This window comes from Manis javanica, chromosome 2 (assembly GCF_040802235.1).
Source record: "Manis javanica isolate MJ-LG chromosome 2, MJ_LKY, whole genome shotgun sequence".
Taxonomy (NCBI): domain Eukaryota; kingdom Metazoa; phylum Chordata; class Mammalia; order Pholidota; family Manidae; genus Manis; species Manis javanica.
Genome location: NC_133157.1, coordinates 78465111 through 78537199, shown reverse-complemented (window position 1 = coordinate 78537199; position 72089 = coordinate 78465111).

The following is a 72089-nucleotide window of genomic DNA, read 5'->3' as shown; positions in this document are numbered from 1 at the left end:
GCATAAATGTAGTATCCATGTGCAATGGAATGTTATTCAACCTTTAAAAAGAAGGAAATCCTGCCATTTGCAGCAGCATGGATGAAACTCTAGGGCATTATGCTGAATTAAGCCAGACAGTTAAAAACAAATACTGTATGGCATTACTTACATGTGGAATCTAAAAAAAATCAAACTCATAGAAATGGAGAGTAGAATGGTGGTTGCAAGGGGCTGGGGTGGGAGCAGGGGGATTTAGGGGAGGTTCTTAAAAGCTTACAAACTTTCAGTCATAAGATGAATAAGGTCTGAGGAATAAGGTCTGAGGATCTAATGTATCCCATGGTGACTATAGCTGATAACACTGTATTGTATAAGTGAAGCTTGCTAAGAGAGTAGATGCCAAATGTTCTCATCACACCAAAAAAAAAAAATTTGTGAGGTGGTGAACGTGTTACCTTGATTGTAATCATTTCACAATGTATATATATATATATAAACCATCATGTTGCACAACTTAAATATATATAATTTTTATTTGCCAGGTATATCTCCATAAGCCTGGGGGAATAAAAGAACCAGAGATTAAAAAGATCAATTATTACAATGCTTGCAAGAACCTAAACAACAGAACAAAAATACAAAGACAAAGGGGTAAGTGGGATCTGAGCACACCCTCAGAGAGGGATCTGTTGCCTGCAGTTGCTGTTATCCCCTAATATAAGGTGTGGTCCTTACTGAGCGGTAAGCACTGCCCTCTCTCCTCTCCCTTTCTGCACCTACTCCCATTCTCCTAATCAAAGCAGTCAGGCTTCATTTAATTGGTTTATTTACTCCTAAATACTGTAAAAAGTGAGCACTTACTATAGGACAATTTTCTTTAACTTGATTAAATCATATTAGATTAAATATTAGAACACTGATAATAAAGATTGAATAATATTAGAATTAAAAATAATGACAGACTGGGGTGTGCTGTTCTGAACAAAATTATTTTGCCTCTGCGAAGTACTACACACACTTAATCAAAACTAGTCAGTATCTAAACCTAAGCTTATTATGAGTAATTTTACTGCTTTTTTCAAGGTGAGGTGATTGTAAATAGTACTTCCAGAAACTCCTCTTCCCTTCACCACCATCACAAACACACAGAGGCTGACATCTGTTCTTCTTTTCTTATCTCTGGACAAGACGGTGAGAAACAAAGCTTTAGGGCACCTAAACTTTTCCATGTATAACACAGAAGAGGAAATGTCAAGACAGTAAACCAGCACAGAAACAGGCAGCAAGCTGAGCCCAAAGGTAACTGAGTTCTAGCTTTTGAATTCAAAGTAAGATGAGCCAGCTTTTGGCAAGCACATTAATTAATTTCCGTTTGCTCCTTGGTGCTCTGTGCACCAAGTACTGTTCAGCAAGTATAAAAACCGATGATATGCTAGATATGTTGGGAATTTACAAGATAAGTGTTCATTTCTTCAAAGAATTTATAAACTGACATTCTGTGCCTTGGCGCCTTATTAACACTGATCAGTCCTCTGTCTCACTTCCTCTGTATCTGAAGGTAACAAAAGCTAATCTGACAACAGGTTAATGTGTGGGCACCCTGTGCCATTTCTTCACTTTTATTTGTAGTGTAGTAAGAACCAGAATAAACTGTGATAATGCCTTAGGGCTAAGAAATGCTTCTAAAAGTTGGTGTCAGGATGTGGGCAGAAGATTTTGAACAAATCCTAACTTCACTGTTTATAAGCAAGGCAGGTTTGGGCTTGCAGGTTAGGATGACTGGTGTGTGGGCAAGTGATGGGGTTCAGTTCTTTTTGATCAGTCTGCAGAAGCACAATTTTGGACTGTGCAGATCTACAGATGCAAAGTTCTTCTGGGGATTTTATGAATTCCTGGGAACTCAAATGCTAAATTATGCTCTCTTAGAAGCTGATAGAAGTGACTCTTGACAGTAGTGTTGAATCACAAGTCAAAATTATAATGCTAATGGTGAAAATCAGTAAGTCTCTATTTTATGTGAGCTTTATTATTTCAATCAACAATTGTTCTTTTTATTTTCAAAAAACATAAGGAAGCAAACAATAAGATGCAATGGAAAGGGAGTGGATTGCAGATTGCAAAGAAAGTGGAAAACACTTGAACAGGCAGAAGACGAGAGTAGGAAGGAATACATCACAGACTTTGTGATGCTAATACAGGTCAGGAATTACACTGTATAATTTCATCAGCATGAAAGGAAATGCTGGGCATGTGCCTTTTGATAGACTTCATTCTGAGATCTTTTAAGGAAAGCCACTGACACCTGCATTATTATCTGCATAGCAACCTGCATGGGGGAATTTGAGGCATGTGCATGTATGGAGAGTGGGGATAAATCACCATGAAATATTGGGAAAAAATATACAGAAGGAAAGATTTAGTAGCTGACCAAGTCTATAAAGGGAGTTGTAAGAGTGGAATTTCATGGTGAAATTTGACATAGTGCCACACATTTGATAGTTTTGTTTTTGTTTTTAAATGGATTCCTTCTCACACATACCTGAGTAGACCTCAGCATTTGCGTTTGTAACTGCATCCTCTGCATGCAGACTCCATGGGCCACACTCTGAGAAGCAGACCTGATTTGTGATGATTTTCTTGACAGCCAGCACTGCTCACTGTCATGGCACAGAGCAGGGCAATAGTGTACAAGTGCTGCTCAGCTCCCCACCCTCCTCTCCTTGTCGCCACGTAGACAGCTCTGCCCTCCTGCGTACCTTCCGCTAGGTTGAAATTTGGTGGAGCTCCCTTCCAGCTTGAAAACTAAACCACACTGGATGTTGGCAGTTACCTAGAATGTGGCTGTAATAAAAACGGATGTGAACAAAGATGATGACTTGGGAATAACAGCATTTTAGAGTTTAATGTAGTCATAGCAAGAAAGATGTCAATGTCACTTTTCAATTTGACTCCCACTTTGGAGTTAGCCCAAAGTTTCTGAGTGTTCGTGTAGTCTTTCTTAACGCACTTTAATGACCTGTGCTCTTTCAGTTCTGAGAAGCTGTCTGAGATGCTTGCAACAAAATAAGAAATGGAAGTCCACAAAATAACTGATTTTTCTATATAATCCTCTGCAGCTTCTAAAGTTGTAAGACCCTAAATTTGAATTCCTTGCTTTAAAATGTCCTCAAGGGAAGACCATAATTTTGGAAAGCTAGAAGTTGGAAAAGGAAAAATGTTGACAGTTTTCACACTGATAACCATCAGGGTAAGAATAACAATATGAGCCGAGTAAAAAAAGTAATTGCAGGGGCAGAGCCAGGATGGCGGCGTGAGTAGAGGAGTGGAAATCTCCTTCCCAAACCACATATATCTATGAAAATATAACAGAGACAACTCTTCCTAAAATAGAGACCAGAGGACACAGGACAACATCCAGACCACATTCACACGTGCAAGAACCCAGCGCCTTGCAAAGGGAGTAAGATACAAGCCCCGGCCCGGGGAGTCCCGAGCGCCCCTCCCCCCAGCTCCCAGCATGAGGAGAGGAGTCAGAGCAGAAGGGAGAAGGAACCCAGGATTGCTGAACACCCAGTCCCAGCCATCCGGACCAGAGCGCAGACACAGTGCATGTGTGGGGCCCTGGATACTAGGGAAACAGGGCAGCAAGAACAGTGAGCAGGTACCAGAGGCCAGCACCGGAGGACAAAAGAAAAGCGAGCGGCCATCTTTTTTTGTTGTTGTTGTTGTTGTTTTGTTGTGAGTGCTTTTTGGAAGTCTTAAAGGGAGAGAAACCCCAATACTAGGGAAACAGGGCAGCAAGACCAGTGAGCGGGTATCAGAGACCGGTGCCAGAGAATGAAAGAAACGCGGGTGGTCACCTTTTTTTCTTTTTATCTTTTTTTCTTTTTTTTGTTGTTGTTTTTGGAAGTCTTAAAGGGATAGGGACCCAAATACTAGGGAAACAGGGCAGCAAGTGCGGTGAGCAGGTGCCCAAGGCTGGCGCCGGAGAATAAAGAAAAACGAATGGCCATTTTTTTTTTGTGGTCATTGTTTTGTTTTGGAGGGTGCTTTTTGGAAGTTTTAAAGGGGCAAGGCGGGACATTTACTCCAGAGGTAGGGAATCCCGGGATCTCTGGGCACTCTAATCCCCTGGGCTGCAGGGAGCACGGAGGACCCTTACGGAGATAAATAGCCTCCTGGCCACTCCCTCTCCAATACAACTCCACCACTTTGGAGCAGCAGCCCAAGCCAGGCCATGCCCACAGCAACAGCAGAGACAAACTCCATAGCAGCCGGGCAGGAAGCAGATCCCCTGTCTGCGTGAAGCTACCCAGCACAAGCCACTAGAGGTCGCTATTCTCCCAGGAGAGGAAGGCCACAAACCAACAAGAAGGGAAGTTCTTCCAGCCATCACTAGTCCCAGCTCTGCAAACTATTCCTATCACCATGCAAAGACAAAATTACAGGCAAACCAAGATCACAGAGACACCAGAGAAAGAGACAGACCTAACCAGTCTTCCTGACAAAGAATTCAAAATAAAAATCATAAACATGCTGAAAGAGATACAGAGAAATACACAAGAGAAATGGGATGAAGTCCGGAGGGAGATCACAGATGCCAGAAAGGAGATCACAGAAATGAAACAAACTCTGGAAGGATTTATAAGCAGAATGGATAAGATGTAAGAGGCCATTGATGCAATTGAAACCAGAGAACAGGAATGCATAGAAGCTGACATAGAGAGAGATAAAAAGATCTCCAGGAATGAAACAGTATTAAGAGAACTGTGTGACCAATCCAAAAAGAACAATATCTGTATTATAGGGGTACTGGAAGAAGAAGAGAGAGGAAAAGGGATGGAAAGTATCTTGGAAGAAATAATTGCTGAGAACTTCCCCAAACTGAGGGAGGAAATAATCGAACAGACGACGGAAATACACAGAACCCCCAACAGAAAGAATCCAAGGAGGACAACACCAAGACACATAATAATTAAAATGGCAAAGATCAAGGACAAGGAAAGAGTTTTAAAGGCAGCTAGAGAGAAAAAGGTCACCTATAAAGGAAAACCCATCAGGCTAACATCAGACTTCTCGACAGAAACCCTACAGGCCAGAAGAGAATGGCATGATATATTTAATGCAATGAAACAGAAGGGCCTTGAACCAAGGATACTGTATCCAGCAAGACTATCATTTAAATATGAGGGCGGGATTAAACAATTCCCAGACAAGCAAAAGCTGAGGGAATTTGCTTCCCACAAACCACCTCTACAGGGCATATCACAGGGACTGCTCTAGATGGGAGCACTCCTAGAAAGAGCACAGAACAAAACATGCAACATATGAAGAATGGAGGAGGAGGAATAAGAAGGGAGAGAAGAAAAGAATCTCCAGACAGTGTATAGAAAAGCTCAATAAGTGAGCTAAGTTAGGCAGTAAGATACTAAAGAGGCTAACATTGAACCTTTGGTAACCACGAATCTAAAGCCTGCAATGGCAATAAGTACATATCTTTCAATAGCCACCCTAAATGTAAATTGACTTAATGCACCAATCAAGAGATACAGAGTAACAGAATGGATAAAAAAGCAAGACCCATCTATATGCTGCTCAGAAGAAACTCACCTCAAACCCAAAGACATGTACAGACTAAAAGTCAAGGGATGGAAAAACATATTTCAGGCAAACAACAGTGAGAAGAAAGCAGGGGTTGCAGTACTAATATCAGACAAAACAGACTTCAAAACAAAGAAAGTAACAAGAGATAAAGAAGGACACTACATAATGATAAAGGGCTCAGTCCAAAAAGAGAATATAACCATTCTAAATATATATGCACCCAACACAGGAGCACCAGCATATGTGAAACAAATACTAACAGAACTAAAGGGGGAAATAGACTGCAATGCATTCATTTTAGGAGACTTCAAAACACCACTCACCCCAAAACATAGATCCACAGGGCAGAAAATAAGTAAGGACACGGAAGCACTGAACAACACAGTAGAGCAGATGGACCTACTAGACATCTATAGAACTCTACATCCAAAAGCAACAGGATATACATTCTTCTCAAGTGCACATGGAACATTCTCCAGAATAGACCACATACTAGCACACAAAAAGAGCCTCAGCAAAATTAAAAATATTGAAATTCTACCAACCAATATTTCAGACCACAAAAGTATAAAACTAGAAATAAATTCTACAAAGAAAAGAAAAAGGCTCACAAACACATGGAGGCTTAACAACATGCTCCTAAATAATCAATGGATCAACGAACAAATTAAAATAGAGATCAAGGAATATATAGAAACAAATGACAACAACAACACAAAGCCCCAACTTCTGTTGGACGCAGCGAAAGCAGTCTTAAAAGGAAAGTATACAGCGATCCAGGCACACTTGAAGAAGGAAGAAGAATTCCCAAATGAATAGTCTAACATCACAATTATCAAAATTGGAAAAAGAAGAACAAATGAGGCCTAAAGTCAGCAGAAGGAGGGACATAATAAAGATCAGAGAAGAAATAAACAAAATGGAGAAGAATAAAACAATAGAAAAAATCAATGAAACCAAGAGCTGGTTCTTTGAGAAAATAAACAAAATCGATAAGCCTCTAGCCAAACTTATTAAGAGAAAAAGAGAATCAACACAAATCAACATAATCAGAAATGAGAATGGAAAAATCACGACAGACTCCACAGAAATACAAAGAATTATTAAAGACTACTATGAAAACCTATATGCCAACAAGCTGGAAAACCTAGAAGATATGGACAACTTCCTAGAAAAATACAACCTTCCAAGACTGACCAAGGAAGAAACACAAAAGTTAAACAAACCAATTACGAGCAAAGAAATTGAAATGGTAATCAAAAAACTACCCAAGAACAAAGCACCCGAGCCTGATGGATTTACCTCGGAATTTTATCAGACACACAGAGAAGACATAATACCCATTCTCCTTAAAGTTTTCCAAAAAATAGAAGAGGAGAGAATACTCCCCAACTCATTCTACGAAGCCAACATCACCCTAATACCAAAACCAGGTAAAGACCCCACCAAAAAAGAAAACTACAGACCAATATCCCTGATGAATGTAGATGCAAAAATACTCAACAAAATATTAGCAAACCGAATTCAAAAATACATCAAGGGGATCATACACCATGAGCAAGTGGGATTCATCCCAGGGATGCAAGGATGGTTCAACATTCAAAAATCCATCAACATCATCCACCACATCAACAAAAAGAAAGACAAAAACCACATGATCATCTCCATAGATGCTGAAAAAGCATTTGACAAAATTCAACATCCATTCATGATAAAAACTCTCAGCAAAATGGGAATAGAGGGCAAGTTCCTCAACGTAATAAAGGCCATATATCATAAACCCACAGCCAACTTTATACTGAACAGCGAGAAGCTGAAAGCTTTTCCTCTGAGATCAGGAACTAGACAGGGATGCCCACTCTCCCCACTGCTATTTAACATACTACTGGTGGTCCTAGCCACGGCAATCAGACAAAACAAAGAAATACAAGGAATCCAGATTGGTAAAGAAGAAGTTAAACTGTCACTATTTGCAGATGACATGATATTGTACATAAAAAACCCTAAAGACTCCACCCCAGAACTACTGGAACTGATATCAGAACACAACAATGTTGCAGGATAAAAAACTAACACACAGAAATCTGTAGCTTTCCTATACACTAACAATGAACCAATAGAAAGAGAAATCAGGAAAACAATTCCATTCACAATTGCATCAAAAAGAATAAAATACCTAGGAATAAATCTAACCAAAGAAGTGAATGACCTATACTCTGAAAACTACAAGTCACTCTTAAGAGAAATTAAAGGGGACACTAACAAATGGAAACTCATCCCATGCTCGTGGCTAGGAAGAATCAATATCATCAAAATGGCCATCCTGCCCAATGCAATATACAGATTTGATGCAATCCCTATCAAATTACCAGCAACATTCTTCAATGAACAGGAACAAATAATTCAAAAATTCATATGGAAACACCAAAGACCCCGAATAGCCAAAGCAATCGTGAGAAAGAATAAAGTAGGGGGGATCTCACTCCCCAACTTCAAGCTCTACTATAAAGCCATAGTAATCAAGGCAATTTGGTACTGGCACAAGAACAGAGCCACAGACCAGTGGAACAGACTAGAGACTCCAGACATTAACCCAAACATATATGGTCAATTAATAGGTGATAAAGGAGCCATGGACATACAATGGCAAAATGACAGTCTCTTCAACAGATGGTGCTGGCAAAACTGGACAGCAACATGTAGGAGAATGAAACTGGACCATTGTCTAACCCCATATACAAAAGTAAATTCAAAATGGATCAAAGACCTGAATGTAAGTCATGAAACCATTAAACTCCTGGAGAAAAACATAGGCAAAAACCTCTTAGACATAAACATGAGTGACCTCTTCTTGAACATATCTCCCCAGGCAAGGAAAACAACAGCAAAAATGAGCAAGTGGGACTACATTAAGTTGAAAAGCCTCTGTACAGCTAAAGACACCATCAATAGAACAAAAAGGAACCCTACAGTATGGGAGAATATATTTGAAAATGACAGATCCGATAAAGGCATGACATCCAAACTATATAAAGAGCTCACACGCCTCAACAAAAATCAAATAATCCAATTAAAAAATGGGCAGAGGAACTGAACAAAAAGTTCTCCAAAAAAGAAATACAGATGGCCAACAGACACATGAAAAGATGCTCCACATCACTAATTATCAGAGAAATGCAAATTAAAACTACAATGAGGTATCATCTCACACCAGTAAGGATGGCTACCATCCAAAATACAAACAGCAACAAATGTTGGCGAGGCTGTGGAGAAAGGGGAACCCTCCTACACTGCTGGTGGGAATCTAAATTAGTTCAACCATTGTGGAAAGCAGTATGGAGGTTCATCAAAATGCTCAACACAGACTTACCATTTGACCCAGGAATTCCACTCCTAGGAATTTACCCTAAGAATGCAGCAATCAAGTTTGAGAAAGACAGATGCACCCCTATGTTTATCGCAGCACTATTTACAATAGCCAAGAATTGGAAGCAACCTAAATGTCCATCAGTAGATGAATGGATAAAGAAGATGTGGTACATATACACAATGGAATACTAGTCAGCCATAAGAAGAGGGCATATCCTACCATTTGCAGCAACATGGATGGACCTGGAGGGTATTATGCTTAGTGAAATAATCCAAGCGGAGAAAGAGAAATACCAAATGATTTCACTCATCTGTGGAGTATAAGAACAAAGGAAAAACTGAAGGAACAAAACAGCAGCGGAATCACAGAACCCAAGAATGGACTAACAGGTACCAAAGGGAAAGGGACTGGGGAGGATGGGTGGGTAGGGAGGAATAAGGGGGGTGCAGAAGAAGGGGGGGTATTAAGATTAGCATGCATGGGGGTTGGGAGAAAGGGGAGGGCTGTACAAGACAGAGAGGACAAGTTGTGATTCTGCAGCATTTTGCTATGCTGATGGACAGTGACTGTAAAGGGGTTATAGGGGTGACCTGGTATAGGGGAGAGCCTAGTAAACATAATATTCTTCATGTAGGTGTAGATTAAAGATAACAAAAAAAGAAAGAAAGGAAAGGGGATTACTCCCTGATAGGATAAAACTAACTGTAAATCAACGATTAATGCATGCTTTAAATATCCTTAATTTTGATCACTTAAAGGGTGTCAGATGATCGGCTATGGATGTACAGTTTTCCAATAATATTCCTTTCTCTTAAAAGAAAAAAAACAATTCCTGTGTGGTAACCTTCAATGAGTTCTGCACAATGGTATAAAGGGCATATCAATGTGTGGGCAAAGAGTCTGTTTGTGTTTATACAGAGGATCAAAACCTAATTTGGCTACCCAGAAAATGAACTAAGATACTATATGAAGAAGAACTTCCAACATCAGCACTCTCTGGAAGAGTCATACCAGAAGGTGATCATCAAAATACCTCAACAAAGATCCAGGTGATGCTGCAGTTGTAGCTGCATTCATCCAACCAGTTCCTGTACTTGCCATTGGAATGAAGAAGGAGATATCTAAGCTGGCCTGTGCATACAGTAAAACAACAAATTTGACTGGATCTATACTGTTGGAACTCAACCAAGAATTAGGAAAAGTGCAGGTTGTAGCACTCCAAAATCTTACAACTACAGACTATCTACTGTTAAAAGAACATATGGGATGTGAACAGTTCCCAGGAATGGGTTGTTTTAATTTGTCTGATTTCTCTCAGACTGTTCAAGTACAGTTGGACAATATCCATTATACCGTAGACAAATTTTCACAAATGCCTAGGGTGCCTAACTGGCTTTCTTGGCTTCACTGGAGATGGCTGGTAATTATAGATCTGCTTTGGTTATGTAACTGTATTCCTATTATGTTAATGTGTGTGCACAATTTAATTAGTGGTTTAAAACCTATACATGCTTAAGTCACTCTACAAGAAGATATGTCAAAGAAATAATCAATCTTCCCATGTTTTCTTCTATCTGCTACCTCTATAGCTTTTCTTCTTCCTTCCTAATTACAACCCTTAAATAGAATTCGTGTCTCATATCGAATTCACCGAGTATCATAACTCCTTCAAGTGGTAAAGATACCTCAAGACAAATGCTGGGCATAGAAGCCACTGGGCATAAATCTGCAAATAAGTAAAAAGATAACCTTTGCAAACAATATGGCTTCTCTCTCACTTACCAACTTTACATTTCCCTGTATGTTAGCCAGAGACGGGTAAGATTCCTCAAGGGAGGAACAACCTAAGACAGGCACAGTCGCAGGGGAGCCATCAGGTGAGAAATTGGGGATCAACAGAGGTGAAGCTTAGAACCTCACCCCCGCTGTTTTGAGAGAAATCTTTTGCATCTGTGGATGTATTATTGCCCTTGTTTAGCTTGGATTAACACATAGTCTACAGGCACACACCTGATCATCTACATTTGCTCTCTTACAACACTAAACTATGTTTTCTACCTTTATCTTGCATCTACCTACCACTTCAGCATTTTATTTAAAATAATAATAATAATAATAATAATAATAATAATAATAATAATAATAAAGGGAGAAATGTGGGATTCACATATAAATCAAGTATAAAAATCAAACAAATATTCATATTTGACCTGATTATTCATAGTTCATAATGAGTGATCAAAATCGAAAGTTTTTGTGATGACTGCCCTTGTACTGTTCACCATGTAAGAACTTATTCACTATGTAAGAATTTGTTCACCATGTAAGAACTTGTTCGTTATGCTTCAGAAGATTGGAGACTGATGAGAATTAGGCTGGGGGTGGATTAATGATTGTGCATTGAGCATTGACTCCCCTATACAGAATTTTGTTGTTTTAACAACCATTTGATCAATAAATATGAGAGATGCCCTCTCAAAAAAAATTTTAAAAAAAGTAATTGCATGGAACGCTTACACTCAGTTTTCTATGAGCATTCAAAACATTGTTCTTATTTCAATGAGAAATCCCTTTGCCTTAAAGTGATGAACAGTCTAATGAAAGCCAGCTATTAATGAAATAATGGAAGGAAAACATAATAAGAAGACCTCTGACCCAGTGTACTTGCAAAGATGTCAATGAGACAGGGGCAAAGGTGATTTTTGCAGACAGGGTCACTGCCATTCAAAGCCTGGGAACAGTCATAGATACAACTGCATCCATGCAGAATAAAAATGAGGAAGACTACACTGCACCTCAGAACTAAGTCATGCAATAAAAAAAACAAAAATTAAGCTATTAAAATGGCAAAGATCAAAAAAGAAGATGTAAACAGAGTCTATGTTCTGCCTCCCGCTGCTGGAGGTCCTTATTCATAGCTGTGCAGGGAAATTCAGAGTTGCTATGATGCAGGACTTAAAATTAACTCCCATCTCCAGATGCACTGGTATAGGTAGAAGAAGGGGAAATGTTTTCTTGGGTTTGTTTCAAATTCTTGGCCTTTGCAATCATCGTCTCCCATTGACACTTCTTTTCAAGAATATGTTTTTGATTCTTTCTCCTAGGCTTGTTTCTATTACTAGGATCTTTATGTTAGATTTTCCAGGTCTTTCCATGTTTCTCCCTAAAATTTAACCCAAAGTAACAGAGATTCCGAAAGAAATGCCATAGCAATTATAGCATGTACACAGGTGGGGCAGTTCCTAAGGGCAGGGCCCGTCCTGGGGGAAGATTCACACCCTATCTGGTAAAAGAAGAGGAGCCTTAGAATTACAGAAACTACTCTTCAAATGTCTGAAAGTCTCTCACAGGAAATGAGTATTGGATTCATCTGGAAGCACATAAGGGGTCATACTAACTTGCTGAAGTTATACATAGAGATTTTTTGCTTCAGTATAAAGGAACATTTTCTGAAAGTTAAAACATTTTAAAGTCATCATGAGTCTTCTTGGGAGAGAATGTATAACCATGAAGAATAACTATTTATTGGTATATTTTAGCAAACATTTAAGAAGGACTGGATGGGGTATCAGAAAAATGACCTTTTTGGTCTCTTTAACCCTGGGATTATGTGATTACATGATGCTATGATTCTAATAGACAACAAATAGCCTGATCACACATACTTTTCTTTAGATTTATAGATGATTAAAACTTTATCCCTGCCTTTTGTTGCCTCCACTAGTTTTAAGAAAATGACCAGAATCCCAATTATTATTTTAATTCTGACTTTTACTTGTCTAGAGTAAACCATTTCATGGATAATCATTGAGATACCTCTAAAGTTCTATAGCATTATTATAATTATTATTACTAACATTATGTTCTCATGATGTAGGATCATTAGATGTTCACTTCAGAAGAAATGCCATCATGTTGCTGGCCTGCAACACCAATATGTTTAGGTTGTACCTACACAGAAAATCATATATTAATATATTAATCCTGTATTTTCACAACATGTTCTTGCAATATTCATTTAGTTCAAAAATAGGTGTGACAATACCCACTGTTGTAAGGTTATTTACAATAATGGCCTTCCTTTAAGAAATATGAAAACTACATAAAAATTAAATTAGAAACATGACTTATTTGAGTTAAAGTGATAACTCTCAATTTTAATTAGTCAATCAATAGATATTAACATATACTATGGGGAAGGTTGGGGGGACAAAAGGGCACAGAAATTCTCAATCATAATATAAGATAGTCACAGGGAAGGTAGTACAGCACAGAGAATATAGCCAGTGATTCTGTGACATCTTCCTATGTTGACAGATAGCAACTGCACTAGTGGGGGTGAGGATTTAATAATGTGGGTAACTGTTAATTTGCAACAACATGGATGGAGCTAGAGGGTATTATGCTCAGTGAAATAAGCCAAGCGGAGAAAGACAAATACCAAATGATTTCACTCATCTGTAGAGTAAAAGAACAAAGGAAAAACTAAAGGAACCAAACAGCAGCAGAATCACAGAACCCAAGAATGGACTAACAGGCACCAAAGGGAAAGGGACTGGGGAGGATGGGAGGGTAGGGAGGGATAAGGGTGGGGAAGAAGAAAAGGGATATTATGATTAGCATGTATAATGTGGGGGGGGGCACGGGGAGGGCTGTGCAACACAGAGAAGACAAGTAGTGATTCTACAACATCTTACTATGCCGATGGACAGTGACTTTAATGGGGTTTGTTGGGGGGACTTGGGGTAAGGGAGAGCCTAGTAAACATAATGTTCTTCATGTAATTGTAGATTAATGATAACAAAATTAAAAAAATGTTTTTTTAAATAATGTGGGTAACTGTTGAACCACTGTGTTGTATACTTGAAACTGATATAAGATTGTGTATCAATGACACTTCAGTAAAAGATGAAAAAAATGTACTCCATAGAATGTGTTGCACTATATATCATGAGGAGTATAACGATAGATAATTGATAGATGATAGATAGATACAAAATATGAGTGTGGTGTCAAGACCTTATAACTTAATTAGAAAATTATGATACTCAATAGCAAAAAGCAAAGGATACTAAGTGGAAAATGAGTGACTGGCTACTGAAGCTGAGTTATTAGCAAATGGATAAGGACGTTTTTGTTTTTTTGTCAAAGAAATGCAAAATGTTTTAAAAAATACAGAAGGGCTTACAAACAAGGGAATAGTCACTTAAAACATCCCACGACCCATTCCCCAGAGTCAATGGCTTTTAATATCTTCTCCTTCTTTTGTCCTTTGATGTCAATAGTATATCCTAAATATACACACACATACACACGATTGATTGATTAACTTTAGATTTTTTAATTACACTGTGCTATATAGATGATGACCTAGCTCACAATAACACATCTCAGTGATTGGTTAAAGAATAAGTACAGTCTCTGGATATTGAGGCACTTTATATTGAAAAGGGAGTGCAAAACTATACTCTTTGATTTCTGTCATTCCATATGTTTGGGCCTGTGATCTACTTCCCAAAATGCCCTTTCTAGTAAAGCAATACTGATGAGCACAATGTGTAACCTCTTCATTCTCACATTTGTTTATCAATTCACTCAGACAAGCTCTATTTAGTGCCTACCCTATGCCAGGAACTGCCTAGGTATGGGGAATAAAGTCCTGACCAATATCTTCCCTCATGGAGCTTATTTTTATTCTGAGCTGACAGTCTCTTTCCTTTTATCTGTAGTCTAGTCACTGAGACAGGTATTGAACAGATCATTATAATTGTGCTATGTGTTACGTAGAAGTGTAGCATAATTTGCAACTGTAATAAATGGGTACCTTCAAGATTACCCTGAAGGTCAGGGTATTTATAGATAATTAAACCTTTATCACTTTCTCGCACCATATTCCTGCTTTCATTGGGTTTATGAAATGAAAGGAACTCCAATCATTATTTTAATTTTGGCTTTGTACTATACCACACTCTGCCTCCCTAAGAAACACCGTTTAAGCTGGGATGTGCAAGATGAGGTGGGGTGGCTGAGGACCTGCAGGAGTGGCGTGGGGAGAGGAGCCCGGACAGAAGGAACCGCTGTGGGGCGAGAGCTGACACGGCGTGTCGGTGACCAGGAAGGGACTTCGCGTCTCGGCGGAATCTTAAAATCAGAGATACGTCTGCTTCATAGTTTAAGTGTCCTTCACAATTCTTCTGTTCTTTAATTTGTTTAAAATAGAACTTGTAAGTTAAAGAAGACCATGCTATCCTTTTACTCATAGGGAAGGAGGTGATAAATACCAAATGATACCCCGTCAGACCTCCCCAACAGCTCTTACACATACAGTGGGGAAGCCCCCACTTAGGACAGCTGACCCCCTGCACCCACTTCATAAATGGGTTTGTTATTTTAGTTTAGATCGATCCAAATATGTAATAAAAATCATCTAACTTAGAGGCTAAAACAAAGCTGCTTGAGGAACATGTGCTGGAGAAGAAACGATACTGTGCTACCTGGAATTCAGTCAGCGCATTTTCACGTCCTTCGTGTCCTTCTGCAGGTCCTTTGTGGCATCTGGACACTGGGAGAGGACGAGTGAGCAGGAGAACAACACTTTCAAAGACTCGGTTCCCCGTACATTTTGGGTGTTAGCTGTTGATAGAATGTAACATTTGGAAATAGACTCTCCTTCAGTAGGTTGTCTTTTCATTTCATGCTGTTGATGTTTTTCTTTGCTGGGCAGGAGCTTTTTAGTTTGATGTAGCCCCAACTGTTTATTTTTGTTTGTTTTCCTTGCCTGAGGAGACAGATTCTGAAAAATATGTCTAAGGCCAATGTCCAAGACATTATTGCCTATGTTTTCTTTAAGGAGCTTTATGGTTCCAGGTCTTACATTTAGGTCTTTAATCCATTTGGAGTTTATTTTTGTATAAGGTGTAAGAAAGCGACCCAGTTTCATTCTCTTTCATGTACCTGTCCAGTTTTCCCAACACCATTTGTTGAAGAGACTGTCATCATTTCCCCATTGTATATTCCTGCCTCCAAAGAAGATACACAGATGACCAACAGACAGATGAAAAAATCTTTGACATCAGCATCATCAGGGAAATACAAATTAAAACCACCAGTAAAATATCACCTCACAATAGTCAAAATATCTAGCATGAAAAAGACAACAAATGAGAAGTGTTGGCAAGGATATGGAGAAAAGGCAGCCCTCCTACACTGTTGGGGAATGTAAATGGTGCAGCCACTATGGAAAACAGTTTGTAGGTTCCTCAAAATATTAGAAATAGAAATACCACGTGACCTAGTAATTCTACTTCTGGATATTTATCTGAAGAAAACAAAAACACTAATTTGAAAAGAAACATGCATCCCTATGTTTATTGCAGCATTAATTACAGTAGCCCAGATATAGAAATAACCTAATTGTCCATTTACAGTTGAATGGATAAATATGTAGTACATATATACAGTGCAATATTAATCAGTCATAAAAAAAAATGAAATCCGGCATTTGCAGCAACATGGATGGACCTGGCAGGCATTATGCTCAGTGAAATGAGTCAGACAGAGAAAGTCAAATGTCAAGTGATTTCACTTACGTGTGCAATATAAAAACAAACAAATGAATAAACAAACAAAACAGAAGTAGAATCATAAACAAAGAGAATAAACTAGTGGTTGCCATAAGGTGGGTGGGAGGATGGACAAAATAAGTGAAGGGGCCAAGAGGTACAAATTTCCACTTATAAAATAAATGTCACAGAGATGAAAAGTAGAACACAGGGAATACAGTCCATAATATGGCAGTATCTTCATATGAGGCAGAAGGTAACTAGACTTATCATGGTGAGCATTTTGTAATGTATATAGTTGTTGAATTGTTATGTTGTACATGTGAAACCCATATAATGTTGTGTCTACTATACTTCAATAAAAGAAGAGACTCTTAAAAAATGTTGAAATTTAAAAAATTGATTTAAAAAAACCACTCAGTTCCCGCCTCTCCCTGCCCTCCCAGCACTGCAGAAACACAGATGAGAGCAGAGACTTGTAGACTGAGCGTGAGAACCAATACAGCACTTTAAAGTGCTGTTTCGCCTGGTAAGCATCAGCGAATCTAAGAGCTGAGAAAAGAAGAGAGTTCAGGTGCGTAACCTTCCACTCATTCTCTCTCCAAAAACCCTTTGCAGTGCCCTCTTCTCCCTCCTTACTTCTGATTTCACTTTGAATGTGTGACAGAGCAGAAAGAAGGGAAAAGGTTGTCAGCTCAGGATAAAAATATGCTAGTTCTATTTCTATTTCCACTTCCTTGGGAAAACTGGTGTTTGTTATTATATCAAGGGCCCACATGGAGAAAGACGTTCGCCAAAGAGCTGAAGGGACTGTGAGATGTGCTGTTTATGGGGCAAAATGGGGCTATTTGGTTTTTAAGGTCCATGGATATCATAAAAACAGGGACTTACGGTATATGTATATGGTTAAAATGTTTAATTCCCCTATCTTGTTTCACTAAATTCACATATCAACCTAAGATGATTTAATCTTAGTCAGTAGTTGATGGTATTTATTCAACTTTCTTAAATTTTTATCTAATATTAACTTAATCAAATAGAGTGGAAGATCGTTTACTCATAATGTCTGGTAAATGCTTGATCTCCCAGTTAATGATATTTCTGGAGTCCAGAAGTCATAAGTCTAAAGCAACACTGTCCAGTAATATAATGTGTCCCACAAAAGTAATTTAAATTTTTGCAGCCACATTAAAAATATAAAACAAAAAGATACTATTAATTTTAAGAACATGTTTTATTTCATCCCAAATAGCCAAACTGTTGTCATTTCAACATGTAATCAACAAGAAAAATGATTGAAACGTGTTACATCTTTTCATACAAAGTCTTCAAAATCTGATCTTTTACACTTAAAATGCATCTCTAGTTGAATGCTAATTTGTCATCGAAGTGCTTGATCTGTTTTCAGACTTTGTAAGAATAACAGCTGAAAAAGTAAATTCTTATGGAGAAAAGATCACTGGTTGCAAGAATTGGAGTGGCATAGCTCAGAGGAAATTCAGGGCAGTGAAACTCTGTATGATACTATTATGATGGAGAAGTCCTTTACATTTGTCAATACCCATAGAATATCATCAGCAAAAGTGAACCCTACTGTAAATTATGGTCTTCAGGTAATGATTTAGCCATCACTGTAGGTTCATCTGGCAGGTTCACCAAAGTGGTAGCAAATGCCCCACCGGAGAAACCGACAGTGGGGCCAGAGGGCACATGGGAACTCTGTGCACTTTCTGTTCAACTTTGCTGTGAACCTAAAACTGCTCTAGAAAAGAAAGACTTAAAAAATTAAATGATGAACTGAACATAAATTCAGAAAAGCTGAATTTTCTCCTCCAACTTTCATTCTAAATTGTAACTTTTGCAGTGAAACAATATACATTTTATATAGTGCAGCATACAGTTTAGAATTGTCATAGTAACTTGTAATTGAAAACATTCTTTCCTTGTAGTTTTGTCAGCTATTATGCAACAGAACTGGACAAAGGCAGGCACCTTGTTTCATGTGCCTGTGTTCATATATTGTGCCTATTACAGTGCCATTTACCCTCCAATCTACTACGAGTAGAAGAGAGGGGACATATGCGTACACCATGAAACCATCGTCACATCGAGGTAATACACCTACCTGAAAGGCCCAGCTATGAACCTAAGAGAGTCTAGCCTAAAAAGCCTTTTCTCCTCTCCTATACTTGCTTTTGTGATTACAGAGGCATGAGTTTTATGAATCATTTTTTAAAAAGCCTCAAAAAAATTTTTTGGCTTGTTGGAGCTTATGGTGTTCAGATTCGTGGGAAAAATCCTGTTGCAAAAATGGTGTTGCTCCTTCGTCTGAGCTCATCACCTCTCAAAGTCTGTGTAGAGTGGTATTGGGAATAAGTTTCCTGTAGCATTTCCTAGAGAATTAACATTTGTCATTCCTCATAGTTTTACTTGGGGAAGTAGGTGAGAAAATGTAGATTTAAGTAAAGAAAATGCTTTGCAAAATAAGTGCATTATTACACACTTGCTTCAGTGATTAGCACTACCTGGCTACAGACAAACTGGGTGCCTGGATCCATAGCATATACACTGTGAAGCCAAGTGCTAAGTGAGGGCGGCTTTCTGGATCCTTCTGTTCTGTTACAGTGATTTCAAATACCATGGCATCTCCTATCAGGATTGCTCAGACTTGAGCTGGACAGAGTGCTGAATATCAGATCATTCTGTTCATGTCAGAGAACACTGATTGGGAACACCAGACACTGATTTGTTTGTAGTCAGAATAAAAAGTGCCTAAGATGTTGTCCTTGACTTCAAAGAGCACTGCTTGTCTGAAAGTTGAGTCCCCTAATGAGGATAGGACGTTACCAGTAGACTTTTATATTAATGGCTTCAAATCCCAGGCTCTAGGGGAAACTCTCTATTTTTCTTTCTTATATAAGAAATGAAAACTGAGATGTTACCTGGTGTTCTAGCACATTATCTCCCATTTCTTGCGTTCTGAAAATTCTAGATAGCATTGGATTGGAAAAGCCCTTTTAGCATCCATTACCTCTTGAGTTTAAATCGAAAATCTTTGTCGGCACCAAGGGAGCTACTTAGAAATTTCTTCCCTGTCTGTCTCTTCAGCTTCATCTCTCCCTTGCAACATTTCTCTCCAGCCACGTCAGTCTCTAGCGCTCCTCAAACACACCAAAGGGCCCATGATCTCTGGATTTACTATTCTCTCTACCTGGAGCGTTCTTTTCAATTAACCGACTCCTTTCCATCAGTCATTTTGTTCTGGTATGTTCTCTCTTCAAGGAGACTTTCTTTGATCACCTTGGCTAAAATAACACTCCTTGTACCTAGTGTTTCTCTAATCTCTTTCTTTTATTATTTTTTTTCATAGGACTTCTCCTTATCTTATTCATCTATTTCTTGTCTCCTCTGCAAGGTCCATTATGGAAAGGATTATCTTATATAGTCCATGAAAGAGTAGTAGGTGTCTGATATTATGTGCTCAATAAGTATTTGTTGTATTAATGGATGTTTTAGTCATCTGTTCACTGCTCATGGGGCCTTGGGTAAGCCAGTTAACATCTTTTAATCATAGTTCATTCATGGGATTTTTACCTAGATTTAATATGATAAAACCTATTAAAATAATACAAATCATTAAATATTACACAAATAAAACTATTCTTATTTTTCCTACTGAGACTAGCTGGGTCTCCAAACAGCTATCAAACCCCTAGATTCAGAGCAGAAAACACTACTGGTCTGCTTTGCACAGCAAAAACGGGCTGGTTTCTCTCTACCATTAGCCAGGAAATGGAGGTTCTGTGAGAGACATGACATGAGGGTTTTCTACCTCCACATAACCATAGCAGTGAGTCATTTAAGAATGTAGTAAGATGGCGACCCATCCACAATGATGCCATGGTCTTTTGTGAGTGTGTCTGTTGGGAAGGCAAAAACACTTTGGCATTTGCATATGCCAGTCCCAATTACTTCTTATCCACAAAATTATTTTGTATTTAGCTACTGTGTTTTTGTCAGGGGGGTATTATTCAGCTTCTGAAAGGTGCATGTAAGAAAACTGAAAATGAAGGGCAGCTAGCTAGCTACTACTTTTTAGATAATGACAGTAATGATGTGGTAAAATGGTATATTTAAGGAAACATGCAGGGAGACGCATTTCACACAAGTCACTTTGTATTAAATAGGATTTACTTCAGATAATCGTGTAGCTCAGGTGGACATGATAGGGGCAAACTAATAGCTATACAGAAGCACTCCAAAATGAAGATGGCTAATTCTACCTTTGAATCTCAGTAAGGTTCCTAGGATGTACAGGAAAGAAAAATAAGGGAGCAAATTATTAGCTGACAGTGCATATTAATTGCAGAGTCACTACAACCTTTTCATTCACTTAAACTGATGTTGGTCCAAAGCCACATGCTCACAAACAGAGGAGAAGCCACTTGCTGTGTACAGTCACTCCTTAGGAAGGTTAACAAACTACATTAACCATTCACTCATCTGTAACTCGCAATTAATCACTCCTTGAACATTACATTGTATAATAAATGAGGACAGCCATGATTCATTAAAACTTCTAATTAATTCTATTTAATACTATTTCATAGTTCATTGATAAGTGCTGAGAGAAGGATTACACTGTAAGATATTTGATGCATTGCTGCTGAAGAAGTAAATAAGGGAAACATTACTAAAATGAAACATGAATACTTGCAAATGAAAATGTCAGATGTTTATCACCACAGCAGTCTGGGTCTGTACTCAAGGGTCTCTCAGCATTACCAGTGGAAAGTTCCATTTCCAGGGCTGTATTAGTTGGTTGTGAAAGCTCTTCTGAGTTGATGCTCAGCATCTCAGGCTGGGAATGAGCTGCGCCTACTTTGTTTGTCTAATAAATTTTCATGCTTGTTGTGTGGGCTAATGGCAAGACTACTGTTAAGCAGGTATTTCCGAGATCCATTTATATAAGAATAAAATACTTAACAGGCAATATGGATTGGGGTCATTTAATTGCACTGTGTATGTGTCTATGCTTATGTGTATGTGTGCGTGTGTGCATGTGTGTTAAACTAGACATGAAAATAGAAAGGATGTTAGTGTCAAGAAAAGCTCTGTGCATTCACTGTGATGTATTGTTTTCCAGAGAAGAAAAATCAGACTGTGAAGTATATAGTTCATAGCTTGTGCTGAGAAGATAATCACTACTAATAAATAAGTAATGTTTATTTTCAAAGTAGATTATAGAATAATACATTGTTCCCTTTTTTTCTTCACCAATTGCATAATATGCCTCAGAAGTAGACAGTGAGTGGTGTATGGGGACAAAAGATGGGTATAGAAACAATCCATGGTGCAAATGGTAAGACCTTTGAAAGGGAGAATACATTCACGAGACCTAGATCTAAAAAGAACTTGTATCCTGAATTTATAAAGAACTCCTACAACTAAATAATAAAAAAAACTCAGTAATAGAATTGAGCAGATGCTTTAAGAAAAGAGATGTACAAATGGCCAACAAACATGAAAAGATGTCCAATATCATTAATCAATGAGGAAATGATAAGATGATCAGAGAGCAATATATACCCATTAAACTTATTAAAATAAAAAAGACTGGTAATACCAAGTATTGGCAAAGATGTGGAGCAGCTGGAATGTGCATTTACCACTGCTGGAGTATAAAATTGAAAACTACTATGGAAAACAATTAGAGGTTTTTTTAAAAAATACTAAGCATACATGTATCCTACAACCCAGCCATTCTATGGATAATCCAGTGGGGTAACTCTGAGATGAAACATTTGTCCCTATAAATACTTGTATGTGAATGTTCAGAACAGCATTATTAATAATAGCCCCAGACTATACACAAACAAAATGTCCATCAACAATTGCATGGATAAACCAAATGTGGTAGATCCATACAATGGACTATGACTCAGTAGAAAAATAAAAGAACTGCCAACACGGATGGAAAAAGTCACACATAAAAGACTTCAGAGTAAACGGAAATCTAGAAAGTGCAAATTAATCTATAATGACACAGAGCAGACCAAGCATTGCCTGGAGCTGTGAGCTAAGGGAAAGATGGATTACAAAGGAGTTTGCGGTATTTGGCGACAATAGAAATGTTTTGTATCATGGTGGCGGTTCACTGGTGTATGTAATTGTCAAAACACATCAGATTTTATTCTTTAAATGGATGCAGTTTATAAGCAAATTATTCTTTACTAAATCTGCATTTTAAAAATGAATTCTAAGTTTTGTCACTCCATCTCCCAAAGTAATAGGACTTTTTTGTGAAACAGTCACTTTGAAACTTCAACTAAATCATATCCACAAAGGTAGCAGGTGGGACTGAGAAACGGAGTGGCACCAGAGAGGAGGCAGGCTCTGAGGAGCGCACAGCTCCTTCCTGGTCCTGAGCAGGTGGGCATGTGGTCTAAGTGTTTCATTCTCCAGGGAAGGCAAATCTTTAACTTTTCCTCAAAGGGAGTGACTTTTGAAAATGCTGAAGTAAACAGTGCCCCCTAACATGAACTTTTCCCGTGTTTAAAGAGGAATTGGTTGAAAGAGTTGTTACAGTGTATTCCAAATAATGGCAGTCTAGGCATTAGGCCCGCACTGTGCATACCTTCGGCCTGGGACAAACTGTGTGACCTCAGGCTTTGACATCCATGCGCATATTTTCTCATCTGCAGAAAAGGGACTGCACTAGTTTTAAAACTGATTTTAAAACTGGTTCTTAACATCTGAAGCTTGTGTGGAGGGGTGTGTGCATGAACTCATGGGGGCTCACGAAAGGGTGTGAGAGCAAGGGCTTCAAGGTCGTGGGTCGTGGGTCTCCAATTTCTGCTTTTATGGTGTCTATTGTTAGAAAACTATTTCTTTTAAAGTTGTACATCACAGGACTTGATTCTTTCTAGCCCAGCATTATACAACTCAAAAGGGACAGAAAGTCACAAAAACATCTGCTTTCATTCATATTTTTATTGCACATTGGGATTATATTGACAGTACACTGTTTCAACTAATATAATTTTAATAATACTATCAAATTTAATTAACATTGTCCTAGAAGAGAAGCAGACAGCCTCAGAGTTATTCAGTAGTTTACTTTATAGTACACTTTAAAAGCAGGATCTTGGCAAGTCTCAAAATCAGAGTCAGTACTCATGAAAAACTAGTATAAATATGTAGAAAATAAAAAAGGTTTAATGCTAAATTATTAATTTGACCTATTTTTTCACTCTTTACGGGATAGACATTTTAGTGGACTGGATTATCCACTCATTTTAAATTAAGTTTCCATAGGCAAATTGAAGCTGACCTTGTTATATTAGAAAACTATGTGGAAGGAAGGAACCCATAAATACTGTGAGAGAAATTATATTTTTTGCATTATGATTTAAACTCTCTGAGCCAGTAAAGGAAACAAAATGAAAGAATAAAGAAGAAATGGAGAGTTGGTATAATACATTGGATAAAATAGGCAATCAATTAATTGCCTAAGTACTTAAAAACTCCTCTCCTACCATAGGTCTTATTTGTTCCAGTTGCCTGGATAATTGATATAATTTCCCTCTTTAGGCTGTGAAGGCTTTTCAGTTAGGTGTTAACTAAGTATTTTAACAAGATTTAATTGTTATTAAGAGGCAACAAAGAAGAAAAAATGTGAGTTTCAAAGGAGGTACACTAGCTTTTCGACTGGGTTCTGCAATGGTTACTAACCTGGGGAAGTCATTTATCTTTCCTGGGCCTGTTTTCTTATCTCTAAAAAGGGAATTATAACATCTCTGTTCCTAGGGAGTATCGGGATTAAAGGACACAATAAATGTGATAGCCCTCACAACTTCTCTGTTGATATCAATGTTTGCATCTGCGATGAAATCATTTCTCACATACTGCCTCTTAGATTTCTAGTCCTTTAAGGTGTTTGACATAACCTGGAGGATCCAGACCAGATGGTGACATAGGAGGCATCTGAATTTTCCTCCTCCCATGGATGCACTGAGTGTGATCACAGAAAGAAGTTCCCTTTGAGAGAAATCCAGAAATGAGCTGAGTGACTCCTACACATCAGGCAACAGAAAATACCCACATCAAAACAGGTAGGAAAGACTGAGACATATTCTTGCCATAAGGCCCAGCCCTGGCATAGCACCATACAATCAGGAGGGAAGCCCCAACTTTCAGATTTTCCCTGAGGAGTTAAGGGTTTGGACCATAATTTTTTTTGCCCCAACTCTTAAGGCCACCACCCAAGGGGCAGGCACCCCAATCATCTATTTCTGAAGCAGGTGGGGCTTGCATTTACAAGTTGTGGGGAAAATTGAAGTTCCTATGAAGATCCTCACCTGAACCTAACTACTTGATGATGTAACTGGCCTGCTGCTAGGCTACTGCTTCACATCCATAGGCAATAAGCTATTACTGACTGAATCACTAAAGAGCTCTGCCCATGAGCTCTGGACAGAGGCAGAGACAAGGAGAAGCATTACAGACCTGCAGACTGTCAGATGCAGACGTGATTCTAGTGCTTGACCTATCATCGGGAGAACAAGCCAGGTAATAAACCCTTTGTGGATAAAGTGAAGGTTTCTGTGGCCAGGATTCTCTCCTGGCCCTGGTTGGCTAGCTCACTATGCATGTGTGGGCAACACATTGTTATTGACACTATATAAAGAGCTCCACCCAGTGCTCTCAATGACAGGGTGGCATGGCTGCAAGGCTGCAGGAGAGCAGAGATGATACTGAACTAGTGGCAGAACCAAGGAAGGAGAATGAGATGGCTTTGGGGTAGAGAGGCCCAGAGGCAGAGACCGGCTTGCTGCATGCAGACTCGCTCTGAGTGGACAGGATTCTAGTGATTGACCTGTCACCACGGGAATAAAGTTGGGTATATAACCCTTTCACCCCAAGAACATTCTACTGTCATTTCTTTGGTCTCACTGAATCCATAGTGAACTTGCCAGGGGCTGAAACCCAAGGCACGAGTCCAACAGGACTATGGCAAACAAAGAAGAAGCACTTGTTCGTAAGCACTTGCCACAGCTATGTCCCCAGGGTTCAGTGAAGAGAGAACAGGCAAAAACGCCTGTCTCCACGTCTTTCCCTGGAAGGGTTTGACTACATGTTTCACAAGCTGCTGCCTGGAGGTACCAGATGGACCTGACATATATACACATTCTTCGCATGCACATGGAACTTGCTCCATGATAAGCGTCAAAACAAGTCTTAACATTCATTGAAGGGCACCCACACATGGGGTACCCAGCAGAGCAAGGCTGTAGGCCGCGTGTTCAGGTCCTCCCTGATCCCTGTACTTCAGACCCTTGAGTTGAACTTCACACACTGCCCCCTGAGTGATGGGTGTGAACGTGAGCTTGCTTCCTGACCCACCCCCACTCCGTCCAGGTGGAGGTCCAGCAGCGACCCCAGTCAGAGACTCAGGATCACCATCCCCATGGCCGGCCCGAGCCCTCATCCACAGGCAGGCTACACAGTCAGGCCTGCCTCTGTGTGACCACCACCCCTTCCTGAAGTACCCCTGGGAGGTGTATGGGCACACACATCTTAGTCTGGGGACATGTGCCACTGAAACCCAGAACACCACCAGGCTGAGCCGCAGACAGCATGGCTGTGATGTGCCCTGATTTGTGTTCCCAGGATTCCATAAACAGTGGCTGGGAACATGTTCACGTGACACCCACAGTGACCAACACGAGGAGGGAGGGAGCCTCGGACGAGGGAGATGCCAGGACTCTGGTGGACAGCAGTGGAAATCCCTGAGGCAGAAGAAAATGTAAAATCAAGAGACAGGGCCTCAGCTGGAACGTGGCCCAGCACCTCTGCCCTGACTTGCCCTCACACACAGAAAGGGACATGGCTCGGCCCTGTGTTGTCACCCAGGACAGCTGCAGGGCCAGGTAGGGAAAGCAGTGCTCTAGAACCTGGCTGGCCTCCCCTCCCTCACCTGACTGACCTGCCCTGTTATGAGAGCCCTGTTGCCCTGAGCGACAGAACTCTGCAGGGTTCTGAGCCATCCCCTCTGACCACGGACCTGGCACTCTGAGGCAGAGCAGTGGAGCCCCTGCAGCCATGGAGGGCCTGCTGCTTGCTGCCAGACTCATGTGCCAGCTGATCCTGAACTGCCTGTTGGGGGCTCTCCTGGTGATCGCTGAGAGCTGGGGATACCTATCAGGACTCCTTGGAGTCCCCTGGGGGAACCTGGCATGTGTGTGGATGCTTTTCATGGTAAGGAGAGCATGGAATTCATGACCCACTGAGGCTCAGGGTAGAAGCTATTCTGCCCGCCAAGAAGTACCTGGAAACCGTGGTGACACTGCGGAATGAATGACTCCAACCGAGGACACCGGCAGGCCACCTGCGGGGGAGGCCAGTCCTCCCACCCTACAAAGCCTGAGCTTGGCAGCGGTGGCCACACACCCAGTGCTGTCCCTTCAGATCACTCTGGGCCTTCTGGCAAAGGGATGGGGGAGCCAACCTCCTACAGTTCCCAAGGCTACTGATGTGAAACCAACCCTTAGGGTATCACAGAAGGATGGAGAACAACTTGGGAAGAAAATGCTGGATGATTGGAAAGGAAACACTGCTTTTCCAGAAAGGGCAGAAGTCCTTACCCAGGACATCCCAAGATGCAGGCAGAAGCTGAAGGAAAAGGAGGAGGAGAAGCAAGGACTGTTGCAGTCGGACATACGTGTGGAGCTGGATGTGAAAGAGGGAGTCAGCCGAGTACTATCAGGGGTGAGACCCTGCTCCGTGCCGTTCCCGCACTTGAGTCCCCGAGACATGTCCTGGATGGCAGGAGCCTGGAAGTCAAGCAAAAGCGGGAAGTGGGAAACTGTAAACACCCCATCCCTGGGTCAGAAACGGCACTGAAGGCTGACATGCATGATGCTGACTCCCCTGCGTCCCCTCCAAGTTCTGAGAGAACCAGATCATTGAAGGAACAAAAGCAAGTGAATTAGGAGCTGAGAAAACAAACAGCCACCCTCCAGGCAGATGAATCATCTCTGAGGTGTGAAATCCTACAGCTGAATCTCCAGAATCTGTGTGAACTACATCAAGAATGTACCATGCAACTTGAGAACCAAATTGCTAAGGAGGAAAAGAGGTGTGCAAAAATTGAGAAGGGACTGATTAACTTGTGCAGAAACTGGAACTCCAAGTTTCAGATTCTCCAGAGGTGCAACAAGACAGCCGAAGACATGGGCAAAGAATTGGAGAGAACCAGGTCCTTCTACCAAAAGGAGTTCCTCTTGCTTGAGAAAAGGGCTCAGAAAAGCTGGGAGGCAGCCATGCGGATTGAGAGAGTCCGAGTGAAGCTAAAGAGAGAAGGCAACTGCATCAGACAAATGCTGGCCAATGCCCGGACCCCCCTACAGCCTTTCCCAAGTGGCCCTTCTGCTCCTGTTGCCCGCCTGCAGCCCACAGAGGCCACAAGCTGACCCTGGATCCCCTGAATCCTCAGCCCCCACCCAGGAAGGAGGAAGGTGTCACCGTGAGAGCCCAGGGGACAGAGGTGACCTGCAGGTGTGACTCAGCTCACGGCAGCCAAGTCCTGACCACCCACAGCCATGGCACAACTCTGCAGGTGTTTCTGTCTTTAAGCTAATTTTGATTTCTCTCTTTTAGGTTTGGCTACTGTTATTTAACTGGTGCAATTCCCTTATCCAAGTAAGCATAGCATTATAATCTTAAGAGTATTTTTCAAATAAAATTTAATTTAGTATAAAAAAAGAGTGAAATCATATTGTGGATCAAGTGAAGGTTCCTGTGGCCGGGATTCTCACCTGGCCCTGTTGGCTAGTTCACTACACACGTGTGGGCAATACATCGTTATTGACTCTATATAAAGAGCTACGCCCAGTGCTCTGGACGACATGGTGACACAGCTGCAGGAGAGCAGAGATGAGATTGGAGTGGTGGCAGCACTGAGGACAGAGACTGAGATGGCTGCATGGGTAGAGAGGCCCAGAGGCAGAGACGGGCTTGCTGCATGCAGACTCGCTCTGAGTGGATGGGATTCTAGTGACTGACCTACCACCATGGGAATAAAGTTGGGTATAAACCCTTTCACCCCAAGAATATTCCACTGCCATTTCTTTGGTCTCATTGAATCTGTAGTGAACTTGCCCAGAGCTGAACTGGAAAATTCACTTATATGTGAATATTAAACCACACATTCCTGAACAATCAAGCCTGGCACATATTAAGTTCTCAATAGAACTTGTTGTTGTTATTATCTCATTAAGTTTTAGTTGATTTTTAAACATTTCTTTGCATCCTGGGCATGAGGATTGGTTCAGGTAAACCTTTAAGTCACTCCACCCTCCCATTACTCTCTATTACGAAAGTTTTTTTCTTTATGTCTATGGAAACAGAAACACTGACAGGCTATTTCACACTGTCTTCAGGTCCCTCTTGTATATTTTGTAAGGATAAGATTCTCTGAACACTCCAAGAAGTTTGTTTCTAATCATAAAAAAGTTATATTAGCAGTCAGTTACTAAATTTAGAAAATTCAACTGCCATTGAATCATTTCTTTGTTAAATACTGAGTTTTGCATCCAACCACTGCTCACACACATGAACACAATAAGATTAATTTCAAAATAAGGAGGATATGCCATCTTAAAAACTAAGTCATATGACAGCTGCCTCATGCAGTATCAGCTACTGCTTGAGGAAGGAAATCATGGAGTGGAACACAGTCTAGAGGGAGGGGTATGTGAGCAAAGATCTAGATATGAAGGAGACCAAAATGGAATGCTGAAAGGCTAAAATTTTGGTCTACTTCTTAATCTCTGTCTAGTCATCCATGAAAACTTTACCTTGAAAAAGTAAGGACCTTGAAAAGGAAGAAATATTAACCAAAGGTGAAAAGCCTGTGTGTATATTTGTGGGTAAAGCTGCAATATTTCCAGAATGTCTAACCTGGCCTTAGTGCATCTCTATATCTATAGGTGCTTCCGAGGGGTGAAGAGAAGTAGTCCATCTCCATATCAGTACATGATTACAAAGGAGGTGGAGAGCAAGCACACACCTGGACCAGAGAAATTTAGTGGAGTCCTTTTGCAGCGCAGTCACCAGAGACACAGGCAAGCAGAAGTAGACGACTGCCTGTAAGCAATAAACAGGTTTCTCTCACTTTATTTCTCCCTTTGACTGATTTCAGCTTCCAAGGTTATTTGCCCCAGGTAGGGATATATTTTACCCCCAGAGTTACAATATTATTTACCATGAAAGCTTTTGGGAGGAAATAGGCATTGTTGTCATGGCTAAAGCATATCCAAAAAGGATACTCCATGGAAAGCATGCACCCTCAAGTCAGAGCATTTTGTGCTCCAACATAGTGCTGCCCACTAGAACTTTCTGTGATGATGGAAATTTCTATAATCTGTGTTGTCCTACATGGTGGCATGAGCCATGTGGGCTATTGAGCACTTGAAATATGGCTAATGCCACTAAGAAACCAGTTCTAATTGAATTTCTTGTAATGGATTAAAAGTTAAATGCAGATAGCCACATGGTTAGTGGCTATTGTACTGCATAGTGCAGTTTTAAACCCTGAAGGTAGATTGGAAGAAAAGGCAAATCTCTTCACCAAGTTTTAAAAAGCTATGAAAGTAATAGGGTCTGTGGCATGTTGTGTTTGCCTCTCCCAAACTCATTCTGCTCCTCCCTCATGGCACAGCAGCCTGTGGTTTGGGTAGAATTTCTCTCACCCAAATAACTTTTGTTTTCATCACACAATCCATGTGGAAACCAATGAGCACATGGCATCCTGGGCGTGAGGATTGGTTCAGGGATGGTTCAGTGAGCACAAAGCTCATTGACTGTGGGAAGCCCCCTTCCCTGTCTCACCCCTTAATTAGGAACAAGAAGCATGAGGCTCTGTTGATCCAGGCAGCGCCTTGCAGTTGAGGAGGAAGCCAGCCGTAAACTCAGCTGACAGAGGAAGGAAAAGCAGCAAGAGTTACAGAAGAATGGAGGCACGTCTTGATCATACTTGAAGCTCCCTCCCCCTGCTTTCGGCATTTTCCAACAGTGTGCTGTGATCACATTTCCTTCTCTAGGGTCCCAGTGCCCCCAGTCCCTCCCCTCACCTCATACAAATCAACCAGAGATGTTCCATTTGTGAAGATCAAACTGATTTTCCCTTTTTTTGTACAAAATCATGCTGAATTTCAGGTTCATATTGACTCTATCGTTTTCTTGTACAATGTTTTCCTCCCCTGGAGTTTCTGATTGCTCTGCTTTTTTTTCCTCAGGAAATGAAACATACACCTTTCTCACCATATCCCCATAATTTCATTTCTTATTCATTCCGTACTTTTGCTAAAATCCTTTCCTTTTTCTTGAAGATATTTGAGTTGGAGCCTACTGACTTACTGATCTGATGCTGTGGTCAGCTTGCCAAATATTTAAGTCATTGACTAGTCAATTTTCAGGGAACTTCTGCTTCCTTTATGAAAGTTTAATATTTGCTGGGGTTTTTTTGTCCCCATCCTGTCCCTGCTCTCACTCTTATCATTTTATGAAGGAACAAATAAATGGGCTTCCCATTAACACTGTTTACTGGCTTTTCTATTTGTCTGAACTCATGCCCTGTCCTTGCCCCTGCTGTGGTGAAACAGCCATGACAACCAAGGCAGTAAAGGGGAAAAGCGCAGGTCAGCAGAACACCCCAGGGGACTGCATTAAAGGAGAGCTTACCCAGTGAAATAAAGGGTCAGTGGCTGGAGCAAAATAAATGCTTCAAAAGAGGAAATCCTACTATATGTGAAAACATGAGTGGGCCAAGAAGATATTATGCTAAGTGAAAAATCCATCACAAAAGGACAAATACCTCCTGATTTCACTTAAATGGGTGAATTTCACTTACATTTCATCTATGCCTAAAATAGTCAAGCTTACAGAAGCAGAGAATAGAATGGTGGTTTCCAGGGGTTGAGAAAGAGGGGATTGGGGTGTTGTTCAATGGATATAAAGTTTTACACTTTAAAAGAGAGGATTTTCTAGAGATCTGCTGTACAACATAGTGCCTATAGTTGACAATATGCTGCTGTACACTTAAAAACTTGTTGAGAGAGTAGGTCTCATGCTAATCTTGTGTTCTTACCACACATGTACACATGCGCACACACACACACATACATAGAAAGCAAAGGGACACAAGAAATCTTTTGTCAGCAATGGATATGTTTATTTCCTTTGTTGTGTTGATGGTATCATGTACGAATATGTCCAAACTCATCAACATGTATACATTAAATATCTGCAACTTTGTGTATACTAAGTATACCTCAAAAAAGTTGAAAAAACATTAAAAAAATAAAACTTTCAAAAAAATTCCTATCTTTTAAGTAAATTAACCCTTTGGTGATTTTGTCTATTTCTACTTTCTTTTGGACTGCTTGTCCCCAGGCCACTTTCTTGGGGCTCAATGGGTTATTTCAATTGCTTCTTGATCCCATTCCTTCCTTTTAACATTCATATGCATGTTCCTGAAGTTTGACCACTCAACGTATCCTCTTCAACAAGGGTTCAAGGGAAGTAGCATTTTAAGATGTTTTACAGAAAAGAACTTCATTTTGTCCTCATAATCAATTTAAAAATTGGCCAGGTTTATAGGACATTTCTAAATCATTTTATTTTTGAAGTTTTAAAGATAGAATCAACTGCCTTTTAGTATATAATTATTTTGATGAAAAATCTGATGCCAATCTGATTCACATTTCTAGAGGTCACATATTCCAAGAATTTCTCTCATCTGTGGACATCTCCATTCTGGCTCCTTAGGAGTTACTGTTATATATTCACATAGAAGAGAAGAGACAAATGCATGTGCTTAGCCCACATTTTTGGAAAACTAGCTTCTTTTGATTTTCCTTAAGTAAGCATCTTAAGTTTACATAGTGTAGATGTAACTATGTACATCTACATTAAACAATGTCTACATTAAACAATAGATTATCTGACATTGAAGGAAAAATTCTGTGGCTTTGGAGCAATCCAATTCAATCAATTTTTAATTAGATTGTCTTGAGAGGAAAAATAGAAGCAAGAAGAAACTGTGAAATGAAAGAAGAGTTAACCTTTGCATCAGGAAAGCCCTGAAGGATAAGTAGGTAGAAGTGAAGTCAAACCAAGCAGTAATGGTGTGGTGTTCCTGTTTTGATCAATATTTATGTTAGTTCCTGGCTAAGGGATAATTGCTTTGGTCCATGAGGGAAAGATAAATAGAAATTAGGAAGAAGTGGAGTTTGACTCTAAATTATTTCTTGTTTCATAAATTGCTCTAATCCAGATAATTCGCTTGATCTGAGCTCCCACCAGATTACATGCAAATGAGTTGCAGCAAAAGTGAGCTGGGACACAAAAGACCTGAGTTTACAAAAAAGCACCTGTTCTGCAATAATTTGTGAACTCACTCAGCCAGTTCAGACTGAGTGTCTCTGCATTTTTAAAAAATTTCCACTTCAAAATAAAAAGGAGGGCATGGTATTCCCTTATGTAACATTATATCCTGAGTTCTAGAAACACTTTCCTTCTATTTTTCCAGTAAAAGCCCATTTACATTGATTGATTAAAAGAGAACCGTTCTCTTTTGGCAATGGGAACACTGAATTGCCCCTTGTTTAGTGCCTTATTAATAAGAAATACTAGGCATGAGATACCCATCAGCAAACAACATTTCCACACTAGGGAAAGGTCTTTGGCCTCATGCCTTTGAATTGCTGGCCTTCTAAGGTCTAATCGTTGGAGTCCCCTTCGGACGCTCATGGGGGACTTCTGAGGTTCGGGTGGAGTCAGTAGCAAGGTAAAGACATTTCTTCATCGTTAATCCATTAAAAGATCAAACAAAGGATATGAGAGGAAGAAAATGAAACATTTGGAACTATGTGGGGAGAGATTGGGTGAGAAATGAACCATCACCAGAAAGCTGCCCGAGAGTAAATAAGTAAAATGAGAAAGAAAGAAGGAATCATTCTTAGGATGGAGGAGACAAATGGTTGAAGTCTCTTCTCAAAGAAATCAAAGAAATGGCAGTGACCTTTCAGCAAGAACTGGGCAGGCCAAAAGAAACATCAATGTCTGGCTGTAGCCATAAGGACAGTAACAGAATCTAGTTGGAAATAGTAAACTGTAGAATGGACGCAGCAGAAAAAGAGACTATTCATGAGCTTGGAGGCCAGCATCAGAGTTGAAGCTTCATCTTGCCCCTGGGTCATTTCTATTATTTACAGCAGAATGAAAATGGGGTTTGTTTTGCTTGTTCTGACCAGGGACTTATGTGAAGTACAGACATACATATTCAAAAGGTTTAACAGCCATCCCTCAAGAATAGCACCATTTCTGCCCATTTTCCTCCCAATATTTTTGTGAAAAGGGCCCTGTAACTACATTAAGTAATTTTTATCACCATGTTAAAAAGAAACCATTAGATTTTACACTTGATACTGTTAAATATCATCCCATGTTATCACAGTTTTACTTAGTAAAAAATAATTAAAAGAGCTTAAATACTCAATATAGGCAACTACATAAATCATTGTTTACCTACACAGTAAGGTATTTAAATGTCACTTAAAATTATCTTTTGGGAGAACTTATAACATGATTCTTTTAAACGAATGTTAAGAAACAGTATATTCAACTGCATATACAGAATGAGATATATGAAAACCATATAGAGAAATGTACCGAAATATTATTGCAAAAACAGATGGGTTTAAATTTTTAAAAATTTCCTTCTAAAATGTCCTGTGGTATGCTTCTAATACTTTAATAGTTGGAAAAAAATCTTCATTTGTAACCCTAGGATTCTAGCATAAATGAAACTATATTTGACCTATTTCTTTTCATAAGAGTCTGTAGTTTTTTTCATCAACTCTGCCTCTTCAGATGTCCTTAGGCCTTAGAAAGCAGGTAACTCAGTGGATAGAATCATTAATGCTAAGTGCCAGCTTTGAGCTCATGATGAGCTGGTTAGTTTTATTCCATGCCAAGGATACAGAATTCATCCTGAATTCTGACCAGATATTCCAAAGGGGAAGAAGCAAAAGTGTGTGAGGGCCCAGAAGAATCTTTTCCCATTCTGTCAGCATTTTCATCCATGTATAATGGCGGAAAGTTTTATAAGCACAAAAATGTCCATGCTGGAACTGACCCTGTGCAGAACCAACCTGAGGAACTAACTGATCCTCTACATAAGTTGTAATCCATTTAAAGGCACCAGGATGACATTTAGCATTGATACCATGGGAGGGAAAATTTATCTGAAGGGGTCATGAATCCTTTGAAAGGGTTAATTTACTTTTTTTTTTACTGTCTACAAAAACAGAGTAAGTAAAAAAAATACTAAAGAAATATGGGGGGAAAGTTCCTTTCTTGGAGTGTTATTTTTGTTTTCTAATTAACCAAAAAACTCCCCTCTCCAGGTGTTCATGGGAATCCTGGCAGGACCGAAAGGTAGGTCACAAATACTGTGGTACCCAGTTACCAGGGACAGAACTGTGCTGCTCAGATCACAGTCATAGGAGTGAGAAACACCTTCAGAATGGAATATGAATTTCCATTCTCTAATTCCTATCTAGATAAAGAGAGAGCATCCTGTTTCTATTAACCTCCCTCAATTTAGGAGATCAATGATGGGCACCACCATTATGTCACTTTTCCCCCAAAGAATAATCCTGGGTGCCATTTACCCAAGATTGTGGCTTTTGCATTGACATCATGAAAAACAGTTAAAAGCTCAAAGCCCTCATTTTTGTCTTCTTGAACCAAAGTGTTGATCTCTTCCTTGGACCACCCATGGAGTAGAGAAATGTAAGGTGGGGATGACAATATGTAGTTTATAGGATTACTTGAAGATTTGGGGATAAAGTACCTCCAGGTCGTATGAAGTCTTTTCATATTTTCAGATTAAAAAACCAGTGCTATGCTTCCATTCCTTATTGTATGTTGTGGGGAAAACTGAAGTTCCTATGGCCAGGGTCCTCACCTGAACCTAACTATGATGTAATTGGCCTACTGCTAGGACACTGCTTCCACACCCATAGGCAATAAGCGATTATTGACTGAGTCACTATACGCCCAGTGCTCTGGGTGGAGGCAGAGAGGAAGGAAGATTACAGACCTGCAGCCTGTTAGATGCAGATATAATCTGAGTGCTGGACCTATGGCAGGGAGAATAAAGCCGGGTAATAAACCCTTTCACTCCAAGAACATTCCATTGTCATTCCTCGGTCTTACTGAATCCATAGTGAACTTGCCCAGGACTGAAACCCACTGGTAAGACACATGTAAAGGGCAAAGCTTTCTGCAAGATTCTTGGGAGCTACATGGGGTTCTATTATCCTATATCAGTTTTGTATCCAGGGTTCAGTTTCTGCTGAATCTCACTAATTTTTCATGCCTGATGTCTGTTCTGCACTGACTCAATTTTAACTTGTAGAACTTCAGCCTTTCAGCTCACAGTCTGGGAGGATGGAGGTCCTTCCATATTGCTTAGTAAACTTACTGCCTCTGTATGCTTCTTACATTAGCCACACACTCCATTTTTCTGAGCCCCTGTGGGGAAGCCGGGGTTTCTATGGCCAGGATCCTCACTGAACTTAAACCACCTGATGATGTAACTGGCCTGTTGCTTCCACACCTTTAGGCAATAAGCTATTACTGCACTATATAGAGAGCTTGGCCCAGTGCTCTGGGTGGAGGTAGAGATGCTAGTGCTTGACCTACCACCGGGAGAACAAGCCGGGTGATAAACCCTTTCACCCCAAAGAACGTTTTGCTGTCAATTTCTTTGGTCACATTGAATCCATAGTGAACTTCCCTGGGGCTGAAACCCATTGGCAAAACAATTGGTGAAAGTTGGCAGGGTATGTTGTTAACCAAGGAAAAAGACAGGTTGCCCTTATGGGAGGGGTGCTTCAGTGGACTGCCCCTGGAATGGGGAGACAGTGAACTGTCCCCCAATGGGTATGTGGTCTGAGGCGGTTTGCCTCCTAGAGGGCTGAGCCCCACCGCAGGACTGGAGGCAAGTGGAGGTGATACCTGATGCAGTAGGGGTGGCCCTTGGTATTGTAAGTAGGTCTTTTGAGAGGCAGAGTGCCCATGAGGCAGTGGGGACTGTAGGTTGGCTGCTTTTCACAATATTAAAAAAGTCTACAGAAGAAAAGGACATGCTTCTGAAAGAGACCCACAAAATGGTGGGATGAGAATGTGAGCTGCAAACCTCTGTGGATTCCCTGAAGAAGGAAATGGCATTGATAGGAGAAGAGGCAGCAAGGTGCCATTGAAGAGGTAAAAAATTCCTTACAGAACGAGATGGTAGCACTGCCAGGTACTCTGAAGGAAGAAAAGGCCATCAAGCAAAAAGATGAACTCCTGAGGGAAGCACAGGCAGAGGTGGCACGAGAATGTCAGCTGTGAAGGATTGAGATGAAGGTAAGAGAGCCTCTAAGACTGAGGTAGCGTTGTGAGGAACAGTAGAAAAGGTAAAGATTGTAGCAGAGGAGGCACTCAGGGGAGGGGAGAGAAAGGTGCCATCAGCCCCAGAAATGGGGGAGCTGGGGAAGGATGAAGGGGCGGTGCCAGGGACACCGACCCCTCCCATATTGAAAGCATGCCCAGTGGTTGTAAAGGAAATAAAGAACCAGCAGGTGAAAGTTCTCCAAGGAGAGGAGCAGCCCCGTCCCCAGGTCGTGGAGCACTCTATGGTCCACCCCTATACTCAGGCTGAGCCAGTGGATCTGGGCTCCTGGTTTAGGCAGAAGCCCTCGGAGTTAGTATCAGCTTGGCTCCTGTGTCTGTGGGACTTAGAGGTGGATGGAATTGTTCTGTCGGGATCAGAGATGGGAAAGTTGGCTTCCCTGACAGTGCAGCCCACCTTGAGGCAGCGATTACAAGATGCACATCAGACCTCAGGGAGTCACTCCCTCCTCGATTGGCTTATGGCTGCACTTCCTGCTGTGTGGCCCAATCTGAGTGATCTACCATCCTCTCCTGTTAGATGGCAGACATATGCTGAGCTCCAACAGGTGCTACAAGAGCCAGGCATAAGAAATGTCATCTGCAGTCCATAGAATTATGTCCCAGGTGAAGAGATTTTCACTACTGGGATGACGAATATTGTGTTTCAAATGGCTCCATATCCCTCTTTGGGTCTCTAGGGACCATTCTTTCCCCTCACTTAGGACAGCCCATAAGTGAGGTGGCACATACAGTGGAAGACTTAAGAGAGGCTGAAGCAATGAGAACCCAGAAAGAAATAAGATCTGCTACTCACAAGAAGAATTTACAGGGCCCCATGAAGATTGCCAGGACCCAGATATGGTTTGATTTAATACGGGCAGGAGAAGATGGAAGGAAATAAGATGGGAAGTGAAATAGGATCTTATTAGAGCTATGGCAACAACTGAAACCAGAGCAGCAGTTCCAGCCATTAAGACCAAAGAGCAGAGGCAAGAGACAGAGCCACGAGTCCGGCCTGTGTGTTTGCAAGACTTCCTGCTGGAGAACGAGCCAACCTTGCTTGAGCCCACATAGGAAGGTGATTGGGGAACATGGTTTGACTGAGGGAAAGGTCAAGGTATCTGCCCTGAGGAACCAGGGGAGGATCGGAGGCCACATGTTGAAATAGCTATCCATTGGTCCCCAGTGAACATACAATGTGTCCTGGCTCTGGTGGACACAGGGGCTGAATGTTCAATGATTCCTGGCAACCCTGAGCAGTTCCCTGGGACCCCTACTATCATAGACTGATATTGGGGATAAGGCTATTAGAGTGAAAAAGGCCCAAATCCCTTTGGTAATAGGGCATCTACCCCCAAAAGAGTATACTGTGTATATACCTCCTATCCCTGAGTATATTTTGGGGATTGATATCCTGCAGGGTCTGTGGTTGCAGACCACTGCAGGTGAGTTCAGACTGAGAGTATGTGTGGTAAAGGCAGTTCTGAGGGGACATGCTAGGCACCCACCCATAGCTCTGCCTGTGCCTCAGCAGGTGACTAATACCAAACAATACAAACTGCCTGGAGGGCATAAAGAGATTGGATAAACTCTCCAGGAGCTGGAAAAGGTGGGTATTATAAAGCCCACCTATAGTCCTTTCAGTTCCCCAGTGTGGCCAGTAAAAAAGCTAGATGGCTCCTGGCATATGACTGTGGATTAAAGAGAAATGAATAAAGTCATACCCCCTGTGCAAGCTGCTGTCCCCTCTATTGCAGACCCGAAGGATACCCTCAGCCACAAACTAGGTACATAGCATTATGTGGTACATCTTGCTAATGCCTTCTTTTCCATTGACATTGAGCAGGAAAGTCGGGAACAGTTTGCCTTCACGTGGGAAGGATGACAATGGACTTTCACCGTCCTTCCACAGGGATACCTCCACAGCTCCACCATCTGTCATGGACTTGTAGCCAGGACTTGGCTACATGGAAGAAACCACCAATGGTGTGGCTCTACCATTATTGATGATGTCATGCTCACGTCTGATTCTCTTTCAGATCTGGAAGGTGCAGCACCTAGACTGCTGCAACATTTACAGGAAAAAGGATGGGCTGTGAACAGTACCAAGGTTCAGGGACCTGGTTTGTCTGTCAAATTCTTGGGGGTCGTCTGGTTGGGTAAGACCAAAGTTATACCAGAAGCAGTTATAGATAAAGTCCAGGCCTTTCCTACCCCTACAACTGTAGCATTGCTTTAGGAGTTTTTGGGTCTTCTAGGCTACTGGTGAGTATTTATTCTGCACTTGGCACAAATTCTGAAGCCCTTATACTGGTTGGTATGAAAGGGTGTCAGGTGGGACTGGGATGAGACATGTGCATCTGCCTTTAATACAGCAGTCAAGGCCATGCAGGCCTCGAGTGTGATAGACCCATCAAGACCCTGTGAGCTGAATGTTCATGTCACTGAAGACAGTTATGGCTGGGATCTCTGGCAGCGGCTTGAACTAACTTGCCAACCCTATTGGATTCTGGTCACAACTCTGGAAAGGGGCAGAGGTATGATACACTTCGACAGAAAAACAACTGGCTGCCATGTATCATGCCTTGCTGGCTACAGAACCCATCACTGGAATGGCCCCGATAAAGGTGATAACCACCTATCCCATCTTGGGGTGGGTATGAGACTGCACCCAAAAGCCAAGGAGTGGTGTGGCACAAATGCCCATACTAGCCAAGTGGGGTTCTTACCTACAGCAGTATAGTGCCCTCTCTAGCAGCCCCTTGAGTGAAGAACTCCAACGCTTATTGGGGCTGGTGATATATACTAGTAAAAAGCAGGAAGAACTTGCATTTGAACCATTAGTAGCAAAGAGTCCCTATAGGGAGGGAAGAACCCCTATACCCAAAGATGCATGGTACACAGATGGCTCCAGCTGTAGGCAGCCCCCAAAATGGAGGGCCACAGCTTTCCATCCTAAGACTGAGACAATATGGATGGAAGATGGTGAGGGGAAGAGCAGCCAATGGGCAGAGTTGTGGTCTGTGTGGCTTGTGATCAGCCAGGAGCCCTCCCCTACAGTTGTCTGTACTGACAGCTTGACCCTGTGGCTACCAACCTAGTACCATGCCAACTGGCTGGTTGGTCACTGACCTATTTGGGGGCAAGAATTGTGGCAAGACTTATGGCCTGTGGTCACACTAAAATAATTATAGTATACCATGTGGCGGGTCATTTGCTACTGGCATCCCCAGGAAATGATGAAGCACATAAATTGGCCCAGATATGTTGGTTAGAAGGAAAGCTGGCCTCTGATGTAACCCAATGATTATATCAGCATTTGTTGTATATCAAAGAAGTTAGTAGAGCCCAGCAGGAGTGTGTCGTGTGCTCCAAAAGGGACTTACACCGAGTTCCACAGCAACATGGGACAATAGCTAAGGGGCCTATACCCCACATCAAGTGGCAGATAGACTATATTGGGCCTCTCTACCTGTGTCAGAAGGATTATCAGTATGCTATAACTTGTGTGGACACAAAACTACTGGACTTCTGGTTACTTTTCCTACCCGTTGTGCGGACCAGCAGATGACCAAAAGAGATGTGGAGCGTCTCTTTGTAGTCTATGGCCAACCACAGGTAATTGAGAGTGACCAGGGTACCCATTTTACTGGAATGGGTGCGACAGCTGGGAATCAAATGGAAGTTTCATGTGACATACAATCTTACCACAGCAGGCTTGATAGAGAGGCACAATGGCTTGTTAAAATCCAGACTAAAGTCAGGTACCAATAGTCTGTGGGGATGGTCAGTCCGCTTATGGACCATGCTATGGCGTTTGAATGAGAGACCCCAAAAGGGAGCCCTGAGCCCTGTAGACATGTTAACACATATGGCTGCCTCCCCTATGCAACTGCAAGTAGAAACCAAGGAAGAATCACTGAAGCCAAGGTTTGGCCACCAGAATAACATCTTGCTGCCAGCACCAACTGCACTGAACCCTGGAGACTCCATTGAGTGGACGTGGCCTTGGACCTTTCATCACATGGACCTAAGATGGCTGCCTTTCCTGGCACCTTGGGAACAAGGCCTGGAAGATTGCCTCCTGTTTATGGCCTCCTGAGTAAAAGCAGAGTGCTCCCCCCAAAGATCACAGTAGTATATCCTGAATGGCAAGAAAGTAGGAGCATCTTATCGGGAACTTTGGCTTTATCATTATGGCCAGTGCATGTACCTCCACTAGCACTATATATAGACCCTTCAGTAACCCCCATGATGAAAGGAGTAAAAGTATGGTATACTAGACCTGGACGGGACCATCTTCCTGCTACAGTCTATCACAGGACCACTCTCTTGCATGCACCCTACTTGATGGACAAGATTTGCCTATGTTGGTGTCATTAAAACATGTGTCTTATTGCCCCTAAAGTATTTGTGGATTGGGAACTTCTTCTGGCTTGAGGATTATTATAATTTTTGTTATTAGGAACCTCCTCTGGCTTGAGGATTATTATAATTTTTGTTACCTGTATCAAAATCTTGTTGTATCTTACTTTTTGTTATTATCTCTAAGTTGTTGTTATCCTCTGTTGCTATTGTGGAATCTGGCTGCAGTGCTCCAGCTTTCTTGCAGAGGGACCATTGCAGAAGATTGAAAGCATGTAGAATGTAAGGTGAGAATCCTGGAGGGGTGGAGTGTGGGGAAGTTGGGGTTTCTATCGCCAAGATCCTCACTGAACTTAAACCACCTGATGATGTAACTGGCCTGTTGCTAGGCTACCACCTCCACACCTTTAGGCAATAAGCTATTATTGCGCTATATAGAGAGCTTGGCTCAGTGCCCTACACAAAGGCAGAGATGCTAGTGCTCAACCTATTGCCAGGAGAACAAGCTGGGTAATAAACCCTTTCACCCCAAAGAACATTTTGCTGTCAATTTCTTTGGTCACAGTGAATGCATAGTAAACTTGCCTGGGGCTGAAACCCATTGGCAAGACAGCCCCTGAAACATGGATCCTCTGGAAAGACACTTTGTCTTAGTTGTTATCCTTGCTTTCACTTGAATCATTTGAATGGAGACCTATCAAACTTACTTAATGATTCATTAATGTCTATAATCTAGTCTTGTCTTTGCAACTCTAAAAACTTTGAAATACCAATCTTTCTATTTTTTCACCTCTATCAGTCTCTGAAAAAGGAAAACAAGAGTAGGCTGATTTCACCCACCTTCCCATGATATGAATTAAGCCACCCACCTGAGAAGGCAGAAGTGGTAAAAGTTGGTATGCATTTTATATAATAGTCTATTGGCTCCATTATACCAATAAAGCCCATGCAAGCCCTTGGCAGATCCCATGGCCTGTGGGAGGTGCTCAGTAAATGTGGTTTATAAGAATTATTTCTCTTCATCACACTGTATACTCATCCTTCTGATGTTGGTACTTAACATTGTTACCAAATTTCTCTTTTTGAATTCTTACTTAAACAAAATCATCTCCTAGTATATGGAACTTTCTAGTTCATTGCAGACTATGGTCAGTAAAAAACAGGTATTTCAGCATGAATGAATCCTTCTGGATTCCAACCCCCACATTTTATAGATCAGGAAACCTGAAGACCAAAAATTTTCCCACTTGCCCAAATACACAAGTAGTTGGTGGCAGTTTGAATGAGAGACTAGAGCTCTTAGCCCACCCTATTTGGGGCTGCTTATCAAGGAGTAAGACAGAGGATATTGTGAACCAAGACCCACGAGTTATGTGGTTTCTTTTCTGTTAATAACATTATCATGTGCCTAACTTTACTTTGTTATCTCATCTACCTGCCATTTAAAAATAATTAGTTCATTATGATTCAGTAAAAGCTATGAAACTCTTCCATTTTGCCAAGATCATATGGCTTTTGTGCAAAAACTAATTATATAGGAAAGCTGCAAGATTCTACAAAGATATTTGTGGAAAAGCATAAAAGTTATGAAGTAAATAATAAAATTTGAAAAAACAATCCAGTTTATGTAGAGGACTAGGTAACTTGTTGTGGGGAAAACAGAAGCTCCTATGGCCAGGATCCTCACCTGACCCTAAACTACTGGATAATGTAACTGGCCTACTGCTAGGCTACTGCTTCCACACCCACAGGCAATAAGCTGTTATTGACTGAGTCACTATATAAAAAGTTCTGCCCAGTGCTCTGAGCAGTGGTAGTTTACAGACCTGCAGACTGCTGGATTCAGACATGATTCTAGTGCTCAACCTACTGCTGAGAATAAAGGTGGGTATAAACCCTTTTACCCCAAGAATGTTCCTTTGTCATTTCTTGGTCTCACAGAAGCCATAGTGAATTTGCTTGGGGCCAAAACCCTCAGGCAAGACACTTGCATAGAATAGTTTAATGCAAGGGCAGGCTGACTCATTTGTGACTTCAGTAAGTCATAGACTTTAAGAAGGAATCTGTCTCAGGTATAGATTATAGCACCATTCTTTACTGCAAGCCAGCAGGAGTGGATTGGAAATCTCCATCTGGGTCTCTCCATCCTGGACAGGGAGTGTGCAGGCATGCTCATAGCCACTGCTATACATTAGGAGGTCCCTGGGGCTGACTTGCCTGCTTGTTTCTCTGGTTGTTTTCCTCCAAATGGTGTTCATAAGTCTGGTTGCCTGGCCACAGAGCTCAATCAGTTTACCTTCCATTCCTTGACTACTGCAAGTGTAGGCTCATGGGATCCAATTACAACTGTTTCTTCCTCCCTGATAAGAGTTGTTAGACCTATGAGCTGTGGGCAGCCTCCATGGGATACTTGGGGAATATTTGAATTTAAAGACAAGGACTCAGCTTTCTATACAGGAATAAGGTAAAGGGATATTACCAGAAGCAAAAAACCTGAACTGCCTATTAAAGCATAAGAACCCCTAGTATTGATGAAGTGAGACATTGCACTCTGGATTTCTGCCATAACTTTTTCCTCTAAAACTAATCATTTACATTGCTCATTTACTCTAGGGATAATCCCTTTTTAAATAGTTTAGATGACCTTCTTTATTTTTTTAAACTTTCAGATTATGGTGTTACATTCTTTTCCTTTTGATATATGTGAAAAAATGAACATGCCACTGAATTGTAGCGTATCAGTTTCTGAATGAAAGAACAGTTGGTGTTAGCAACTGAAACATCTGTTGTCATCTCTGAAGTCCCTCCTCTACCTAAGGATGTCTTGGCATTTGGTAATCAGGCATTCCTGAATTATTAAACCACACTTGTTCTGAGCTTCAGTCTTGCAGATGTAAGAAACTGATGATTCTTAAAGCAAGCATTATACCAAAGTACAAACTCCTTTATGTAAAGTAGGACCTGAGATATTCGTTTGATTATTTTTAGGTAAGTTGCCCTCTGCTTAAGTTGACTAGCTGGTTATGTGAGCTTTATGCAGGATCCTGGATTTGAATTAACTCCTGGGGATTGTAAGTGGGAATTTTATGATACCCAGTAAAACAATGACAAAACAGTCCAATCAAGGACTTCTTGAGATTTTTGCTGATGATTTTAAATGCTCTGCAGTAGGAAGGGCCCTGCCAGTTAACCACCTAATTAAGCAAAATGACTTGTCTGATAAATTCAGTCCTCTTAATGATGACCAGATGCCCACCAAAGCCACTTGAGATTTTATGAGTAATGATTATTAAAAATTGTTAATAACTTTTTCACACTAGGATTTTTTGTTCCCTGAGATAACTAGAATTACACTTCAAAATAAAAGGAGCTAATAGGAAGGTGATTTTTTTCAAAAAAAGACAGGCTTGCATGATGTAGGAGAAAGAAACAAAAAAAAAAAAATCCAAAAACCTGGTGAGCACTGTGTGGGTAGGGTGTGGCTGTTTAAGAATATCTCAAAGTATTCATATTCAAGGCCAGTCTCTAGGCAATGAGGAATTATTTAAAAGGATGAGGTGGTTTAGTTCCTATAATGGACATGCCACTTAATTGGCACCTCACTTTCCCAGTGGATACAATGGGGTAATCTTTCCTACATTGTTTGTTGACATTTTGCAGAAGGGGCAACACTTTGAGTTTGGTAGCATATTAGGAATTTATGGAAATTATGCAGGAGTATAAAGAGATTTCTCAATGTGTCATAGTTTCTTGTGGCAAGAATGACTGATATGATTAAATGGATAATTTTGCATTATACTTAGCCTGAATGTCCACCTGGAAACCTGGTCCAATCTCTTTGCTGCACAAACTTGAAGAATGTCATAAACTCCTTTATGTTCGAGTGTACTGGCCAGGTACTTTTTTATTCTTTCTTGGGGTGAGGGAAGAGTGGGGAAAGAAAACTATCAATTACTGTGACATGTCATAACATGAAAAGCTCCATATTCAAAGGCTCACTGTGATGGGGGACACATTGTGTCTCCAAAGAGATCATCCCCTTCCTTTAGACTCAGTTCAGCCCAGGCCATGGTGTCCACTGAGTATGTCCTTTATTTTACTCTCTGTCTCTATCTTTCTGTCTCTGAAATAGGGCTGGATGGTTTTGTCCAGAAGGATTATCTTCTTATTTTCCAGATTTCCAGAGTGCTCTAAGTTCCCTAATAAGGTCCCAGTAGGTCAGGAGAAGAACAGACAAATCATGGGTTTTCTGAGAAAACCTGTATTACCCTTGGCCAGAATGGATGAACTGTTCTCAGGAAAACATGCTTTTGTGGAACTATAGTGGACACTGTTGCTACATCCTCTTTTCCAGCTCAGTGCATCCACCTCCCCGCTCTCCAGGTTTTGCTGCTAGACTGGCACCTATGACTCAGAGCTGGGCACTGATGCCAAGCTCTCTATACAGAGAGATCAAAGTGCCTTGGGTGTTTGTAAACTCCCTTCTCCCATAGCCAACGGCTGTGTCATCGAGGGTGGAGGCACAGAAACCCAGCTCCCCTGATTTGAGGTTGGACGAGCTGGGGTGTGATGTACATTCCTAAGCCCCTCTGGGATTTCTCCTGAAATCACACCTTTGTGTGGCTTCCTTCTCATCCCCATCCTGCTTCCCATGGTTTCTCGGGCAGCACTTCCATAACAAATCCCTTGCATGTAAATTGTCTCAGAGTCTGTTTCTGAAAGAACTTTACCAAAGGGGTGAGGGGAGGAGGAATGTCCTCTCTTCAATTCTACTAGGGAAACATGGTGTGCGGTGGGGATCATCAAAGCTTGCAATTCTTGTTCTCACCAACTAAGAATAGATTGATAGTGCCTTTAAATAATTATTTTTACTTCTATTAATTATTTGAAAGATTGAAGAGCTGAATGCTGTAGATGATGAAATGCAGGGTAGACACATGAAGGGATTTGCTTAAGGACATAAAATTTCATGGCAAAGCTAGAACTCGAAAAAAGTCTCCTGACTTTTTGGCTGGTGGTTTCCACCCAGCTTGGAGTCAGAGAGAACATAGTTGAGATCTCAACTCAGCTCTTATTGGTTTTGTGACCAATGGTGCACTGGCAAGTGTCTAACAACCAGCTTTTGGGGGAGTGGGAGGAACCTGATTTGTAGTATTTGTGAATTTTCATGTTATAAACACTTTCATGAAGGCCAGTTTCAAGCTCCCATATGAGGCGTCCGAATCCAAAGCTGGGAGGGCTGTGCAGTTAGGTCAGTCAGGCTGGCGCATGTTGGCTCCAACACATGCCTGACTGCAACCTCTTTCTAAGCCTCTTTTTTTCTGTGCCCTCATCTGCTACATTGATATCATTATCCTTAATCATATTTCATGAGGATTAATGTGATATATAATCACCTAAAACTAGTTATTATTGCCATCATCAATACAAAGGAAAAACCAAAAGTAGAAAATGATATAAATAGGATAAATTTATAATTTACCATTTGTGTTAGTTAGATTATGATACACAAATTATAGCCAATGCTACTTGCTAAAATAGTTGAGGAAAAGACTGAGTAGGGGAGGGTAAAGGAGATATAAATAATACTAAAGAACAACAGCTATGCCTTCCTTTTATTTCCACAAGGTTGATTGAGAGACAGATTATATTTCTTAAGCTGGCCATTTGTTTCAGGAGTCACACCTGGCTGAAGTCTATGTGTCTCTCAACTACACAACTTCACTGTCAATGCCACTTTGTAAACTGTGCATTACCACAGATGTATAAAGCAGTGTTCTTGTTCCTGAGATCAAATGGTGGCAAATACCAGGCTGTCACTATTAATGGGATCTCCATTGGAGCCAATGCAGGTTTTATTACAGCAACTGGGAATAATTACCCCAAAATATCAAGGAAGACATGGGATTCTTTTTCATCACTGTCATGAGACAGAAATACCAAGAGGCATTAAATTAATGTAGGGCACTGTTGCAAACCTTGTTGTTGTGTTAATAGAAGTCATTATGTGAACATCATATCAATGATTAGAAAATTGTTAACATTCATAAAGTGCATGAAAGTGCCCCTTGGAGATTTGCTTGTGTTTTGCAAGCAAATTTTCCAGAAAGAAGAATAAGACACTAGGTCTTTAATGTTTGGGCACACCTGATAGGAATCCCATTCATCTTCCTTTCCGCAGAAGCTGGATCAGAGGAGCGGACCACGAGCTGTTCGTGTGACTGTTACCTCTCTCTCTAGCACTGTGGAATGTGGCTTTGCCCACATCCTAGGAAACTTCTTCCACCTTGATTTATTGCAGGGTATTATGCTAAGTGAAATAAGTCAGTCAGAGAAAGATGAATACCATAAGGTCTCACTTACATGTGGAATTTGAAAAACAAATGAACAAACAAAAAAGAAATAGACTCAAACAGAGAATGGATGGTTGGTTACCTTTGGAGGTGGGGGAATTAAGTGAAGGGGACAAAGAGGTACAGCCTTCGAATTAGAAAATCATTTAGTAACAGGGATGGAAGCACAGCACAGGGAAGGATAGCTCACAATATTGTAATATCTTTGTATGGTGACAGTTGTTAACCACACTTAACATGTGAGCATTTAGTAATGTATGTAACTGATCAGTCACTAAGTTGTTCATCTGAAAACAATAAAACACTGTATATAAACTATATTTTTAAATACCTTTGATTAGAGTTTGCCCTCAAAGCCAGCAGTAAAAAGAAGAAAGGAGTCTAACAGAGCTGACAAGATGATACAAAGAATGAGAGTGATGTTTGCCAAAGGAGGGATTTTATTCATTAAAATATTTGCTTAGAGGAAAGAAGTGTTCATTCAATTGCCTGAAATATGTTCACTGGCAATTTTTTTAGGTGCAATATTTGTTTCATGATCACAGACCTGCTCACAACTTGTTATCCATACTTTGAACTGATTTCAACATGAGTTCAAAGAAGAAAAATTAGCCAGGACTAACAAAAAAGAAGATATAAGGTAATGTGGTTTGATGGGAGCTGTCAGGGTTTCTGTGAAGTAGTGTTGGAGAATAAGCTTCTCCCTTTAGGGGGAAAAACCTTGTAGAAATCCTACTCAGTAATAGCAACTAGTTACTGAGGAAAAGTGGCCTTTTTTTTCTTTAATAAAAAGTATGTATTTTTAAGGTGTATAACATATCTTGATATACATATACACAATGAAATGATTACTATAGCCAAACTCATTAATATATCCATCTCACCATGTATGTATGTGTGTCTATGAGTGGTGAAGGCCTGAGATCTACTCTCTTAGCAAATTTCTCATGTATTATTATCATTATTATTAATTCATAATCATCCTGTTGTACATGAGATCTCTTGACTTATTCATCCTGCATACCTGAAACATACCCTCTGAGCAACATCTCCCTAATTTCCCCGCCTTCCAGCCTCTGGCAACTATGATTCTACTCTACAAGTTTGACTCTTAGATTCCAAATAAGACTGAGATTATGCAGTATTTTTCTTTCTGTGTCTGGCTTATTTAATTTAGCATAATATCATCCAGGTTTGTCCATGTTGTCATCAATGAGAGTATCTCCTTTTTAAATGCTAGATAGTATTCCATTGTGTGTTTATCTGTATAGGTATCTATCTACATACATATATATATATATTATATATATATAATATATATATCTGTAAAGATAAATATCTCTATCTGTCTATCTATCTATCTATCTGTATATATATATATACAGCAATTTCATTAAATTAATGTATATATATATATATAGCAATTTCTTTATCTGTTGATCCATGAACAGACCCAAAGGTGGGAATGTTAAGTGGGTATAGCCATTGTGGAAAATAGCATGTAGGTGCCTCAAAAAATTAAAAATAGAACTACCAGCTAATTCAGCAATCTAACTTCTGGTGTGCATACAGATAAATGAAATGAGAACCTCCAGGAGATAACTGTGCTCCCATGACCACTGCAGCATTGTTCACAATAGCCAAGACAAAAGTGGCCTTTTGATTGGTCTCTTCAAAATGCTTCTCAAATGAAAACAGCTATTTCAACCAACTTTTTCTAAGAATTGGAAGTAAATTTTATTATGTGATAGTGAAAAAAAAGGAAAGAAAAGAAAAGGAAGGAGCCAGGTCCTTGTACCTCAGTCCACATTTCCATCCAGAGGGGTCCACAGACTTACAGAGAGCTGGCAGCTGTCAGTTTCCTTGAAGGAAGACTGAAAACAAGCCCCAAACCAAAAACCTCTGCTCACTCTCTCTTCTGTTAGGGTGCTGAGCTGTTCTCTCTCTGTCCCCGACAGGGTGCCTCGGGCATCCTCCGAGGAGCAGAGCAGCGGGTTGGGCTCTGTCATGGCCCATCTCTCCCGCCTCTTAGGGGCTGCGGAGGAATGGCCTGGGTAACAGGAGGCTGCTGTCTGCTCTCAGTGGCATGTCTCTTCCAGGCTGGCCAGAGACTGCTGTCTGCATGGAGACAGAGGGGACCAACAAATCTGGTTCATAGTTGTCTCTGTCCTAGCAAGTTTGAGAAAGCAAGAGGACTATTTTTTGTTGAGAATAGCTCTAATTTTTGGTGGAAGCATGCCCCTTGTATTTTTCAGGTCAAGAAAACTGTCAGAGGTGAGCTCTGTAATAACCTATGATACGTACACCAACTCACATAGCCAATGTGTACTGAGCATGGAGCCCCTCTGGGCACTATGATCTGTGTAGGAATACATGTGGAAAATCTGACCCTAGCCCGTAAAGAGCAGCTCATAGACTAGAGTGGAAACAAATCTATTTCACACATGAGTGCAGATTGTATAAAAAGAGCATGGTAGGACATTTGGGAAAGCCTCTGAATGGCATGGATAAAGGATGACAAGGAGTTAGCCTAGCCATGGGTGGGCCCGCACCTGGGCCACGTGTTCCCTGCCAAGAAATCTCTCTTGTTCTTTACACAGCCTGTCCTGACCATGAGGTCTTTATGCATAGTCAGCGTTCAGGATGTCTGCATGAGGTAAGCAGGAAGCACGTCCCATGGCCTGTTCCCAGGTCACCATGACTGTCTCGATGCCCATCTCCTCCAGCCAGCACATTATCACGTTCCTCCATGTGCTGATTTCAATCTCAGGCAGGCCCTTGCCATATGAGAGCACCCAGACACTCTAGGCTATTCTAATATTCTCCACCTATGACCTCAGCAACAATGTACAAGGAAACACCGAAACTCCGTGTTAAACATTAAGCAAAGGAGTCACACATTCTTTAGGATAAAAACACCTAATGAGGAATATAGGCAATCTTCAGTGGGATTGGCTAAAACAAAAGACAGCATTCGGGCAGGAACCAGTGAAGAACCGGCAACACAGTTTAAGCATTCAGGAAACAGGCAACTCAGTTTAACCTAAGATGCAAACCCCTAGACACAGCCCAGCTACAGGCACCCTTGTCCTCTCCCGGCATGTGCCAGGAGCTCTATACTTCCGCTCTCTCTCTGGATAAAAGCCTCTCCCCTGCTTGCCTACCTTGCTTGTTCACGAAGTTCATTCTTCGACTCCGCAAACAGGAACCCCTATATCACCAGCAAAAATCCCGAACTCGGATTAGACCCAGGGTTCATATAGCCCTTTGGGAAACAAGCCTTGAGGCAAGGGAAAATGCTGACTGGTCGGGTATGGGACACGCTGAAATGGGTCCCTGCAGGCGAATCAGGCTTCTACCAACAAAATCAAAAGGAACATATTGTGGGTATGCAAAAATCACATCTGTGTGCTACCCGAATTCTGTTTCTTTATCCATCAGATTAGGTAAATGCTCTCTGGGAGAATCTAGACAGAGGAAAAGGGCAGGGACCAGAAGAGAGAGCCCAAAGGAGAAAAGAAGGGAATGGTCATGCTGATAAAGCCCAGTGAAGATGACAAGCGATCCTGACATGTTTAAGATGCTTCAGACTTGTTCAAAACTTTCTTTTAAATTTGACCCACAAGTCAAGACTCATTTATTTGGAGGAGGCAAGCTCCATGCCCTCATGGAGTTCACATTCAGGTGGGGAGATAGACAATTGTTAAATAGGTGCATAGATAAGAGAAAAAGATAGATAATAGGGAGAGAGAGAGGGATGGCACTAGATGTGGGAGGATGAAAAGGAAAACAAAGGAGAGGCATTAGCCTTGACCTTAGGGAATTTATACTGTTGGGGAGAAACCAAACATACATAATGAAACCGCTGGAGACAACAGCCCAACACCATAGAAAAGAATAGGGAAGTACCCTCGACATGGTACTCAGAGGCGAACACAGTTTATAATAGAAGAGCGGACTGAGTTGAGGTTATTTGAGACAGGTTTGGTGTCTTATTCTCAAGCCTTGCAGCTTTGTTTTGTGAAGTTGAAAAACATCCAACTATTTCAAGAGGAAGGGAACAAACACTGACCAGTGTTTTCTGAACTTGCTTGACAATAAGATTCATCTCAAGTGTTTTTAAAATCAGACTGCTGGCCCTATCCAGACCTTCTGATTCGTAGCTTTCCCAGGACAGGAGGCATGATCTGTATTTAAACTAATACCCTGGTTGCTTATTATCATCAGGAAGGTGTGTGAACCTTTGTCTAGAGGGCAGGCAGGTGCAAACAAGGTGGAGCTCAGCCTGAGGGATGCCCTATGGCTCATTCATTCTCAGCCCTATTTCTTTAGTCTATTTTGGGCAAGGAATGCAGAACTACTGCTATAGACCACCTTTTCTTCAGTTTATAGAAGGTGAGGATGCAAGGAGATCAGAGATGGCTACTGGATTTAGTAGAAGATACAGAGAATAAATCCCAAATGCCAGCAGATCATGAAAATAGATTTTCTCTGGCAAACAGAGAGCACTATAAAGACTGCAGCTCAGAATATCCAGAGTGTGTGCTTCTAATTCAATTAAGTCCCTCTGTTTTCCATGCAGCCTGCTCCCCAGTGCTCCACAAGCATATGCTGCTGCACTAACAATGCCTTGTGGATGTGCAGCCCTCCCTGCTGCGGGAGAGGACAGCTGCTTAATAGTCACTGTGCACAGCAGGGCAGGAGGTAAAGAACAAGCCCTGGGTATGACTTGGGAGGCCCTAGGTAGACCGCAGGGAAGATTCCTGACAAGACAGAAACCAGAACGGAAATTCTACCAAGATTATTACTGTACTCCACATCCATAATCTGTCAGGAAATATCTTGGGTGTTTGAGACTATAAATAGCTAAGACCTCAGGGCTTCCTAACTAAGCTTGTAGGAATTACTAGCACTACTGCTTGCTGCTGCAGCAAGGGTCTTCCTTTAGAACATTTGTCCTGATCTCTGGGTAGTTCATGAGATTCAGGGCAGCCGAGATAACACTACAAATGACAAAGCGATAAACAAGGGGGGAGACATTGATTAGCATTCTTCACAAGAATATTTCTTGTTCTGACTAGGCATGCAGGAGGGCTGCACTTCTTCCCCCCCCTGGAAGGGGAGTGGGACCACATGATTTACTTTGGCCAATGCCATTGCATGTTCCACTCCAGGCAAATGCTTTAAAAGCTGGTGTGTGGTTGGCTACTTTCTCTGCCCGTTACCCCAGTGAAAGGCACGTAGTGGTGGATGGTGGCTGCTATTTCAGCCTGATCCTGGAGCCAAGCTGCTGCAGAACAGTGCCCTCCGCTGACTTCTGTTGGGCATGTAATGTGAGTGATGTGACGTTTTAAGCCACTGAGATGACGGGGTTACTGCAGCACAATCCAGGCTGTGGCCATCAGTGCTTCCCCTCCTGCAGATGTAGCAGTCATATGACCATATGAATCATCAGGTGGTGTTGAGGGACAGGAGGAAATACATTATTAACAAATCCATAGATTGTAAATCCTACAGTATGTTTGGCTAAGAAGAAGACAATGCTTTTACTTTTCTTTGCTTTCTGCCAATAAAAATGTGGTTTTTCATTAAATAAATAGGTTTCTAACCATGCTAATATGGTACTTTCATTAGTTTCTCATGTTTGGTTCTTCTTGTTGGTTTCTTGAGTCAATTCACTATTATTTCTTTCCTAGACCACTATAATATTATCCTAGTTGGCTTCTCTACCTTTGCGACTTTTCTCTTCTCACCCTGTTTCCAGAGTGTTTCATTGTTAATCTCAACCTCAGACTTGAACAGTTTACGTTCCTGCTCCAAACTGTGCTATACCTTCTCACTGCATATAAGAGAAGATACTTGTGGGATGTGCAGAGAATGAGACAGATTTTTAACTTTTTCTTATAAATGTTCTAGTTTTCTTTATTAGCAACTATGCACACACACATACACACACACAATGAAAAGCACAGAAGAAGCTGAATCACCTATCAGTAAAGTATTTGAATCACCTTTAAGTGAAGACCCATAACTTTCTCCCAAGTTCCCAAGAGATGTTTCAAAGCTAGATGAACCTCAAACCAGGCCCAGGCTCCAAGAGTCCCCACAGTACTTTGCACCTCCATGAACATGGGGACAATTGAACATTCTATCAATTTTAATGTCTTATGTGTTCTTATAATAAACCACCACAATTTGAGCCTTAGAAAGTCTCTTCTTGTAGCTGGAGGAGCTTCATTAACACATCCATATAGTTTTTATAGTTTAGCCTATTGCCTGAGATGCTAAAAGCCAGGGTGTTTTTTGAAATAGTAACCTTTTAATGGATATATACTGGGTCCAAGTTGATGAATTCAACCTATCAATAACTGGCTTTTATGTTATGCCCTAGTGTATCTATCTAAGTCACTAAGTGATCTTTACCTTTTAAGTTCCCTGGTACTATTCAAAACAATTAGAATTTTTTTTTCATTAATCAACTAATAGGTCAAGTATATTTACTGTAAAATTCTGGAAATTATATAGCAGTAGGAAAAAAAAAGGAAAACATGAATCAGACACAGTCTCACCACCAAAAAGAAGCCTTTAGCATTATTTTAGATTTGGAGCATTTCCTTCCAGTCTTTCTTTCTATGCATGGGAATCCCATTCCATCCTATGCCTTACCTCCTGGACTATGGACAAACTGGAAATACAAGTCCTATGCTGAGGACATTAGCAATCTTAATGGGCCTTAATCAGATGAAATGCATGGTCCACACACCCATCCCCTAATTCCCTCATCAGCCAGGTTTCCATCAGGGAAGCAAAGTCCCTAGGAGTTTTATGGAAAAAGAGGATTTATTATGGAAATCAGACCTTATACAAATGTGACCCCTTGCTGGGGTGGTGAAGATCTGGACAAGAAGTTGAAGGATCAGAGAAAGAATTATCAGTACATCTTCCTAATGCCCACTGGCAAGTTCCTGAAGTCAGAGCTTGAGAGAAATATGTGAGAAGCTCAGCATATTTTACCAGCAAACTGGGACAACGAAGGGGCAGCTTAAGGAGATGCCCATGGAAAGCTTCTACCTCTGTGTCACTGCTGCCTCTGAGGTGCATAGCCAGCCAGGGCTGCAGCCTCCATGAGTGGAAGTTCACGTTGCTCAGTCCCTGCTGACTTGGCCACTGTGTTTATCATCCTAATGGACAAGGACAGGTATTGCTCAGAAAGGGGGCTGACGTACATCCCCAGAATAGATCATCTTGCCCACCTCATCATTAAGCTTCGATTTTGTGAGGCAAAAAGATCTTTTCATATTTGCATATTCTGAAAGATCTAGCCACAGACTTCTCCCTAGACCTCTTTGCTACCAATTTTTGTGGTATTTCTCCAAGTCCCCAACCATCCAACCAAACCATTGGTCACTGCCCTTGAGTTGATATAGTTTCGTATCTTGCTCTCTCTCTTTCCAAGTGAAAATGAATGACCAGGTGCATTACTTGAAAGTTCTGCCTGCTAGCAGGATAACACCTCACCAGATTGTCCTTTGGGTCACCCCTAAGTGAGGCTATGATGCAACAGCCATGTACTTTCAGATGCTGCCAGCTTGTCATGCAGAACCATCTATAAAGCAAGCCTGATATTTTCTGTCTCAAGTCAGCCAGCCATAGGGAGCTCCTAATGAGTCCCTAGAGGTGGACTGAGAAAAAGAAGGTGATGTGACAAAAGTAGGAACAGTGAAAATCTGAGCCATGTGTTTATGGAAAGTTCCATATTCAGTATCCCCACTTGATGTGCCCACCCAACTTTATGGTTTGGTGTATCAACTCACTGTTCATGAGTTCCCTGGAAAGAAGCCCTGCTTTGTGGAATGTCACAATGGTGATAAGGTAGTCTGGAGTCTACAGACTGCAGCCTGTCATCAAGTATTCAGTCTCTATCAGGGCCAAGAAGCAAGCCAGAGCTATCTTTCAAAAGAATTGATAACTGTGGAGAATGGTCTACCTTTGCTCTGAAACCTTAAAAGTCTGCACTGTGATTTTCCTAGAGGAGAGCAAAGGCTCCATACACCTTCCCCATCTGTGAGTGAAGCTTCCTTTTTATGAACTACATGAAAGAATGCACCTTTCCAAACCTTCTTTATGCAATCCTGTTCTGTATAGCTTTATTGCTCTCATTGTGACACCTACTTCCAGTAGGAAGCTGTTTCCCATTCCTGTACCATCATATAATGGGAAAAACATGCAGTTAGAGTGAAACTGAAAGATCACACTTTACTGGGATAGACATGTGAAGAGGAAATAGGGAAAGACTTTTTCTTAAAATAGAGTCATCTACAATCCTGAGGGTGTCTGTCTGTTAAGAGCAGCTTTGACGCCTGTGGTTTGGTCCTTGAAAGCAGAAGTGGGAGGGATGGTGTCTGTAAAGCCTGCCTTTAGACTGGCAGGCAAGACTCAAAAGAACACATGATTCAGAAGCCAAGGTTAGAGGGGACTTCTAAAGATCATCAAACACTCAATAAAGTGGAAAGAGCATTAGTCCAGGGAGAAGAAAGCCATGTTCATCCCAGCTTTGCTGTTAACCAGATGATAAGAGAACAAACTGTTGGATCTGGCCTGACTTGGCCTTTTGTCTGGAAATGCAAGTGAGAGAGGCTGACTCCACAAGCATCCTTTTGGGGGAGACACAGTAACACAGTCAGGGAAGCCAGGCTCAGAGCTCCAGGTTCTGAGTGTTAACTTCCCATCACCTGTTTTAGTAAAGTGTGGCAATAACATGCAATTTCTTTGCTCTGATTGAAATTTCAGCCTCCACTGAGCCCAGTCCAAAGGACTGGGGGACATCTGGGCTTGGAGGAGATGGATAAAGAGTGCTCCCTTACTAATGAAGTGATTCAATCTCTGTCAAAGCCCTGGGTTTAGATCAGATGTCAGCTCTCCTGGGAAACCTCCCTATGTGCCCCATTTGGAATGTGTTGTTCCTTGCCGAGTCCCCCCACAGTCTGTTGCTTGAATTTCTGCTCAGCCCTCTTCAATCTGTTTTGGATTTCAGTTAATCCTGGGATGTCAGCATTCTCCTTTCACTAGGTCAGTTCTCACCTGGGACATCAAAACCCAGCAGTGAAGTGTGTTGTAAGGAATTTATAAATAATGGCAGGTCAAATAACAATGTACCAATGATCCAGGGTGACTATGATGTTTCAAACTTTCTGATGCTGCTTTGATTCACTAGCATTCAAGTGCAATTTCTTGAGTATAGGAGAGATGGGAAGAGAAAAAGCAAATGTACTAGGAATTGTTCATAACTCCAAATTTGCACTTGATGGCATCTTGCCCATATTAATACCACCCATTTAGTAAGTCAAGATAAAAAATAGTGAGTACTGCTATGTTAGAATGAGAGCTCCTTAAGAGAAAGTTCTCTGGCTCACCAGTCTCTATATTAGTCATATTGCCCAGCACAGTGACATGTACTTAGTAAGAATATGTGCAATAAAATAAAGAAATTGAAGAAAATTAAATGACCAAAGTAAATAAAATATGCCAGGGTGAGATGTAGGGGAAAGGAAAAAAGCCGTAATTTTCCAATGGGATGTGAGTTAGCTATTTATATTTTGTTTAATAGTCACAAATCCTTAGAATAATAAACAACAGACATGTATTACAAGTGTGTCTGACGTTAGCTGGATTTGGGCGAGGTGGCTCAGCTGATCTAACTCCCGTCTGGAGGATCATCTGGCTGTCAGCTATTCTGCCTGGCCGTGCTTGGGCTGCTCCATGTTTCTCATCTAGCAGGCTAGCTGGGGCACATTCCCATGGTGACAGCAAGTGTGCAAGCGAGGTCAGGTGGCAACATGTAAGGACTCTGGAGGCAGAGGCTCAAAACTGACCCCTCATCACTTCTGTACATTCTGTTGGCCAAGAAAGTCATAAGACCAGAGGAAGTCATAAGACCAGCTCACATTCAAGAAATGGAGAAAGAGACTCTGCCTTTTTAACGAGGAATCACAAATTCATGTGAGAAAGGGTGGATACAGGGACCTTGAAGAGCTGGGGGGTTGTCATTGAGACTGACCATAGAATATGAGATTTTGCCCACACAGGAGGGCTGGAACCCAGGACAGAGGGTTGTTTGGTTAACAAAGTTTCATCAATTCCAAAACTCTCCTGGGGTTGGGATGTTCCTCACTTGTGATGTCCGCAGGGATATGTGTGTACATATTATATCACATAGCCATTCTTTTACATCATACTTTATATCGGCAAGCACTGAACAAGCAAACATTGTCTGGAGAAGGGGACGTGACTCCTGGAGTCTTTCCCTTTCCTGAGCATGGGCCACTGCCTGTGAGCACCCCTACCTCTGGCAAAGGACTGCAACCAGAGCTCTGCCACCATTTCTGGTTCATCGTTCCTTTTAAGGGCTCCTGGGGGAGGGGGTAGTCAGAGAAAGTAATCAGGACATAAAAGGTAATCCCTCAAGCAGTCCTGGGGTAGCAAATATGTATAACAGTGGCAATGCTCCTGATTGTTCTCCATTTATTTCTGCAGCCACTGGTTTCCCCTCTTGCTTGTTGTAAAGTTTAAAACAACATCAATTTTTAAGGACTTGAAAATGCTTTCCTGTTTAAAATCAAACAAGACAAGCATCATTTTCATTCTGGGACCGTGCTTTGGTTCTTGAAGTGTGCTGAATATATAGACACCCACTGAAAAATAATAATAATAAAAAACTAAGTGATGGAAATGAGTAATTGCTTGGCAGTGAGTCTGCAGGGAGAGCACTGGCAGTGCGCAGCACATATTTCATGAATGATGAGAGCAGTCTCAGAGCTGTGCAATCACTGCCTATTGGGTCAGAAATTTCACATTAGTGGATTCATCAGAGCAGATCAGTGTCATAAAGATACTCTTTCCTGAGGTAAACACACCTTTTTCTTCACTGAACTGTCATCTTTTAGTTGTCTAGTAGGTACAGCTAAGACTTTCAGAGGAGGGACATAACTGGATTAGGAGTGGCTTGGATTCATGTCATGCTACCTGCATGTTTGGATAGAAGGAAACTGTTTTTAGCAGAGATGAGCTAGTAAGTCTGTGGCTAACAAAGGGTTTAATGATGCATTAAAGAAACAGAATAAAAATGCCCACCTAGTTCCATGAATATTTGTTTAGAAGTAACTGGAGCTCAGAGAATTTAGAAGCTTTGAAAGAGACTTTACATCTTTTGTTCTAGTTATACCTTGGTGTGCTTGTCACTAGTACTTATCACCAGGTAGTCCTGTTCTCCTTCCTGGTTCAGGACAGGACAGGATTTTACTTCCTGTCCTTTGGAGTTAGGTGCAGGCAAATGACTTGGGTTGGCCAATGGAATGTGAACAGAGGATGTGGCCTCTTTTCGATGAAGCTTTAAGAGCCAGTGAGCAAGCTGCTGCTCTCTTTTCTTTTATCGATACATTGGGGCCACAGTCCAGATGGTTGCAGCTCCATCAACCTGGGTCCTGGAGAGAGAATGGCACAGAGAAACCCCCCTAGATAACCCCTGATGGACATGTAACATAACTGGGAAATAATTGTTTGAAGCCAATAAGTTTGAGGTTATTTGTTACTGCATCAGACCGTCACCTATTCTGGCTGATACTCTAAGCACCTCCTTAGCTGTTTTTGCTCTAAGCATCAGCTATGATATGGTGGTTAAGAGCACGGTATTTTATGCTCAGACAGTATTAGATCTGAAAGATGGTTTAAAGTGCTTATGAGTCCCTATAAAATAGAAACCATAATAGTTTGTCAGGACTAAGTAAGATAATGCATTTAAGGTCTTCACTGTAGTGTCTAGTAATCTTTCCAATCATCATTAATAAATGCTGTTAGGTAAGACAAAGGCAGTAGTATTAAACCAAGCATGCCCCTCAAAACCAAGTAATATTCTTTAATTCAAGCATATAAATAATCCCTAAAACCCTCTTTTTATTCTTTTATCCTTAATGGGACCACAGAATATTGGGATAAAAATGCACCTTCATTAAAAGGTCATACAAACTCTTGAGAAAATGATGTCCAGAGAGGTGAGGCATTAACCCCAAAACACATACCTGCTTAGTGGAAGAAGCAGAATTAGGGTTGGGGCCACCATATATTTTATCATCACAAAAGGGCACTTTTGAAAGTGAAGGGAGAACATTGTTAGTAACTATGCCAGAAGAGCAGGTGGAAACTTGGACTTTCCCAGGCAAATCAGAATATATGATCACCCCAAGTAAGATTTACTTTCTCCAGGTCTATGTCTGGTGTCATTTTCCTTCCCAGCAGACATCTTAATCTCATTGGTTTAAAAAAACTCTTCACCTAATGACATAGGGAAGAAAGCAAAAACAAAAACAGTTTTCCTTCTTGACATTCTTTATAAACCATCCTCACTTTTATTATTTTACCCTCTCTCCTTTTTTTTTTTTTTTGGCTTAGCTTCTTTGTCACTTACAAATCTGACTATTTACCTCAGTAGCTGCGTTGTTTCACAGTGATGACTACTGATTATAATAATGAGGCTGTACTTGAAAAAGTTTCTACTGTATGGCAAAGCCTGAGGTGAGATTTAGTGGAAAACAAAAACAAAAACAGACAATAAGCAACATAGAAGAGAAAATAGCCAAAATAGGAACAGAAATGATTAGTGGAACTCCTCCAGAAACATACACACTTATCCATTCAGACAAGTTCCTAGAGGAAACTGACCCTTCCCTTTTCTGTGTCTAGAAGAGAAATGGCACAGAGCAGCACCCTTATTTTTGGAGATACTACAAATAAACTTACAAGAAAAAACAAAGACCCAGAAAACATACTCTGATGTTCTCTCCAAGTTCTAATCCAAGGGTAAATATAGGCCAGGTAGGAGAGGCTATGTGAGCAGTCTGTGTCCTGGGCACCCTTCTCCATTCCTGAGCAGGGGCCCCCCATCTGCCCATGAGCAGATGGGCTGCATGCTCTGGCCAATTGGTCTGCTGTATCCTTTTTTGACATTTGAACTTCCCATCCCATAGTGAAGCCTCAGGAGAATGTGTTGGTAATAAATGGCCTTTTAGGTTTTTCCCTACCAAGACTATAGGAAGAAATGCAAATATAGCAGATAACAAAAAGAAGATAGCAGAGGTCATACCCTGGGTGGCTTCATTTGGGGCTTAACTGTCTCCCTGAGGCACCATAATATCACTGGATGCTCTTGCTCTGCCATTTCATCTGTTGAATTAGGATGCAAGGTAAATATGGGAAGATTGAACTCAACAAGACTTTGAACTTCTCATTGCAGTGTACTTTTTCTTGATATTTGGAGTCTGAAGACACGGTGATGAGTATCCCCACAAAGCCCCGTAGCCTGCCCCCTTCTTTCCTCTCCCATCTCAGGCTTTGCTATCTGGACTTACCACCCAAAGGCCATACCACCTTTCTTCATGATCCTCACATGGGCTAAGCTCGGCTAAGCTTCCAGAGCCTTTGCATTGGTTTTTCTCTTTGTCTGGGATGCTCTCTCTGCTGATCCTCTCATGGCTGGCTGTTCTTCATCATCATTTAAAATTCAGAGATTTCCCCTGAGTATGGTATCTAGTAAGTTATGAATATATTTCCAGGAGACTTCCTAGAATCAAATAGGTACTCAATAAATATTTCTTGAAAATGTGAATGAATGAATGAATTACATATCAGTTCTGTAATCTAATGATCAAAGAGCTTAATCTTTCAGATCCTCTGAGACCTTTAGGGATGTTCCTTTTCTAGCATGCTGTATTACTCATTTCTAAGCATTCTATACAAAATACAGTAGAACCAAAGGTATCCAGAATGCTTAAAAGACAGCACGATCCAGATAGATGCAAATTTGGATGACCCAGACTTTCTGCTGCATCCTGTTTAAGGTCATCTGCTATACTTGGTCTGTAACCAATTAGCTCTATTCCCTTCCCAGCTCTACTCACTTCTCTACCTGCTCTGTTCTCATTCTCTGCCTCCTTTCCACCCTTGAATAACCAAGTGCATCCTAACTTTCACTCTATTTCTTGAAAGAAAATGTTTTTCAAAAACCACTTCATCTCTAAGCCACTTAACAAGATTCTTTAAAATGATATTTCATTAGAGCTGAATGGCTCTCAAAAAGATCTACAGTCTTTCTAGCTTTCTAGCCAGTGCTTTTCAATGCTTATCTTTTAGGAACAGGACATCTCATTTTCCTCATACCTCTTGACCAAAGTAAAAAACTCAAGCCCAGCAAAGCTGAAACTGAGTTGAATGCATGGAATGATAATGCTCTGAACGATGATGTATACATTTTGCCAAAAGCGTTTTAGCATAATGAGCTCTAAATCAAGTTCAAGTTCAGAAAGAGATGTTGTATGACCCAGTTCCATGGAACAGCAATCTTTGTCTTCCATGCCACTATCTGCTTGGTAATGGGAGGAGAAAGTATAGATGGAGCTACTCTATTATTGTGCTTTAGGACATTAGTTCCATGCTAGGAAAAGTCCAGGCCATCAGGTAGTCCAAAGTTCCCATTGTATGGGTGATGGAACCACAGAGGTGAAGAAGTGGCTTAGTAAAGGATATGCAATGATTTAAGCTTTTCTTGACTAAGTTTTCTTGACTCAATTATACTATTCAAATTCTCTCTCTCTTTTGCTTTTTCTCTCTTTCTCTTCCTTTCCCCAGCCCCAAACCGGTCTAGTCTATAAGCTCCTAGAGTGCCTACCTAGATGCACCCTTTCTTTTGCTTTGTTTTTAATTCATTCCACGCACTTTGAAGGCACCATAGATGGAAAAGCACTAACAACCAGATTAGTTAGGTGATATTCTGGATTTCTGTTGTTTGGCCCTCCAGATACAATCCCCAGCTTTTTCCACATTGATCTGTGCAGCACACCTTTAAGGACCCATCAACCAGTCTCTTGCCTGGCATCCAGTTGGGTTCAGTGAAAGGGCGCCCCTGGCAGGGGACTGGAAGGCAGCAGGACAGTGCGGTGACCTGTGCTCTCAACCTGCCAGGTCACCACGGTGGCTGGCCCCTTCTGTGGAAGGCTTCTGTCAGGCAGCAAAACTTCTTTTGTTCTAAATGGCGGGCTTACTCCTCCTGCTCCTTCAGGCCTAGCAAGGCTAAGGGATCTCCGCTATGATTTGTCCTGGGGCACATCACTATCCCTTGGTTTACTAACCCCTGCCAGCACCTATGGTAATGACCTCTTTATTTAACGCTCCATAGATTACCAAATTTAGCTGCTCTGTTATCTATTCCCTGCCTTTCTCTGGTCAAAAAACAGGTGGGTGGATGGCAACAGCCACTTGTGTCCAACATAGAGTGGGCATTTGCCTGGTGCCAGGCCTCTGCTGGGACCTCTCCATGCGTACTCACAATAACTGTCTGAATCAGACATTGAGCCCATTTTACAGATGAGGGAACTAAGCCCCAGACACATCATAGAGCATTGTCAGGACCACACAGCCAGTAGTTAGAGACTATTCTGAGATATCATAGAAGACTGTCTGACCCCCAAGCTGGTACAGTCACTACATCTGCATTGCAAACATTTCCTCAGACTGGGAGAAGGCAGAAATGGGTGCAAGATTAAGGACCCAAGGAGGGAGAGGTATGTTGAAGAGATGGACCCATCTGTTCCTTTGGCACCCACCAGCAGGATAAGGAAACAAAGGCGGTGCCTTTTTCACCGACAAGGGTGAGAGACAAGTGCGAGCTGGGGCCTGCCCCGCACACCAAACTTCTCACGCTATGCACGAGTCTTTGAGAAAGTTCCTGCTGGCCCCTTGGCCCTAAGCCCTACTGGCCATCTCCTGAAGAGGCAAATCTTCCTTCTGTGACTTTCCACCACCCTTGATGGCCACACAGGCTGGGCAGAGGCGCATCTCCTAGGTCCCTATCTAATCCCGGCAAGCAGCACCTTCCTGCTTCCCTTGCTCCCCGCAAGTGTGGAGCACAAGGCAGCCTGAGATCCCCAGCTCTGACTCTGACGGAGGGCTCTGAATTATTCATCAGCCTGATAATGGCAGGTGATGAGATCTTTTCCTGATATGTCCCTGTCAGTAGGTGTTTATTAATCTGTTTCACCAGCCGCCCTGCTCTGACTGCGGGGCCAGGAGAGCCCCACGCACTACCTGACATGTATCGGCAGAGACAGCACTTTAAAGACTCCCTTTTGCCTGGGAGGTCATCTGAAGGTTATTAGGAACAAATTATTTCTTCATTTCCGCTGACTGAGTAGATAGCCTTAATGATCTGTCACCTAGCAATAGCCTGCCTGTTCAAACATAAAGAATGGCAGGCTGATGGGCTTATAACTAGAATCAGTTCATTTTAGCTATTCTCTTGTCAAGCATGTTTCCAAGATACATATCGTATTTCCATATTCATGAGCCTTTGCCGACACCGATGCCGGGAGGGGGCCTGTCTGATAATGCCATACAAGTTTGTACTGTGTCCTCAGGCACTTAAAGTCTATTAAGTGAATAAAGTCTATCCAGGGCCTCTCTTCTTGGAGATGCTCCCCATTTTAAACTCAGGGGGTGCTATCCCAGTTTCATGCACTCACCTCCCTCTCCTTCTCCCCCTCTTCTGCCCCCTAACTTTGACTAGAATCTGCCCACCCTACCTCTGAGTGACAGGAAGCTCTGGTCTAAAGGAAATGAAGAGGCCAGTGGGAGTTTTCCCTCCTCCCAGCAGGGCAAGGCCATCCATGAGATGTCTGCTTTGGTTCCTTCAGGCTTTGTGTAGGTAACTCAAAAGACACTGTGTAAAGCAAAGTGAAGCTGCAGCTGGCTTTGCAAATTTTGGACTTTTGACAGCATTTTTACATCCTTTGGGCTCCTGGTAGCTAATTACTATTTCAAGCCTTTGGCTTTGTGATGGCCTATGCTTTTGCCTCAGTCTAGCCAGTTGAGGATGATGTGCAGGCATAAATTGTAGTGAAACCAAATCACCTAGGGAGGACCTGAAATTGGTCCTTTGGAGAGAGATTCCTATTATCCCATCTCCAATTTCCCGTCTCCTATTCAGCACCAAACATTCCTTCTACCCCTACTGTGACTTGTAAAGGAAAAAATGTAATTAGTATGTGTATTGCTATGCCTATTTGGACATCTCCCTGATAGATTTGTTTATTTATTGAGCAGCCTGTGTGCTTTGTCCCGTGAAACCCTAAGAAACCTAGGAATATAAGCTTCCCTGCTGTTCTGGTAAGACTGAGTCCAATTTGCATTTGTCCCATTTCACCCATGGCCCAAGTTCCATCTGCATGGATAGTTAGGTGCCACAGGAAGCAAATTGCTTTTTAAAGTACTGCTAAGGTGTCCTTGAGTATTAAGATTCTTAATTACTTACAGAGAATGACAAGTACTAGAAAAAAATAACATAAAGGAGTTGCTTGGGGAGCCTTCAGCAAACCACTCAGTTCCTTTAAGAGTTAGTTTTTCTGCAAGGCAAATGGGAATAAAAACATGAGTTCTTTTCCAGTTCACAAAGTCATTATCAGGATTAAGGTGATATGTTGGTGACTGTACTGGGGATCCCCTGAGAAGATGATATTAAAATAGACTCAAAGCATAACTGTTTGGCAGATAGATTATGATTCCATCACATGAAATATGTGTCATTCATTTGAAAATGAGTCAGATCACTTTGATTTCTCTTTCCCTGGGGCTTCAGAGATGTCCTAGTATGAGCATGGACTCCAGTTGGCAGACAGACCATAACATCAAATGAAAGCCCATGGTAACCAAGGGGATTTGCTCTGGTAGAACAGAGTGGGATCCGAGGAAGTCTGTACTCTGTATTTCTGCCTTAACTGAAGGAAACTCTCGTTTCAAGAAGGGAAGGTTGAAAATCTAGGACTTTACAGTCTAATATGGTAAAGCAATAACTTGAGAGACAATTTACATTTAAGCTCAAATTAATTAAAGTAAAATTAAAAATTCAGTTTCTCAGTCAGAGTAGCCACAATTCAAGTGATCCACAGCTATGTGTGGCCAATTGCTACTGTGCTGGACATACAGATACTGAGCATTTCCATCAGCTCAGAGAGTTCTATTGGTCAGCACTGCCTAGGCCATTCTCAGACTTGAAGGTACATAAGGATGACCCAAGGTACTTCTTCAAATTCATATTTCTAAGACTTACTCTTAGGAATTCTGATTCTGTAGGTGTCAGAGGCATCATGGGAATCTGAATATTTAAAATGTTCCCAAAGGAACTCTTATGGAAATGGTTGGTATCAATATCTGGCTTTATTAATGCTACTCAAAGTGTGTTCCATAGACCAGCAGCATTAGCACCATCTGGGAGCTTATTTGAAAGGCATATTCAAGAATTTTAGAATGGGTCTCAGATATCTGTCTGTTTATAAGCTTCCCAGGTGATCCTTATGGGTGCTAAGCTTTAAGAACCACTAATCTAGACAGTAGAGAAATGCAACTGCAGCCTAAAAATCATTGAAACTTAGATATAAATATTAACAATCTAAGATGACTATATTGGCATTTATATACATTTACATGAAATCCACTTATTTAAAATTCATTCACCCATCCATACTTCCAACCTTTCATTATTCACAGCTTTAAGGATATCTTTTATGTACCAACCATTGTGATAAGAACTGGAACACAGCAATGAACAGAATTTACAATCCTTGCTTTTGTGACATGTGTAGTTTAACTGTTATGATTTTTATTATTTTTCCTCCTTTTATTACTTTTCTAGATTTCAGTAGGATGGCATATAAATAAGACTACTTATTCAACTAGAGGCGAGTTCATTGTACTGATGAGCCCTCCAACTGTTTGCATAGCACAGAGTGGTAGTTTGTTGAGGTTCTCTCAGACATTCAGGGAGACACAGACAAGAAGTCAGTCTTCCAGGCTCCAAGCTAATATCAGCAGTGTTTAGGGGAAAAAAGTGAGTAACAGAATTTTCTAACTCATTCATAGGCATTCCAAGTGCTTACTTTAGTAGCTTTAGCTACTGAATATTTTTAATAGCAATTTGTAAAAACAGATTTATCACAGCATTGATAAATACACTGATATTTTATGAATTTCCCTTTCATATTCCATTTTTTCCACCAAGAATATTTTAGTATGTTCTATGTAATTTTGTTTTTTAATTCTTTTATCATGGAAATGACAAATCCATAGAGAAAGAGAAAAAATATTGTAAGAAAGTAGCATGAACAACCACCTAGATTTCAAAATTATTTCAACTTTTGGCTAATCTTTTTACATCTCTCTACCTCCATCCAATTCCCTCCTGCATATTCTTTTGAAGCAATCTTATATACCATTGCATCTCTCAGTAGTTCCATATGTATCTTTAAAATATAAGGGAACTGTTAAAGACACACATACACACACATGACCAAAATGCAATTATGATCAAAAACTGAAAAAAAATTGTAATGTTATCAAATATCCAGTGTTCCAATTTCTACTTAAATATTATTCTGCAAATAATCCAAAGCTTGCTATAACTTATTTAATGATTGGAATAGTTGCCATAGAGCATTTTAGTCTCTGGTATTAATACAGATATTTTTATTTTTACAACATAAAAATGATAAAATATTTTAGAATAACATTAAAAACTTGCATTATTTATTTACCACCGATTATCTTGTGCTTCAATAACTTTTCATATTGAGATATGATCCATATGCCATAATTCTAAGTAAGTGTATAATTCAGTGGTATTTATATTTGTATTCACAAGGCAATGTAACCATCATAACTCTAATTTCAGAACACTGTCATCCTCCTTTCCCCCAAGGCCCATATCTGTTAGCACTCGCTCCCCACTCCCTTTCTCCAGCCCCTGAAAACCACTAATTTACTTTGTCTCTATGGATTCACTTGTTCTGAACGTTTCACATAAATCCCACACAAAGCTTTTAAATTCAGAGATATATTTTCCATCATAGGTTGGGAAGCATTTCCTCCCAGGTGATCATCTCTACGTGCATATCTGTTCTGCCTTGCAGAGCACAGTAGCTCATGTTGTATTGCTTTGCTTTTATCTTTTGAATCAATACTACTTAATAGATAATATCTATCATTATTCTCTCATTCTGTCTGCCTCGTCCATTAGTTGGATTAGGGAGAAGTGAATCCTTTTCCTCACCCTGGCTGATCAAAAAAATCATGTCTGTAGCCTGGCCAAATAAGTCATCAACTGGTCAGATTCAGGGTGTTTCAATGTCCTTATCTTTGAGATATTCACAAAGGTTTTCCTGGAGAGCTTTAATGCTTCTACAATGTGTGTTATTGAGTTCATTTATCCTTCTGTTAAAGAGTGATTTCATTCCTCCTATGTACTAGGTACTAAGTGCTGGAAAACAGTAATATTTTCAAGTCACTAGTTCACGCTCTAGAGAAGTCACATGAGAAAAAAGTGATGAAGTGTGATAAGGATACAACAGGAAATAGCCTGTAGTACTGTGGGAGCACTTGAAGGACACCCAACTTAATTTTGGAGGTTTGTGGAGAGCTTCCTGAAAAAATCTCATCCAAGCCAAAACCTTAAGGGTGAGTAGGAGGTAAGTGATAAGGGGGCATAAGGATGGGGTGAAGATAACCAAACAAATATTTCCTTGAGTTCTAGGTATATTCATTTAATAAAGTTATTTTTCCACCTACTCTGAGTAAAGCACTCACTATAGAGTGTATAAAGATAAATGTAGAATATATGAAAATGCATATAAAGTTATAGTTTTGAATGAATAAATGGATCAGTACATCCCAGTTCCTGCCATTAAGGATTCTCTGACTTCATAGAAGAACTACTATGCCCCTTTTTAATGCTCAGCATTTTCAAAAAGACCAGCGCAGACCAGGAGTACTATACTAGTCTGATAATGATCATGACAATGAACAAAATGGAAACTGGCTTTTGAAAAAAAAAATTTGTAAAAAAGTGAAGAAATGTATATCCTGAGAGTGCCAGGAAGTGACAGATGCATTAGTCAGGCTAACCTCACATAATGTTTCTAAAACAAATGAATTTGGAAATATCAGAGGCTTAATGCAGCAGGTTTAGTACTTACTCTTATCACAATGTGATCCGGTTTGGGAAGATTTCCTTCACGTCTTTGCAACTAGCAGAGAATTGTGAATCCAGGCTGCTTCCATTTATTTCCCCCCAGCTTTCCTGAGGTATAATTGGCAAAAAAAAAACACCTGTAATGTATTTAAAGTGTACAATGTGATGATTTGATATCTGTATATATTGTGAAAGGATTCTCACCATCGAGTTAATGAGCACATCTATCACCTCATATAATAACTTTTTTGGGGGGTGAGAACACTTATGTTCTACTCTCTGCAAATTTCAATAATAGAATACAATATTGTCAACTATAGTCACCATGTTATATATTAGATCCTCAGACTTTATTCATCTTATAACTGAAACTTTGGACCCTTTTACCAACCTTTCCCTATTTTACCTCTGAGATCCTGGCAACCATTATTCTAATTCTGTGTTTCTATGTTTGATTTTTTTTCTTTATTTTTTTTAAGATTCCAAATATTAAATGATACCATGCAGTATTTGTCTTTCTTGGTCCAGTTTAATTTATTTAGCATAATGCTTTCTATTTGCAGCACCAATGGCAGGATTTCCTTTTAAAAGGCTGAATAATATTCCTGTGTATGTATGTGTGTGTGTGCATGTAACATATTCTTTATTCATTCATTCATCAACCAGCGCTTAGGTTGTTTCCATACCTTGGCTATTGTGATTAATGCTGCAATGAACATGGCAGTGCAGATGTCCCTTCAAGATGGCAATTTCATTTCTTTTAGATACACACCCAGAAATGGGCTTGCTGGATGTCCCTATGGTTGGTAGGCACCCTTACTGTGAGGCCCATAGCCCAAGAACTGACGTCTCCAGCCAAGGTTCAGTGTTGCCCTGAGTCGTGCTAACAGGCACGTGAGTGAACTCAGAAGCAGATCCTCCCCCAGTCGACTCTTGAGATGATAACATCCCTGCTGATACCTTGAATATAACCTTTGAGAGACTCTGCTCCAGAGGCACCCAGCTAAGTTACACCTAAATTCCTGATGGAGGAAATTAAGACTGTTTAAGCCATTAGGTTCTGCAATAAATTTTTTGCACCACATACATAACTAGGGCACCATGGCAAGAGAAGAGAGAATTGGAAGATCAAGTGGAATATTTTTTAAAAATCCAGGCCTGGAAATAGCTTCCATTACTTTCACTCACATCCACTGGTTTACACACAATCACCCACCCCAATCTAACTGCAAGAAGGCTGGGAATTATAGAGCAGCACATGAATGTTCAATACTACATATGATGTTAAAGGTTTAGTCGTGACTGACTGGTCTAGTTGTAACCTTGAAACAGTATTCAGCCATCAAACATTCAAGGGGGAGTTTACAAAAGTTTCTTGTTGCAATTGAGTAACTGATGAGAATCAAACAATCAGCTGCTGATTCAAATCACCCTAATATCTGTGGAGTGGCCAATAAAACAAAACATTTAGGAAAAAGGAGGCCCATGGTTATAAATTACACACTGTCTAAAGCTTTTCATTTGCAGGCAAAATTCAAACCACTGACTCTGCTAACATGGTATCATCAGGGGAATCACCCTTGCTGGCCTCCATGATACAAAGAAACCATTCCAGTCTCCCTGTGCCCTACTCCACTGTACTCCTTGGAAACTCATGAAGAAGAAAGATATCTGATATAGTCAAACTTCTCTGTGCATAAAACTGCTCTGAAATGATAACTTTTAGAATCAGAGATACAGTTTTTAAAGATCCATCCCAACTAATATGTGATCCCTAAGACTGGATCTTAAAACATTTTAATGTATTGTTTTAACTTTAGAAAATATTGGACAAGAATTCCTGGTTCCTAACTTTCTTGGCATACTGAAAACTGAACCTTTGTTACCTCGTTATTGGAAAAAGTGTAAATTCATTTATGTAAAAAAAATTACTCTCTCTAGTGAGTTTAGAAGGATTAAACTTTGGATAACAAAATAGAAAGCCAGAATTTCCTAACACAGTGTAAAGCTATGATTCTCCCTTTCAAATTGCCCCTAGAGATTATAAACATTAGTCAGCGTCTGAGGGCAGTAAACTTTTTTCCACCTTCCCTTTTTTTTTTACTCCCAGAAAAGCATGAATGGGCTATGCTTATAAAAATAGCAGCAGTGAATTTTCAAGAAAAGTCTTTGATGTTATTAGCTTTTGAGCCTTCCGATGGACTTTGAGGTTATACTGGCAGATACTAAAGGAAAGGGGAAAGTGAGGCAATTATCAGATAATGCCAGTAATGAACCCAATATTTTTGCTATGATTAACTAGATCTTTTCAAGAAAAGAAGCTAATCTGCTTCAAATAACTAGATAATTGCTGAAATCTTCCACTTATCATGGGAATATACATTTGGTCTTAATTAAAAATTCACACCATATGACAGATCAGTTGATTTAAATCCATACTGCAGTAAGATGGTTGTCCTTTGGAAGAGTCCTTTAATGAATTCTTAGTAGATTCTCGAAGTTTCCTCTTTCCATGGATTCTATTATTTTGAGTGCTTTTATGATAGGAATAATATCTTAAAATAACCTTATATTTGACTCAAGACATATTGCCTTCCTCCATGGAAATAGGACGTTGACATAGAATTTTGCATGTCTGTGAAGCTAGTACCAGTAAACCACCCCAGTGCCCTTCCCCCACATGGTGTCCCTTTTCCTGGGTTAGAAGGCTTCTGGTTTCAACCATTTTACTCATATTTAGCCTAAAAATCTTTGGTAGTTTTATTAGTAAGATGGACAGTTATCATGGCTTTGTAAGCTTTCTGTGCTCTGTCTCTTTTTCTCTGGCATTGCTTGCCCAGTCTTGCTCCTTTGTAATGCACCCTCTATATCATCTTTCTGAAGCATCACTATGACTTTTCTGTCTCATGCTTAACAACCCACGGCTCCCCTTGCTCTCAGATAGAATGACAAAATACAAACCTCTTGCAAAGCCCAGAGTAACTGGTGATCTGCCCCCTTCCCCTCTCCAAGCCATCTCTCACCTCTCACCTGGCTATACACAGTGTTCAACACTGATAGAACTATGCCTTTTCTTTCTCAACTCCAGGTCTTTTAACATTCAAATTCTTCCTAGAAATCCTCCATTCCTACTTTGCCCATCCACTTCTCTTCCTGAAAACAACTTTAAATGTTCTACTTAAATTCTAGGAGGCCTTCCTTAACCTCCCAAAATTGGTTCAGGTACTTTTTTGTGTGTCTTTTTGGAATTTTCTATAAAGTCTTATAACACTTTTGAGCTA